This window comes from Vitis riparia, chromosome 15 (genome assembly GCF_004353265.1).
Source record: "Vitis riparia cultivar Riparia Gloire de Montpellier isolate 1030 chromosome 15, EGFV_Vit.rip_1.0, whole genome shotgun sequence".
Classification (NCBI taxonomy): Eukaryota; Viridiplantae; Streptophyta; class Magnoliopsida; order Vitales; family Vitaceae; genus Vitis; species Vitis riparia.
In genome coordinates, this window is record NC_048445.1 from 8,858,238 (window position 1) to 8,919,185 (window position 60,948).

Sequence of the window (60,948 nt, forward strand, 5' to 3'; positions counted from 1 at the left end):
AGAGTAGATCTCCTCGTGCCCTCGGAAGTCAATGTCGGCCTGCTTACAGTGTGTAACTTCTGCCACAACGTAAGTAAGACAATCGACCAACATATCCCAGCATTTGAATAACTCATTTTTATATGTCTGCACATTTCAATATCTGTATACCGTCCTAGTTAATGAAATTTTTTAAATGAGGTGGTCATGATTAAGTGATTGACATTTCCAGCCAACCTCAGTATCAGGGGTATGCATAACCCATTAGACGGCGGCAGTTTTAAGGTTGAAGGGATTTTGACCAAGAAAACCTTCAAGAAATTACAGGGGCTGTGGTGTGAGTGTGGAACATGTGTAAATGGGCATCTGGACCTCTGATGAATGTTTGTATTATCGAATTTGTACCCAACGTCTGAGGAATTAGCATTATTTTCCATAAGAGTTTGAAACATTAATATTCCACCATTTCTTTGTAATTATCTTTTTTCAAGACCAGTGCTTTAGTTTGTGCAACAACTCTATTCTGCTTTGCAATAACTTCAATTTTAAAAAGATAGGATCCTCTAAATGCTTTAGAAAACAAAGCGGGTAATTCATTCCATGGCACAAAAAACCATCCCGAGGATTGTGCATTCTAATTGACCAATATTTGACCAGAAGGATAAATTCAACTGACCTTGACGGAGAATGACTTCTTTACTTCCTCTACCCTCTCTTCGACTTCCTTTCGGTGTTTCTTGTCCAACTCACTCATGGTATCTGCCCACTTTATCTTCTCTTGAATTGAGAGGAGAAGATTATCTGATGTACCCAACCTAAGTTTTCATTCAAAGTGGATATACAAAATCATAAGGAAACCTAGCAGACTCTTATCTTCAAAATAATCTCCATAAATCAGGAAAGAAGGAAAAAATAATACTAGAGAGCCCATTAAGCTAAAACCATGGTAGAATATGGTGATAGAAGGCTAAATATCAACATGGTAACTGGGTGGAAGAAAAGGTAATCTATAATAAACCATATGATAGATTTTCCCCATACAACAATTTTTGTCACCAATAGAATACAATCACATTTTACTGATAGTTCTTAATAAAAATCAAATCTCACTTTTTTCACAAAAGATAATTCTCTGTCATTATTGAAAAGTTATTTTAAGGATAAAAATGGATGATAAGGAAATCAATAAAAATATTGTACCTGCCAGGAAACATACATGCATACATATTACTGAAAGCGCATGAAAAAATTGAAGCTTCAGTGTAGTTATTGTCCCAATGAATATCAAGGATGTATTACTTTTGATTTGTTAATATGTTGGTTTCCATTTTTGTTTTTTAGAGTTTTTATTTATTTATTATTGTGGCATTGGCATGCAGGGTGATTATGATCTTGAAAAATTTATTCTTCAAACATGAAACATGAACTTGGATGTGTTAATAATCCATTCACCGCACTTGTCTATGATCATAGTTTTTGGATATATTGGCATGTGTGTGCAGTCACCTCTTTTAACTCATTATCCTTTGTGAAAGTGGTTATACATTGCTCAACTTCATTCTTGCAAAGTATTTCATTATGTAATACATAGTTCTTCTATCTATTAGAAAATGATGATGATAATAATATTAGCGTATACAATATTTTATATAATACAAAGAAACACGAAAATAATACACAATTTAGTTTACAAGTTGACAATCATTTCATTTTCAAAGAGGACCTTAGTGAATATATAAATTAAAAATACTAATATTAAGTTTATTTCATTGAAACTCGAAACATTCACCGTTTACATGTCTGTGACATTAATGAATGTCTACATTTAAGCTCTCTTAAGCCCCTAATGTGGCAAGGGTATTAGCCTAAATGCATCTCACATTCCATCTAAATAAACTAGTTTCCAATAAATAACTATATAAATATATGCTTTTTTAACCTACTATTCTTCATGAAATTGGTTTATATTTAGCTCAACCTCATTATTGCAATATCATATATGTATCACATAATTTTTCTATTTATTAACATATATTAAAAAATAAAAATAAAAATTATGATATAAAATAAGGCACACAATACAACAACATAGGGAGAAAATACACAATACAATATATAAGTTACTTGTACTTAAAAACTTGTATCAATGAATAGTTTGTTTCTAATTAAAAAAAAGAAAGAAAGAAAGAAAGAAAGAAAGAAAGAAAATTTTCCAGTCTCCTTTCATGGATTCATCTGCTCAAAATCAGATGCATGCCCATGCGTGGATGAAAATGATGATCATAAGAACAAAAGGACATGGGGCTATCTGCGGGAACCTTCACCCGCTTGGTTAACTTGAATTAGCTAACATATCACTATATTCAACACCCACCTACATTAAATAATCCCTTCCAAAGGTACAAATTCCTTAAGAGAGCCTGGAATAAGGACTACAAGGGCCACAAAAGGCCAAAATATTCCCATCTTTAAAGTTGAGGAAAGATATCTTAAAGTTAAAGAGGAGTTCACAACAAAAGGAATATAAGAACAATATCTTTAAGTTCATAGATGGTTATCCTCGTTCTCAAATTGTCGTCACTTTCTTTCGTTCCATAAACATCAGAGGACTTAAGACAAAGGCATTTTTTAAATGATTTTGCTATTACAGCTCACATGACATAACGTTAATGCACCAATTCCTAAGAGGTTCCAACTAAAGTTTCACATCAAAACATAATGTGAAGCCACTTTCCAAATGTCTGTTGATATTAGGAGCCCACATGTTAATATATCAATTCCTAAAAAGATCTAAAATTAATGCTCCTGAAGCCTGGTTCAGGGGGCAAGGAGTTGGGGGTTGGGGGGGAGTTCCTAAGTCTGATTTCATTTACCCAAAATAACAAAATAAAAAAAAAAAGGTCCACAAGTAATCTTGACAAAATCCCTGGTGTCTTGTGGATGACAATTGTAAGTCTGGCAACTAAAAAAAAAAAAAAGGAAAGCCACTTCAGACAGGATTAGGGATTCCAATTTATCGAGGCAACAAACCAACCTACAGTCTTCTGCTGACAATCCAAAAGAATTTGCAAAGAAATTTCTCAAGCTAAAGGAACACATATCCCCTATCAACTATCTAGACTCGCCAGAAAACTTTGCAACAGCATAAGAAGCATCTAAACTGATTCAAGCTCCCAATCTTGCAAACTGTTTGGGAATATCAAACTTCAAACCACCCCAACCACCCAGGAAAATTCAAAACCTTGGCATCCTGGTCAGCCGTGACCAAAAAGAGATGGATAAACAGCCATATATAGGCAAATCACTACTCCATTACCCTTTTTTTTTTCTTTTTCTTTTTTTCCTTTTTTCTTTTTTTTATGGGGGTGAGGGGGATTGGGTTTGGTGTTATTATGACAAATGGAACACATCCTATCTCACAAAATAATATTTTAAATGAACAAGAGATTGCCCATGCCTGAGGCCAACTGTATTTTTCCTATATAACAAAGCTCATTCAAATTAAGTCTTTCAGGTTTTATGACAAAATCATAAAGTTCTGTCCTAGCCATACTTTTACTCCTATTATCTAATGGCAGTAGCCTTTGTCAAAGGAAATAGCAGAAACTTTTACTGGCTCAAAACTATACCACATAAATTTTTTCAAATATTCTATTCAAAAAAATCATGTTTCACCACTCATTAGGGCTGGCAAGAAACAAGTCATTAGCAAACAGATCAAAACCAGTGTTTTAGTTTATTCATGTCATTACTAACTGAACAATTCAAATTATAATTCAAGTTGCAAGATTGTTTGCTTGGCAAGCCAAGCTTGAGCAACATCAGGATCAAAAATCAATTAGGGTTGTACACAGTTAAGTTGGCCTCATACACACATAAACCATTAGTATATGTATACAATGAAACATTTTAAGAAAGTTCACATGTAATAAAAGTAATTGAGGTACAACAAAGGGTTGGGGAAGATTTTGGAGTATGCTGCAACTACTAACATTGAACAGATACAGTGTTGGCTTTTTACATGCAAATTTCAGATAATGCTAATGGACGAGCTTAGGTGGACCTGGGAACAAGCTCAAGCAAACAAAAGCTATGCGAACAAAACCTAAAGAGAAATGAATTAGTCAAGTCAAGGTCTGAGCTCAATGCAATTGCAAGAAAGGCAAGCCTTAACAACCAATACCTGGCAGGCTCATTTGCAGCCTGACTAATCATTACTAGCAAACTGAAAAGTCTAACCAGCCAAATAGAGGCTAAGATAATCCATTAGAAGGGTAGGTAGTCACTTGACAATGTAAAGAAGAATTACATTCCCCCGCCCAAGAACAAAAAAAAAAAACAAAACAAAAGACGATAAGAAATGTGAATAATTAATCCATCCACTACAAAAAAAAAAAAAAAAAGCCACGAAATTAGGAAAAGAAATAACAATCACACATATTTAGCTAGTTGCCTAGAGCTCCTACATTCAAGCAGAATTCCTATTATTAACAAAATAAAAAGAAATGAGTATGCAATTTCACAGTCGGGCGTCCAACAAAAACATATTTATGTCTGGTTTCCAGGTTATCCAGTTTGGTCAGGGTTTCAATGTTGATCCTTCAATTTATAGAAAGCAGGACTACCCCTTGGAAAAGCCAAACCACAGAGCAAGTGACAATTTAGAAAATTCACCACAGGGCAGTTACAAGGAAAAAAAAATGCTATTGGAATACTAAAATTTAAACATATATATTACCAATTTGATAATGTTTGAATCATACACCCGAGTTGCCCGGGTCTCAGATCCCTCCCTGCTGCAAATTGCACCTGCATGGTTCCACCTCATAATAAGATTTTGATTAAGTACTAATGCTTATGTCTAAATGATAACCAAAAAGATAATACAAAAGAAAGAGGAATAAAGATGATGAATTCAAACCTCAAAGCACCGTCGCAGCTGATCCAGCTTCCCTCTTACTATGCCCTAACAAAAGAAAAATCCCAATGAAAAAAGCAATACATTTCTCTTATCACAAAAAAATAAAACAAAAAACAAAAACAAAATAAAAGAGTAATAAATTTTTTTTTTCCACAATCATTTTGAAAAACAAAGTCCAGCTACCTACCCAATGCAATTACAAGGGCAGTTGGGACAACATATGGAATAAGATGACTTCAATAAGTTATTTATAGCATTTGCAAAATTATTTAACCAACAGTCACCACCAAAAAGTGATATGTAAAACTCAAAACAACATTTCTTGACTTACAAGACATGCTCTTACAGAAACACCAAAACAGTCAAATTTTAAATGCCATGAAAACCAGAAAAGAACACCACCAAAAGCTATGTTAAAGAAATGAAATGTTCCTTTTCCATGTGATGCCAAAACACCCCTAAATAACTGAGATGTCAAAAAGCACAAAGAAAAAGAAAATTTTTCCTCCTGGATGAAGAAAAACAACCCCTGGGACAGTTAAAATAATTATTTTCCTAGCATTACAAGAATTTCTCAAAACAGTCTATAGTTTGGTTGGATGCAGAATCCAGCTTGATGAATACCTACCGCATACATGCACTCATTGATAAGAAAATCTTCAAGTTCACGTACATTTGTAACATCTAATTCCTGCATTAGTTGATCATAGGGGAGTACCTGGGCAAGTACCAAAAAATTAGTCATAGAAAATCATGCAAGTTTGCAACTGTCATAATCAGGAATTTGGTGGAAGCAAAATGAAAAAAAAAAATGGATTGAATTTCACCAAGATGCTTCCCCAAGGGATACCACAACAGCAAGAAAAGAAAAGCAAAGCAAAAAAAAAAAAAAAAAAAGACGAAGTGTTTGTCAGAACAAATCTAGGAAGCCATCAGTAAAACTTAACATGATTCAACAGTGTGACCATGACAAAATATCAAATAAAAACCAATATGCAAATTGTTCAACATACATATATAAAAGTGGAAGCAATGACTTGATCAATCTCAGTGAGTCAGAGACATCAAAGCTGCACTTGATTCAATTCAAGGTTTTAAATTTTAAAGAAATGAGGACCTGTTTGGATTGGTTTCAATTCCAATTCTAAATTCCATAAAGGATATATTTGAATTAGTTTTAAGAAGCAAAAAATAGCCTTTTCAGCCCAATAAGATATTTTACATGCATTCAGGTTGTTTTGATATAAATGCTTTCAGTTTCAGAACTTTGTTTGGAAGTGACTAGGAGGTTGCTTCTTGCAGTTGCAGTATTTTTTTTTTTCTTTTTTGGCATGGGGGTGAGGTGGGGGGCTTATACAGAAAGTTGTGTAGTTTAATAAATTTTTCATAATACCAAGTTCCTCCCTTCACCTCTTAGTAAAAAACCTATAATACCAAGCACATCTCCGATAACCAAGCAAACCACCCAGTCTTTCCATTGTTCTCTCAACCCCAAGGAATGGATAAAGCCTCTATCAGACAAAAACAAATCCAGCCTTAATGAAATATTTTTCACATTTTCTTTACAATTTTTATAATCTTTGCTTCAAAAAATTTTTAGATGAAAATGCATCTCTTCGTAATGTAGAACTTTCTAGAATTCTTACTGTCTAGAGATTTTGTACTTGGAAGATCATGTCTCAAAGGGTCTCTCAAATATCTTCATAGATCTCATTCCATCACCATTTTTCTTTTTCTGTTTGCTCTCTCATTCTCTCTAGCTGTTAACTTTTATTTTAACTCATCATAATTTTTTTGATTGTTTGAACTAATGTCATCAAATCACATCCCTGAATTATTTAATTTCTTATATATAAATTTATATTTGACCTACATTTTTGCGTCTGTTGTGTGGAAAATGATTAATTTCTTTTAAATGTTAATTTCTTTTCACGTGGGAGGTGACGTGAGGAAAAGCCTTAACTTTGGATTAGGTCCAAAGGAGGGGGTTTTCTTTGGCAAACTGATGTTTTCTTTGCCACCCCAAAGAAAAAACTGTTGATCGCACTCTTCTCCACTGTGCAAAGACGTGGATTCTATGGAGCTGCTTTTTTCTCTCTTTGGGGTGACTTGGGTTCTCTCCTATTTGGTTAAGGAGACACTCCTTGGGTGGCATCGCTCCTTTGTGGGTAAAGCCTGCAAAAAGTCTTGGAAGGTGGTCCCTATATGAATCTTTTCGGAAGGTATGAAAAGAAAGGAACTTGCTAGCGTTTGATAATACAGAGTTTTTAGTCCAAATGATGAAAAATTCTTTTGTATGTAACTTGTGATCTTGGTTTGGGTGAGTGGCAGCCAGCCTATACTTCTTGTATACTTTGGGACGCTGTTTTGACATCTCCTTTTTATATTAATACTGTCTAATCTAATCTTACCTATCAAAAAAAAAAAAAATTAATCTTTTAAATGCACCTATTATGATTTTCTTTTTTAAAAGGATGTTGGAGATTCAGCAACAAAAAAGCTCTTCTAACATTTAAAAGTCTTGTGAAATACAATTCCCAAAGGCTAACCCATCATCTAAATAGATGCTTAGGCTTTAACTTCTCTTCTTCTGTTGGTCAGTTGGCTGAAGTGAGTAAAAGGCAAAGCCAACAAACCCAAAATTTATACCAACAAGTTTGAAGAAATATTTAGATTTCAAAACTAGGACAGAAATTTAAAACTGTGGCCAAGCCACTCCAAGCATGACAAACTTCTCTAAATCTCTCTCATTTTTTATTGGTCATATAAAAAAAGTAATTAAAAGAACCATCCCAAGGGTTAACCCACATTTTTTCCTAATAGACAAATAAGGAAGACGACACCAAAGATGTAACAAGGGAGCATAAGTGTACAACAAAATCACACCAACAGTATAGACAAAAACTCTTAAAGCAACCAGGGAATGAGAAAAAGGGAAAAAGGGAGGCAAGGTTACAACCAAATGATCATACTAATTATGCAGCTTCTCACATTTTGAAATACCTCCACCATTAAGTCCCAAAGTTAATAAATTTTCATTCTCTGTTTTACCACACATGAAACCAGACCACAACTGCAGTAATTGCTATCACTTAAAACAGGCAGGTAAATCGACATGCTCAAAAAGAGAAAATCCCAATATGAACAATGGTTTAAAACACTAGGCAATAGATTACCTTGTTTGTCTCAGCCAGTGTAAGTACAGTAAGCTGCTTTAACTTTAGGGCTTGATCAGGCACCAATTGTGGAAGACGGTCAACATTACCTATAAATCATAAATGTTTCCATGGTAAATATTCCATCATAATATGCTTTACACAAAAAAAATCCTTTTATAATAAGCCTTAAAAAGGCAAAATTCTATAAAACATGGATAGTGAGGAAACCAATAAGTTCTGATTTAAGTTATCCAAAAAAACATAAGCAACAATCTTTATGATATTGAAGACCGAGTTAGAACCGTGCAGGTACATCTAAGTTTACAGGGCAGCAAATAAATAGGTGCAGCAATAAGAAAGGGTAAATATCAAAAACCTCCCTGATGCTTTGAATAATATGAATACCACTGAGTTTCACCCAGTCTCTAAAGTAGCACTAACCTCCTTGAGGATTTGTTGCTAGCAACACTTGCCATACCCTCACGTTTAAAACACTTTCCAGAATCTGTCTACAAAGGATTTGATAAATTTGCTGGATTAAAGTGGAATTTTATAACAAAAACAGAATACCAACAGGTGGCTACCTGTTCTTGAAAACTCTAACATACTGCAACCACATCATAAATACTACTTGGAATTCTTCATAATTATGCATGTTTCTATTCTTTAATAAGTTTTTAGTTGAACAAAAAAAAAGAAGGTGAAGTAGGCCAAACTAGAAATACTAGGACTAGACTATTTTCTTTACTTTTACATGCAACCAATCTATTTGCTTTATTTTTGTAATCTAAAAACCCTACTTTCATAACTCTAAATCTATTCTGCATGTAGACCCATCACCCAAGCATCCAAAACTTTAAATTAATTGCCATCCAGCAACAACTTTTTGTCTGAAAGTTTTTAAAGATGCACCTCAAGGCACAATCACTCCCTAATTATAGTGCCTTGCTTGTCAAGGCATGCGCCTTGTTAGAGAGGCACTCCCTGTGTACTTTACCTTTCCTTTTTAAATACTTTTATTCTTTAAATTCGTAAATATATATTGAAATCTACATTTATTTTTCTTTTTTGGTTGAATGCTTCCTTAAATATTTGGAATTGTAAATTTTTTGTTGATTGGATTGAATTTTGAATCATATTTTATAAAATTGACATGCATCTTAAGTTGCATTTCACTTCACTCAAACATACCGTTTGTGTTGCACTTTGCGCCTCAGCCATAAGACAATTTTACACCATAGGTGCGCCTTGCGCCTTTTAAAACTATGCTTCTAATTTAGCCTGAAGCCTAAAAAATTGACTTCCATCTTCAAAAACATAAAACCATAATTTTTCCGAAGCATTGACCCACCAACAGAGAGATTAGATTGTAGCAGCACTATTATTGATTGAGCTGTTGTCACATCATCCATCCACAAAAGCTCTTAGTTTTTATGTCAAGCTGGAAATATGATAGCTCAACCAATGTTTTGGCCATTATTATGCAAAAAAGGGATCATAGAAAGGTAGAGTATTTGTAAATTGAAGAATAAATATGATCATAAAGTTAGTTCTTCTTCAGTCCCAAGATAAAGTTCCAATTCAAACTAAATCATGTGACAGAACCATCTTTCAAACTACTTTTGAGAAGACCATTGAGCCCTACAGCCACTAGCCACACAAGAATAGAACTTTCCAACCTCAAGAGTTAGGACCCTATCGTAAAAAATTTCAAACTGATTCTGCAATTTAGACATGAATGCACTACTACAAAATGTACAGAATCACGAGAGTCCTATCGTTATAAAATAAACCAGAATATCCCAAGAGATGATGAACACCATAACCATCAAATTGATAAATATCAACTAAAGAAAGAGAATAAAATTCAAAATTTAAAAAAGAAAAAAAAAAGGAAAAGAAAAGAGTTTCTATGCTTACTTTTGTAATCACTCCATGTGCCATGTGCAAACAAACGAAGCATATCGAGATATACGGAATTCTCAGTTCCTCCAAGCTGCAGTGAATTAATTAGTCAAAACATGAAGTAACCAAGCATGTTCTAACCAACAATACAGGCAACATAGGGGTACTTAGGGCACAAAATTAAAGAATGTACTAGAATTGATAGTATCAATGAAAGGAAGATCCCAAAAAAAAAAAAAGTACAATTACTGAGAATTGAATGAGATGAAAAGCAAACATAAAACTCTATCTGCCACCTATGCAGTTGCTACATGGAACATAAGAATGACTGGGAAAGAAAGAGAACAAAGCATAAGTTACTTGCTGTGCAAGCCCATGCATGTTTCAATTTGTGGCAAGCAGCTCAGCAAAGTATCAGCTCTAACAAAACCACTAGATAGACAAATATCTCTTAATAAAGCATCTCTCATGTAAAAGTCACTCATGGCTTGACCCTTCTTTGTTGAAGTCAAATTTTACTTCTTAAGCTCTTTCTTCTCATCTTGAGGAAACCTCATCCTCTTCTTGTATTTCCCTCTTTCACTCCAGCAAAAGTTTTGCTTATTACAAATTATGTGTGTAATTATGAGGATTAAAAACAAAAAATTACGAAATGTGCATAAGGAAAAAAAATGGATGAAGGGATAAATGTATGGAAGCACAAGAATATACCCATAACAATGCATTCACACCAAGTTAAAAGCAGCACTGACTGGACTACTCAAGAGAAAGTAAGTGAAACGATCAACCATGCACAGCAAAGGCCATGGACGAACTAGTGCAATGAGATGCTCCAGGTCAAAGAGCAGAAATAAGTGGAAGAGGAACTGGTAAAATAACTAGTGCAATGACATGCTCCAGGTCAAAGAGCAGAAATAAGTGGAAGAGGAACTGGTAAAATAACTCTAAAAAGCTAATCTAGACAGCTACATGAGGGATCCTGCAATCAATCGTCCAACAGTGACCCTTTTTATGTAGAAAAAGTGTGTAATCTTAACAATAAAGATTAAATCAATTAGATCAAGTTCCTTCATTCATGATTCTTACATGCTGAGCCCCACACAAATTATTATCCGTCTTTTCAATTTTTGCTTAACAATAAAGTATTATCCATCTTTTCAGTTGCTGCTTTGAACACTTTACACAAAACAATAGAAAATACTTAAAATTTGTTCTAAAATCAACAAATTTTCAAAAAAACAACTGTTTTCTGTCAAAAGTCTACTAAATATGTTTTCTATTTTATTTTCAAGAAAAGAAAACTGTTTCCAAGAACAATTATCAGACCAGCCCTAACATTTAGAACCTCAGATTTTTCATTTGGGACTGAGTAAAACAAAAACCATCCCTCCAACAAGTAACAATATTTCACCAACCCAACATAATTTTTTTCAACTATAGGTTTTGTAAACCAGAACAACAAAAAATACCCAAGTCTCCCAGTTCCCATCAGTGTGTTTGCTGAATCTACATGGCATTCAATTGATTTAAAGCAAAGTCACAACCCTTAAGTTAGTTTTTGATTAAGCAATCCTCTGAAACAGTTCATGATCTTTTTTGCTTGGCTTAGCAGGAACCATACACTAAAGGTCCAGAGCACAATCTCTTAAATAAACAACCCATAAATATCCACTATATTTTTTTTTATTAAATTGATGTTGTATTGGGTCGTCAATGCATATAAACAATTACCTTTTTTTTTATTGTTAGGGAAACCATGAAAAAACACCCGAGTAAACCTCTAACAACTACTTGATTCAATTAAGGAGAGATTTTCCTTTTTAAGAAGAAAAAAACCCAAACAACATAAACAAACATTAAAATCTTGACTTTACATTTTTTTTTTCTCACCATATAAAATATACTCAAATACCCATAATTTATAAAAACTAAAGATCCGTTTGGTGGCCGGAAGAGTGAAGAAAAACAAAAGGAATATCTTTTATTTCTTTCCCTTTCTTAATTTTACTCTAGGATTCAATGAATAACTAAACCCTCATCTTAAGGCCGAGAAAATGCGTGACCTTTCCCAATTTTCCTTGGGAACTAAACATAGGGCAAACGCGGATAAGCTTCAAATCAGAATCCAAAACAAAAAACGATACAGACCTCAACAACATTGGGAACAGCGAGAATCTCCGAAAAGGCGAAGAGCGAGGGGTGCGAAGTGGCGTCGAGGATCACGGTGGCGAGGGCGGAGCCATTGTGGGTAGAAGCTTGCTTAACGAATGCATCAATTAGCTCTGCTTGCCTTTGTTCTATGTCCATGATTGAAGAAAGTTTTCAACTGTGTAGATGAAATTGAAGATGAAGAAACAAATAAATCGATAAATTAATAAATAGTAGGGTAATATGGAAGCATTGAAAGGAAAAAAAACTAGGGTTTTGATCAGAATGGAAGATAGAGAAAGGGGTTTTTAGGGTTCAGAGATTGGGGGAGAGTAGAGAGTGGAGGAGGACAGAGGCTACTCTCAATAGCCCTTTTGAATGCCTTGTTTGTGGGCTGCTCATGCTTGTTTCCTTTGTATTTGTAGAAGTATTACAGGCCCTTTTACTTTTGACCTCTAAAGTAACGATGGACGTAATCCCAAAACTAATATTTTTATTATATTTTAATAAATAAAAATGTTAATATGTTTGTAACTTTTGAGGAGAAAATAAAACATTTTTTTTAATTTAAAATAAAATTGTTAATATTACCATCATGGACGTGAAATGTTTTATTTTTTTATTTTAAAAATGTCCTTTCATATAATTCTTCCTTAATATATTTGTAGCTTTTGAGGAGAAAATAAAATATATTTTTTTTAATAACATAATGATGCAAGAAATAATTTACTATTCAAATAAATTTAAATGTATTGTAACAAAAACAAACAAATCTGAATTTCTTAACTAACTCCTAAATCTTTGACACTCTCTTTCAAGTTGGTGTATGTCTATCATGTCCAACTTACTACTAAAAACTCGAAGTTAGGTCTAAACAATGCTTTTGTGAAAATATCAATTATTTGTTGCATTGATAGAACAAATGGCACGCAAACAATTTATGCCTCTAGTTTTTCTTTTATGAAATGTTTGTCAACTTCAATATGTTTGGTTCTATCATGTTGCACTGAGTTGTATGCAATGTTGATTGCAGCCTTATTGTCGCAGTATAGCTTCATAGGCAAGTCTTTCAGTCTCTTGAGCCATCCATAACATCTCACATACTCCATAATAAGCACATGCTCTGTACTCGGCCTCTACGTCACTTCTTGCTATCATGCTTTGTTTATTGCTTTTCCAAGTAATCAAGTTACCCCTCACAAAAGTACAATAACCTGATGTAGATTTTCTATCGGTAATTGATTTTGCCCAATTTGCATCCGTATATGCTTCAATATTTTTGTTGCACATTCTTCATAAAGAATAGTAATTTCCTTGGTGAGATCTTAAAGTACCTCAGAATTCGATATACAACCTTAAAATGTTCTTCATAAGGCGAATGTATAAACTAACTTAGAACGCTAACGATGAATACAATATTAGGCCATGTGTGTGACAAATAAATCAATTTTCCTACTAACTTCTAGTATTGTGCTTTATCTATTGGATCTCCTTTCTTGATATCTCTAAGCTTTTGATTATGATCCATTAGAGTATCAACGAGTCTACAATTGCTCATCCCTATCTCCTTGAGAATATCAAGAACATATTTTTGTTGTGAGACAACTATACCTTTCTTCGACTGAGCAACTTTCATTCCAAGAAAATACCTTAAAGGACCTAAATCCTTAATCTCAAATTCTGAGGTAGAACATCTCTTTAGTCGATTCATTTCAGACACGTCATCTCCAGTCAAAATGATGTTGTCCACATAAACTATTAGTACAACTATCCTTCCATCACTCGAATGTTTTATGAACATGGTATGGTCAGTTTGTGCTTGAATGTACCCATTATTTTTAACGAATCAAGTGAACTTTTGGAACCAAGCTTTTGGCGATTGTTTCAATCTGTATAGTGATTTTTTTAGTTTACAAACCTTCGCTCCAAACTTATTATCAAAACCAAGAAGTGTGTCTATGTAACCTCTTCTTCCAAGTCTCCATTAAGAAACATATTTTTTACATCCAACTATTGTAGAGCCCAATCAAGATTTGCTACAATTGATAGAAGTAATTTGATAGTGTTTAGCTTTGCCACTAGTGCAAACGTTTCTAGGTAGTTAACGCCATAGATTTGAGTCAAATCCTTGGCCACCAAGCGTGCTTTATACCTTTCCAAGGATCCATTTGACCTATACTTGATTGTAAACACCCACTTGTAGTTGACTACTGTTTTTTCTCTAGGTAGATTTATTACCTCCCGTGTCTTGGTCTTTTCAAGGGCCCTCATCTCCTCATTGATAGCCTCCCTCCATTCAAGAACCTTTAGAGCATCATGTACATTCTTTAGAATTTCCACACTGGAAATTGTGAAATGAATGAAAATAATGAAGGTGAAAGATTTTTTTATAAGAAACATAGTTAAACAAGGAATGTTTGGTACAAAATCTTACACCTTCTCGAGTTGCAGTAGGAGTGTCAAGATCATCAAATGACTCAGATTGTGAACTAGAACTAGACTTAATAGGCTCAGGTATTTGGATAGACTCGAGTATTTGGATAGATTTAGTGTTACTTAGAAAAGTAGCTTAGTTTGGGTCATGTCTTGGTTTAGACTATTGGCAATGCAAAGGAGTTTTGGTCTCTTTCCCTTGGTTTTGATTTCTCCTCAAGTAGACAATGAATTTTGTATTTTTAGTACTTGTTTCTTTACCATTACCCAAACCAGTGAAATTATGAGATGACAATAAGGATGGACTTGCATTTTCGGTGTTTAAAATATTCGGTTCCTCTTTAAATAAAACAACTTTTGATTCGACCCGTTGAGTTGGGTTAAACAAAATATTTGTTGATTTTTCAAGTTGAAAAGCATCCAAATATCCTGAATCTTCATTACTCTCTGTCTTCCCCTGAAAATGAGTTTTAAAAAATGGTTTGGACTTAAAAAATGTTACATCCATGGTGACAAACAATATTTTTTTTTTTAGAAAAAAAATGGGATTAAAGCATTTATATCCTTTCTAAGTTGGTGAATAGCTTACAAACGCACACTTTCTTGCTTAGGATCGAGTTTTCCATAGCCGTGTTCATGGATATGGATAAAAAATAGTGTAACTAAAGATTTTTAAAGGCAAGGTGGATGAAATCCAAGATGGTGGATGAAATCCAAGATGTTGGATTACAGTTTGGAAACACATGTAATGGTGTTTGGAATTGTAGAATCCTATAAGGCATCCTATATATGAGATAAGTAGATGTAAGAATTGTTTCATCCCAAAGATACTTACACTTTATTTGTGAAAAGTATGCCCTAGCCACTTTTAAAAGATGTTTGTTTTTTCTTTCAGCTATCTTATTTTATTGAGGAGTGTCATTGCAAGAACTTTGATGCACCATTCATTTTTCCAAGAAAATTTATCTCAAAACTTTATTGAATTATTCTTTTCTATTATCACTTCTAAAAAGTTGAATTTTTTTCTTGAAATTATGTTTGTACCATGAATTGTGTCTATACCATGGTGTAAAAATTTTTGAAAACCTTTTCCACTTCAAAATTTTCTTTTAGTAAGTACACCCAACTCACTTGTGTGTAATCATCAATAAATGTAACAAACCATTTTTTTTTGTCAAAAATCATGAAAATCCTTGAAGGTCCCCAAACATCACTATGAATTAATGAAAATGTCATAGAAGCTTTATAAGGCTATGGGGGAGAAGAAAAAAATGATGATGTTTTGCCAATGCACAAATTTCATATTGAAATGAAGATGATATTTTATTCTTAAACAAATTAGGAAATAAAGTGTTTTAAATACTGAAAATTCAGATGACCTAATTTAAAGTGCCACAACATTATTTCATTATCATTAAAAACATAAACAAATTCAAAATAGGTACTACTTGATTCAATTCCATTTTCAAAGAAATAAAGCCCTCCACTTTTTTTAGCACTACCAATTAATCATTCTCCATGAAGTCAATTCCTAAAACTCACACTGAGATGAAAACGAGTTGACTTGCTTATGGACAATAAATTACAAGACAGATTAGGACACATGCAGAACATTATTTAGAGTAAAAGAGGGTGATATAACAATTGACCTAGTTCTGATTATTGTCGAAAATAACTCATCTGAAATTTTTATTTTTTTGTTTCACACCTTTGAACAACCCATCATGTGATCAAGTGCTCTTGAATATATGATCCAATCATAAATTGAGTATGGATTGACACTAGAAAAAAACAATAGTGAGATAATTACTTTTTTGGGCCAAAGAAGATGGAGTTAGGGTTAATAAGAATTGTGGAGATTGAAAGAATTTGTACAGGTGTTCTAACTGCTTCTTAGTTAATGAAGGCATCTTTGAGTTGATTTGTTGTCATTGAGCTTCATCATTTGCTACTTGAAAGGCTCAACCATCACCTTCAGTTTTTTTCTTCCAATTTTGTGGTTTCCCATGAATTTTCTTTCCTTCATGTGTCATGGTTTTTTGCGGTGATTATACCAAGACTTTTTTTTTTTCCATTAGAGTTAGACACCCTTGAGACAAAGGTTGAACTTTCAATTTCAAGGATATTTTTCAGTTCAAAATTATATAACATGACCTTCCACCTAGTCGGCTCCCTTCTAACTTTAGAAAACACCTCTCGGATGGATGGTAGAGGATTTTTGCCTAGGATTTGACCTCGTACTTCATCCAATTCTTGGTTAAGTTCAGCCAAAAATACATAAACTCAAGTCATTTTCTTCTTTTTCTCTTATGTCGTGTGCTATTGTTGGGACATTCCCATTCATCATCATAGCATTGATCTTGCTCCTGCCATAATGTCACCATCTCATTGTAGTACACAATGACCTCGTGATCTTGCATGGATTACCAAAGCTTTGCTTTCAATTGAAAATTTTGAGATGAGTTATCTAGTCCGAATAAGTCTCAGGCACGACCTCTTATACGTCTTTAGCAATTGGTAAGAAAAGTTGAGGTTTTCCGATGTAGGTTCCATCGAGTTGAAAAGCCAAGTAGCAACCAAAGAATCTTCGGATCTCCATGTTTTTTTCTATTCAATTTTAGAACGATTAATTGAATAGAATGATTCAAATATAGTTGATCTATGCCATTGATAGTCACTGTAGATTCAGATTGGTTGCACTCCGCAAAAGTTCCAAAAAATGTTGTCGTCTTGCCAATCATGATAGTTTTCACCATCTACCTTTTTTATTGAGAACCTAAGTTTTGATACCATGTAACTTTTGAGGAGAAAATAATTGTTTTTTTTTTCATTTTTGAACAACAAAGTGATACATAATTATATAGAGCAGATTTGCTCCATAATATCCTCAACCTACTTGACCATGAAAATAAGAAACTGATAAGCCAAGAAAAGATGAGTTAGTTACTAATATCACGAGATGAAGCCCACTTGTTATTTGTTAGCTTTATTGTTATTGGTTTGTTATTTTACCAACTGTATTTTAGTTGTACCAACTGTTATTATAGCTTGTCTCCATTTGTTGTAACAGAGTTCTTTGAACAATATATATATATTCAAGTTCTCTATCTTGCTTCTCTAACAAAAAGAGCAGAGTTTCAGTTTCATCTTTTCTATCTTGGTATCAGAGCTCACGTTCAAGGTGTGAATTTTTCTTCTCTTTATCACTTTCTCTCTGTTTCTCTCGATCCAAACATGGCCTCTACTTCGACACAATCTTCTTCTTCCTCTGGTTCAATTGGATATGGACAAAGCTCAACAATAGCGTCTATTCATTCCTATCAGATGCTTAATCACACTCTGCCTGTGAAACTTGATCGAACGAATTACATCCTGTGGAGATCTCAAATTGATAATGTCGTTTTTGCTAATGGCTTTGAGGATTTCATTGATGGAACTTCTATCTGTCCGAAAAAAGATCTGAGTCCAGGAGTGATCAATCTAGCTTTTGTTGCTTGGAGGAGACAAGATCGAACAATCCTCAGCTGGATCTACTCGTCGCTCACACCAGGTATCATGGCACAGATCATAGGTCATAATACTTCTCACTCTGCTTGGAATGCCTTGGAAAGTATTTTTTTCATTTTCTTCAAGAGCTAGGATAATGCAACTCAAACTCGAATTACAATCCACAAAGAAATGATCAATGTCGATGATAGACTACCTTAATGAAGATCAAAGGAGTTGTTGATAATCTAGCTGCTATTGGAGAACCTGTCTCAGAACAAGATCGGGTTATGAATCTTCTTGGAGGTCTTGGATCCGACTACAATGTTGTTGTTACTGCTATCAACATTAGTGATGATAAGATCTCTCTTGAAGTTATACATAGTATGCTATTAGCCTTTGAGCATCGTCTTGAGCAACAAAGCTCGATTGAACAAATGTTTGCCAATTATGCCTCTTCCTCTAATAACAGAGGTGGTGGAAGGAAGTTTAATGGAGGTCGTGGACAAGGCTACGCTCCAAATAACAATAATTACACCTACAGAGGTCGTGGACGTGAAGGTAGAAATGGACAAAGTGGAAGGCAAAATTCCAGTCCAAGTGAGAAACCTCAATGTCAGTTATGTGGTAAGTTTGGCCACACTGCTCAGATCTGTTATCACATGTTTGATATCTCTTTTCAAGGTGGTCAGATTACTACTTCTCCTTCTTTGAATAATGGAAATCAAAACAATATACCTGTTATGGTTGCTTCTTCTTCTAATAGTCCTGCAGATGAGAGTTGGTATTTGGATTCTGGAGCAAGTCACCATTTGACTCAGAATTTGGGGAATCTAATTAGTACTTCACCATACACGGGAACAGATAGAGTCACTATTGGTAATGGTAAGCATCTCTCCATCTCCAATATTGGCTCTAAACAGTTTCATTCTCATACACATTCTTTTCAACTTAAGAAGGTGTTTCATGTCCCCTTTGTCTCAACTAATTTGATTAGTGTGGCTAAGTTCTGCTCAGATAATAATGCCTTGATTGAGTTTCATTCTAATGCTTTCTTTGTGAAAGATCGACATACGAAGATGGTTTTTGCTCAAGGCAAGCTTGAAAATGGGTTTTACAAGTTTCCTATGTTCAGCAACAAGAAACCTTATAGTAGTATTAATAATGCTTCTGCTTTTCATTCCCATTTTTCTAGTACTGTTGAAAATAAAGCAGAGTTATGGCACAATAGACTAGGCCATGCTGCTTCTGACATTGTTTCAAAATTCATGAATACTTGTAATGTTGCTTATGGGAAATATAAATCTATTGTTTGTTTTGATTGTCAGTTAGCTAAAAGTCATAGACTACCCACTCAGCTCTCAAATTTTCGTGCATCTAAACCTTTAGAACTCGTTTATACTGATATTTGGGGACATGCCTCAATTAAATCTACATCTGGAGCGAAATATTTCATTTTTTTTGTAAATGATTATTCCAGGTACACTTGGTTTTATTCATTACAAACAAAAGGATCAGGCCATTCCCATCTTTAAGCGATTCAAGCTTCAAATGGAGAATCAATTTGACACGAAAATTAAGTGCTTACAGTCTGATAATGGTGGAGAATTTCGATCTTTTATGTATTTTCTTCAAGCAGTTGGTATTGCCCATCGATTCTCCTATCCATACAACTCAGCTCAAAATGGTAGAGTTGAGTGGAAGCACAAACACGTAGTTGAGACTGGGTTGGCTTTGTTATCTCATGCTTCCTTGCCAATGAAGTACTGGCACTACGCTTTTCAGACAACAACTTTTCTTATCAATCGAAAGCCAAGAAAAGTTCTCGAGTATGACTCTCCTTACTTCACTCTTTTTAGAAGGCATCCTGATTATAAATCTCTTCGTTTGTTTGTCTACCTCTGTTATCCTTTCATTCGGCCATACAACACTCATAGATTACAATACAGATCCGTCCAATGTTTTTTTTCTTAGCTATAGTTTGAATCACAAGGGGTTTTTATGTATTGATTATGCAACTGGAAGAGTCTATATTACTCCCCACGCGGTTTTTGATGAATCAACTTTCCCATTTGCTCAGTCCAAGTCTTCCATTTCGTTTAATGATACTTCAGTAGAAGGTTCTACCCCTGCCATTATAGTTCCTACTTCTTTTCCTACTCCATGTCTTCTCCCAGATTCAAATATCAGTCATGCTTCCATAGATTCTCATTCTCTATCCACAAGTGAAAGTCCTATTCCTACAGACTCTTCTTCACCTCTGGACACATCTAATTCTTCTCCTACTACAGATTTTCCACCTGAATCTGTTCCAGAACCTCAAGTCACTGTTCCTGCTCCACGAATGACAATTCTTGATCTTTCTGCCATAAAGGTTTCAGAACCATCTACTCTCAAACAAGTCTTCAAAGATCCAAACTGGACTAAAGCTATGGAAATGGAGATTGCTGCTCTTCATCAAAACCATACTTGGGATCTTGTTGAACAACCACCTGATGTCAATGTGATTGGCTGTAAATGGGCGTATAAACTGAAACATAAGCCAGATAGGAGTATAGAGAGGTATAAAGCCAGGCATATGGCAAAAGGATATAATCGGACTCATGGTTTGGACTATTTTGAGACCTTTAGTCTAGTAGTTAAGGTTGCCACTATTAGCATCATACTTACTGTTGCTCTCGGTTTTAAGTAGGATATGCGACAGCTTGATGTTCACAATGCCTTCCTCAATGGTGAGTTAGAAGAACAAGTCTATATGTCTCAACCTCCTGGATACTTCGACACTCAATTCCCAAATAGAGTGTGTAGATTGAAGAAGGCTTTATATGGCTTGAAACAAGCCCCACGAGCTTGGTTTCAAATACTCAACTCTACTCTTCTTCAGTGGGGATTCAACATGTTTTGGACTGATAGTTCTATGTTTCTACACTTTGGTCAGGCCACTACTTTGATAGTTCTTGTCTATGTTGATGATATAATCATAATAGGCAGCTCCTCCACATAGATTTCTTCTCTCATAGCTAAACTTGATTTAGTTTTTGCCTTACGAGACTTGGTTCAACTCTCATTCTTTCTCGGTATAGAGGTTTCTTACAATGAAGACTATGAATTTGAGCCAAACCAAATACATTTCAGATTTGCTTCATAGAACTGAAATGTTTGATACCAAACTGGCAAAAACACCTAGTGTTGTTGGGAAGAACTTGTCTAAATTTGATGGAGATCCTATGGCAGATGTTACTCATTATCGAAGTGTAGTAGGGGCACTTTAGTATGTTACCTTGACAAGACCTGATATAGCCTTTGTTGTCAATAAGGCATGCCAATTTATGCAACAACCAACCACAACTCACTGGCTCTCAGTCAAACGAATACTTCGGTATCTAAGAGGAACAATGCAAGATGGGCTCCTGTTAAGTCCTTCAAGTAACTTGACAATAGAGGGATTTACATATGCAGATTGGGGTGCTCACCTTGATGATAGGCGCAACTCAAGTGGATATCCTGTTTATCTAAGAGGTAACTTAGTCTCTTGGTCCTTTACCAAACAAAAAGTAGTGTCTCGCAATAGTGCAGAGTTTGAGTATCATGGCCTTGTTTTCACTACTACTGAGATTGTTTGGATGCAAGTCTTACTGCAAGAGCTATGTGTGCCAATACCTACAATACCTCTGCTTTGGTATGATAATATCAGTGCTTACCATATGGCAAAGAACCTTGTGCTTCATGCTAAAACTAAACACATAGAAATAGACCTTCATTTTATACGAGATCAAGTCATGAGAGGAAAGATACAACTGCACTTTGTTCCCACTGAAGAGCAGCCAATTGATTTATTGACTAAGCATCTCACAAGTTCAAGGTTCTTGTCCCTCAAATCTTAGCTTTGTATAGCTCCAAGACCCTTTCACTTGAGGGGGGATAATAAGCCAATAAAAGAGGAGTTAGTTACTGATCTCACGAGATGAAGCCCACTTGTTATTTGTTAGCTTTATTGTTATTGGTTTGTTATTTTACCAACTGTATTTTAGTTGTACCAGCTGTTATTACAGTTTGTCTCCATCTGTTGTAACAGAGTTTTTTGAATAATATATATATATATATTCAATTTCTCTCTCTTGCTTCTCTAACAAAGAGAGCAAAGTTTCAGTTTCATATTTTCTATTTGAAACAACCTATCAAATTGACCTATTGACTAATTCAAATTTATTATAATTGAAACAAACAAATGTGTCTTCCTCAACTAACACTAAAATCTTTGACAACATTCAAAATTAAATTGAGTGTACAAATATTATATTGCATTTTACATTAGATTTATCTTTTTTAAAAGACAAATTAACTTTTTACACTAAACTTGTTTTTTTTTTTTTTTTTTCCAAAAGATGAGTTCTTTTTTTTTGCATGTTTTTTGAAAAGATGTGAGTTGATTTTTTACATGTTTTTTGAAAAGATGAGTTGTTGGTGGAATTCTAAGTAGGTGTGACAATTTGTATTGATAGGTCATGTTCATATTGTGTCAAAACCTAGGTATTTTGCTACATAAGTCAACTAAAACCTGACATGAATAATAATTGTGTCAAAAAACTAAATAATACATAATTATTAAAAAATGTTATAATAGTGGTTTTAGGAGGTGTTTCTAATATTTTTAACATTTGAAAATTTTTATAATTCAAGTGTTAAAAATACTAAAAACGTTTCCTAAAATCATTACCAAACATACTCTTAAAGTGCGTTTGAGAGTGATTCTAAAAAGTATTTCTAACATTTTTAACACTTTTGAATAGTAAAAATTTTCAAGTATTAGAAATATTAAAAGCGTTTCCTATAATCACTACCAAACGAGCTCTTAGAGTTCGATTGGTAGTGATTTTAGAAAGTATTTCTAATATTTTTAATGCTTTACAATTTTAATATTTCAAGTATTAGAAAGACTAAAAACATTTATCAGAATCACTAAAAAAACACTTTGGAAAATAACCACTTTTCGGGGCATTTTTATTTCTACCGTCATTAGGAAATTTTTTTTTTTTAATTTTAGGGCTTGGAATAAAAAAGACTGATTAAAAGCAGTGTTTGAAATATTGGTAAACACGAATCTATCGGTACTTGGATTTTATTGGTAAACACGAATCTATTTGGATTTTACGGATATATTATAGAAATATTGATAAAGTAAAAATTATTTAAAATTTATGAAAATATTTGAAAAAACTCTAAGAAATTATAAAATAAACAAAAATTCACATTTTAAAGTTATTTTGTAAATGTAATTGATATAAATATTATTATGAAGAAAAATATCTATATGTAAGGATATATGGGTCTTAATATATAATTTATTATTTATCTTATTAAATTAATTTTAATTTATGAAATATTAGAACTTTATTATTATCATTATTACTTATATTTTTAATATTTTAAAATAAAAATATTCAAATTTAAAAGAATAAATATGAAAAATTTAAAAGTGAAGTGACAGTAATTTTTTAGAATATGATTAATGAGATAAATTATGATATATTTTATATTTAAACTATAATTTATTTAATTCAAATACATTTAATAATGTGAGATAAATGATGACACACATGATTTTTTTAATATTTATATTTTTTATATTTAGTTATTATATAAATAATATAAATTTTTTTTTATATTTTTATTAATCAATTAAATATAATTTAAAATAAAATAATTAGAATTATGTTTTTTTAATCATCAACCTTAACAAATTTAAATTGAATATATATTATCAAAGAGCATCATATAGTTCAATGGCAGCTGGCTACCTAAGATAGGGTTCGAATCCCTTAGAAATTTGATGGATAATTAATAATTAATAATTATTTACATCGAGAGAGGAAAATTGTTCTCAAAGCCATTTTCTGAAGTTGCCCTCCAGACAAGAGAATCCCTAAAAAGGCCCTATTTTCCTCTGCCACTCTCAATCCTCGCAGGTACTAATCTAATCATGTTATTATTATTATTATTTATTTGCAACCCCCGTTTGATTCCCAAGAAAATCCATCTCCCATTTGATTTCCGGGAAAATTCATCCTCGTTTGATTTCCGAGAAAATCCATGCAAAACCCCCAAAGAAAACCAAAAAAATGCTTTTTTTTTAGCTCCCTGTGTTTCTGGATCTGTTCTAGGGGTCTCTTTGCTTTTATGCCATTGGATTTAAATTTCACGAACCCTAAATCCACGATTTATGAGCCAGGCTGAAAAACACGACCTTTGCCTGCAAATCATGATCAGATTACCAATTAGCATCTTATGTTTTTTTTTTTATTATTTAAATTGGACAGATTTTGTATCCTGTGCGTGGGCTGGACTGGTAGGAAATATTGGGAAATTTCCCTAAAAGTCAGTAAAAATACCGATAAATATCGAAATATCGGCGATAATTCTGAAAATTACCGAAATTTCCGTCGACCGATAATCGGTGACGAATATTGTGTGGGAGCCGGCGGATAAGCGAAATTTCGGAGAAATATCGCCGAATTTTTTCGATATTTCAAACACTGGTTTCAATCGATTTTTCATTATAGAAAAAATGGCGAACACTATGGCCGATTCACACAGTAACAGAGCAGCCGTTCAAGCCACGAACGACGACGCCTCGGCCAGTAAACTGTACGTATCGTTAAATTTTTTGTATTCCTTATAATTGGAATTACAAATTTAGTCCAATTTGGTGCTAAAGATCCTCAATTCATTATTCTTTAACTCGGTTTGTTTGACAAGAAAATTTGATTTTCTTCGCGGGAGCGAAAGCAAGGACATTATAAAATTTAGATTTTGTTGGCAACCAAATGGGACATTAGTTTTCAGGACGCTGTTTTACTTTGCGGTTTGTAACAGACAACGGAAATAAAGTAGTTATAAAAGTTTGTTTTTTAGGCTCTGTTTCGATCAAGGAAATAAAAAGAACGGAAAGTAGAAAGCTGAAAATGGCCTGAGAAAGGAATACATTTTGAATTGGTTTTCAGCAATTTTCTTTTGTAATGCAAACAAGGTCTTAGGGTTCACAATGCTGAAGAATTTCTTCGCCTTAAAATAGTATAACTACATATATTAATAGATGATATAAGAGATTGTGTGGTGTATATGTGTGTGTTTATTTTTGTTGAGTATTGACAAGGGTTCTAAGAATGGAAAATTTGTGTTGGCGTGGCCACAAAAAAATAGGAATTTGTTTTATTGTTTGATTTTGTGGGATTGGCGGTCTTGGAGTTGGAGGTTTTTTTTTTTTTTGATAGATAAACATAGAAAAAATTTTCATTGAAAGAGGGTAGCAAGAAGGCAACCCGAAGCATACAGGGAGTATACACGAGAAGCCCCAAAAACAAAAAGCACAAAGAAGCTTACACTCACCAACCCTCAATTAGAGCCCAACCAATCTACAAAGCTAAATAAGGAACGAGGCTCCCCATCTAACGAAGACTTCGTCCAAGAGAAAAGATTACAAACGAAGGAGACTTTCAATCTTTGGATTGACAAAGCCTCATTATCAAACACTATCCTATTTCTTTCTTTCCACATCGTCCAAAATAAACAAAGGGGGGCTGCCCGCCAGATTTTCCCATGCTTCTTGTCTACAAAGGAAGCGGACCAGCCAAGGAGAGTGTCTTTAACCGTGAGCTGAAGGACCCAATTAACTCTAAACAACGTAAACACAAGATTCCACAGCACCCTCGCCTTGGGGCAATGGATAAGGATGTGGTTAATTGTCTCCTCATCATCACAACATAAGAAGCATCTGTTTGCTAGAGACCAGCCCCGCCTTTTGAGATGATCTTAGGTTAGAACCTTCCCCCAAGAAGCTTCCCAAGCAAAAAAACCCACCTTAGTAGGCACGCAAGGGCTCCAAATGATTCGCCACGGAAACAGGACTGCACCACCAGAATCAAGAGTATTGTACAGGGATTTTACAGAGAATATCCCATTCTTAGAAGCATTCCACACCACACTATCCTCCATCCCAACGTTGAGTCTCTTACCTTGAAGGACCGAAAGGAGGCTTGCCACCGCCTCCAGCTCCCAGTCATTAAATGATCTAGTAAAACGAGGATACCATCCCCCCACATCCCCCATAGAATCCCAACAATCCTCTACCCACGCATCTTGGGAACCCGCAAATGCAAACAGAGAAGGAAATGCCTCACAAAGGGGAATGTTACCACACCAAATGTCCTTCCAAAATTTCACCCTTCTACCATCCCCTACGGTGAAGGAAACGTTTTTAAACAACAGCCCGCCTTCCTTTCTGATTTCCTTCCACAACCCCACCCCATAGCCTTCCCTAACCTCACAAGAGATCCACCTTCCTTCTTCTTCCCCATACTTTGTGCTGATAATAAGTTTCCAAAAAGACTCCTTTTCAGCCGCAAAGCGCCAGCTCCATTTACACAACAGGGCCCTATTGAGGGTAGAAAAATTTCTGATCCCCAAGCCACCCTTCATTTTATGAGAGCGAACCACATCCCATTTTACAAGGTGAGGCCTCTTTTCCAACGCACCCCCACCCCAAAGGAAGTCCCTTTGGATTTTCTCAAGCCTCAATCTTACAACCCTTGGGATACGCATCAAGGACATAAGATAAATCGGCATGCTAGCCAAAGTGCTTCGGATGAGCGTGATTCTCCCCCCCTTAGAAATGAACTGCCTCTTCCACAAAGCAAGTCTCTTCCTCATCCTTTCTTCCACACCATCCCACACAACCACCGATTTGTGAGGAGCACCAAGAGGCAGCCCCAAGTAGGTGGAAGGAAGAGAACCCACTTTGCAGCCCAATTCAGAAGCCAAGGCCTCAGCATTCTCAACTCTTCCCACCGGCAGAATTTCGCTCTTCTCCAAGTTGATGTTCAGACCAGAAATGGCTTCAAACCACATTAAAAGCCAACTTAAGACAGCCATTTGGTCTTGGGAATCCTTGTAAAAGACCAGCGTATCATCCGCGAATAACAGATGAGATACTTGAATCCCATTTCCACCCCTGCCCCTTAATCTGCATCCGGAAAGAAAGCCCCCCCTAACCGCTTTGTTAATGAGGCAGCTTAAGGCCTCCATTCCTAAGACAAATAAATAGGGGGAAATAGGGTCCCCTTGCCTTAACCCTCGGGTGCTCTGGAAGAATCCCGCTGGCGAGCCATTGATCAGAACCGAGAAGGATGCAGTAGAGATGCACCACCTGATCCAGCCAGCCCACTTCTCCCCAAAACCCATCTTTTGCATCACTGACATCAGAAAGTCCCAGTTAATATGGTCATAAGCCTTCTCCAGGTCAAGTTTGCATAACACACCAGCTTCATCCCCTTTCAGCAGCGAGTCTATGGCCTCGTTTGCAATTAACGCTGCGTCAAGGATTTGCCTTCCTTCAACAAAGGCATTTTGGGAAGGAGACACCACCTTACTCACTACTTTCTTCAGCCTATTGGCTAGAACCTTGGCGAGAATCTTGTACAGCCCACCCACCAGGCTAATGGGCCTGTAGTCACGTAAATCCTCAGCCCCACCTTTCTTGGGAACTAAGACCAGAAACGTGGAGTTAAGACTTTTAACGAATTTCCCCCTCTCAAAAAAATCCTTAAAGAATCCCATTATTTTGTCTTTGACAAAATCCCAACAAAACTGCCAAAAGGCAATGGGAAATCCATCCGGACCAGGAGCCTTGTCCCCGTTCAGCTCCGAAAGGGCCAGGTACACTTCTTCCAAGGAGAACATCTCCTCCAGCCTGGCAGCCTCCTCTCTACCAATTCTATCAAACTCCAAGCTGCTCATACTTGGGTGCCAGCCACCAGGGTCCGATAACAGGTCCTGATAGGCCCTCACCACTCCCCTTTGAATATCTTGATCGTCTAAAAGACAGATACCTCCGACTTTAATCTTTTTCAAACAATTCCTTCTACTATTAGAGTTCGCCATCTTATGAAAGAATCCTGTGTTCTTATCTCCCTCCTTCAACCAAATTTGTCTTGATTTCTGCCTCCACGAGATTTCTTCCATAATCGCCCATTTTTTAAATTCCTCCTTGGCCTCCTTTCTAGCCTCTAACTCCTGCTCGTTTAATGTTCTCTGCCTCTCCTGCTCATCCTAGAAAGAAACTTTGCCCAAAGCCATCCTCAAATTCACCCCCACTTTACCAAAGACTTCCTTATTCCAATTCTTCAGCTTAACTTTTAAAGCCTTAAGTTTTTCTGAGAGGACAAAGCTATAAGAGCCACTGCAATTAAAACCTTGCCACCAGCCCTTCAGAAGCTCCTTAAATCCTTCCTCCTTCAGCCACATATTCTCAAAACGGAAAGGAATAGGACCTCTCCTAACTCCACCCCCATCTAACAGGATTGGGGAGTGGTCAGACACAGGCCTAGGGAGAATGCACTGAGAAACTCCACCAAAATGATTTTCCCACTCCTCCGAAATCAGGAAACGATCCAGTCTTGACCTGGACTGGCCGTTTAACCCCCCACTCCACGTAAAAGGACCCCCCTGAAGAGGCAAATCTCTTAAAGCCAACTCATCTAGAACCTCCGAAAACCTTCTCATAGAGCCAGACAGTCTTCCTGCTCTACTCCGCTCACTGGGAAATCTAATAACATTGAAGTCCCCACCGATGCACCAGGGATCAGGCCACAAACCTCGAATTGCACCTAACTCTTCCCAAAAAGGTTCTCTATACCTTTTCGTAGTAGGACCATAAACCCCTGTGAAAAACCACATAAACCCATCCTCGCAGTTCTTGAAACGACACGAGATTAAGAAAATTCCCACTTCCAGGCCTACTAACTCCAACACTCTCTTATCCCAGAACACCACCACCCCTCCAGCTGCCCCTCTTGCATTTACAGCTCCCCATCCTAAGAATCTTCCCACGCCAAGACTGTGAATGACCCCTTTGGACATTTCTTGGATTTTGGTCTCCTGCAAGCACACCAAATCCACCTTTTGCGATCTGATTAGGGCCTTGATAACCTTCCTTTTATTCTTGTCATTAGCCCCTCTGACATTCCAGGATAGAATCTTTAGCCTCATCTAACTGTCGAGATTCTATCCCCACCAACTCTGGCCACAGAATTCTCCTTTCTAGCCCCAGAGTAATTGATAGACCACTCAAGTTTTTTCAATTCCCTGTCAAACTTAGTGGTCCCTGCCGAGCCCTTCTTCAAAATTTGCTCTAACTTAGGAGTTGGAGGTTCAATTCTAAATCCTCAGCTTGGAAGCTCCTTACACTAGAACTGAATTTAAATACCATAAACTCCAAACCCACAGAGCAATTCCAAAGCATAAGCAAGAGTTTGAAATTCCACAGAATTGGAATTCCAATTCTAATCCAAATTTGGGAAACCGAAGTAGCTGCAGTATTTTAAAATAGATGAATGTTCTAAAAATCTATTACAATGCACCTGTTAGCTCTCCTATTTGTTCTTATATTGTGCTAGGTTTAGGGTTTCAGAGTTTTAATGAAAATGTATAATACATGAATGGCTTATTGAACCCCTCTATATTTTTTTAATGGGCAAAAGAACAATTTAATAAAAACACCATTTGAAAGCAATCAGGAAGCATGCAAAGGTCGCTAGTGGGTGATAAGCAGGAAAAGAAAACGCACTAGTGTTTTCTTGCTTTCCTATTTTTTATCTCATTTGTGTTAATTGGTTATCTAAGCATACACGTCCATATTTCTTACATTGTATATGACTTAGGTGCATTAAGAGTTGCAAGGATACGAATCATGGGTTCTTTGTAAATAGATAAGTTGTCTATAATTAGTTCATGGATTTGGGTAATCCAGTAGAGAATATAGTGCACTACCTCCTAATTGGAGGAATGATTTTCTTAGCCGTCAGGATGGTTTTCCCATGGTGAGTGCACTACTGTATGTGATGTACATTGGACAAGACCTATGGTGAATCATGATGCAATACTATCAACTGTCAAGATTCACTAAGCTACTTTATTGCATGGACTTTCAACCTTGAGAGGATATTAAGCCCATGTCAAAGTTAATAGGAGACTTTGACCTATGGGTAAGACCTTAAGGTGGTTAGATATCCCCATGGATTGAGTCATTGTTGATGGAGGTTGGTGACAATGAGTATTTTCAATAGAGGAACCATGATATCTCATAGGATTGAGAAAATGTGCCCCTTTGGGTGATCTAAAGGATACATGATCTAGAAGATTATGGCTATAACATTTCATTTGGTGGAAATTTGACATATACTCCTTGGAGTTATAGTATGTCAATTTATTATATAATAAGTGAGATCTGCAACTTAAGGATTAGAGAGATAATCTTAATAGGTGATAACACTATCTTGTTAGATTACGGACACCAATTCATGGGGAGTCTACATGCAATAGATAGTACGGCTCGAACCAAAACATTCACTTCGTTGTAATAACATAGGATACTAGAGTGTAATTGATCGTCTTTAGTAAAATGTTGAATCAATTTAAGAATTGGATTTTATGGGAATTGGTATTTTCCTATGGGTCCCAATGGTCTCCGTTTGAACTCTTAAATCAAGGAGACACTTTTGTTTTGAGGATATTGGGTTTTAGGTTCATAAGTGTGCACAAGGGCGTTTTGGTAAAAACGAAAAAGTTGTATTAGATCTTATGAATTGACTTTCTAGTATGGGATAATTAATTAATTGGAACCCAATAGGGCTAATTAATTAATTAGGACTCAGGTGGGTCGGATTAGGTGGCCCAAGTTCATTTGGGCTCAAGTCACTTAAGGAAACCCTTAGGTTTCTTCTTTTAGAGGGCCTTTCGAGAGTGAACCCTAGTTTTCCTTTAAGAGAGAAAAGTCTACTCTTTTCTCGTGCCTATAGCCTTATGAGGAGAGATTGGGTGGAAGTCTAGTGGGTAGATGTCATTCTTGACGTTTTTGGACTTGTTCTTTACCGTATGGATTAGATTTGGGAACATCTAGATCTAATTATTGTTTTTTTCTCTAGATTAATATTCTATTTGGTTTTTTGTTACGACGCTAGAATAGTTTCTAGAGAAGCCTAAGGTATATTACATGCTTTCTATTCGATCCAAGATAAGGGAACAGAGAAATTTGGAGTTTCCATCATACCACCCACACATCCTTTCACTAAACTTGGTTGAGATCACTCTTCTTTGCCACCTGGCCTTCTCTATAATAGACCTTCAATGCCATCTTCCAAGAAAGGTTTTATTTAGTAGAGACAACTTTTTGAGACTAGTCCATCCTTTCTTTTATCCTAGTAAACAATCGAACAATCGAACAATGAACTAAGTGAAGTTTCTTTTCCAAAGCGCCTCCCTCTAAAGGGAAGCCTCTTTAGATCTTTCTGATTTGAAAGTTACCCTTTTTGGGATAACATAGAGAGACATGAAGTAGATAGGCAAGTTTGATAGAGTACTCTTTTTTAATCTTCTACACTTGGAGAGATAATAACATTTCCAGAAAGCCAATTTCTTATAAAATCTCTCCTTCACCACATCTCAAATTGAAGAAGCCTTAGGTAGAAGACAATTTCCAACCCCATAACCCCATTGCCTTGCAAGGAGGCTAATTCGACCAAATTGGGAACTTCAACTATTGGGATTAACTCCTTTTTCTCTAAATTGATGCTTAACCCCAATAGCACCTCAAACTAGAGAAGAGACCATCTTAAGATGGTTACCTACTCTATGGAAGTCTCATAGAAGAGAAGTACATCATTAGCATGTTATTGATTTTCTCATCAATAAACCAGAATATTCTATTGCTTAAATAAGTCAATTATACAATGCTGGGAGTTTTGGTAGTGCCTTTGTGATTTTGGAAAAAAGACCTTGATCCCACATCTCTTTGTTTCTTCATTTGTTTGGATTTCACTACCATGTTAAATAATTGGGTTACAAGCTTTTCACTGGACTAGTTCTTCCTGTAGATCATGTGAGAGGGGAGAGCTAACAAAATGACATTTCATTTGAAAATGTTGGCATTTTCATGTCTCATGATGCTTGTAATAATTGCCAATGTTTTTTGCAATTCAATTTTAATCTGCATCTGACTTCTGGCACTGTTCTTATAGAGAATTGCTTGTCAAAAAGATAAGGAAGGAGTGATTTTAGAAAACTGATAGAAGTGCTTTTTTTTCCCTTTCCTTTTCTTTTTCCTATTGTGGATAGTACTAATAGTTAGGGTATGGCTTAAAGGTCCTGCATCAGAAAGGGATACATGAAAGATGATTACATCCATTTGTTTGTAAGAAGACCTGTGAGGAGATCTCCAATAATTAACCGTGGTATGGTTTCATTGTTACATGAAATTAGAGTTGATGTACCTAACATATTTTCAGGTTCTTAGTTTTTCTTTGTTTCTCTTCTTGCTTTGCTTCTGCATATGATATCTTAAGGTTATTTTGCTCGTTGGGCTGCTCTCCGGAAGATTCTCTATCAATTTCTGAGTTGTGAAAGAGATGCTAAAGAACAAGGTCATGCAAAGAAGCAGATATTATCACTTGGAGCTGGGTTTGATACAACATATTTTCAGTTGCAGGTGCATAAGTTTCCTTGTGAGTTGTGATATTATTTTGCATATGATGGACATAAGAGTTGAGTCTACATCATTCTTTTTCTTTGAACCTTCAATTTTCTTCATTCTACTTTATTTTATAATATTATTTTGCATATGATGGACATAAGAATGAGTCTCATTATTCTTTTTACTTGAACCTTGGTTTTCTTCATTGTACTTTGTTGCCATAAATCTCAAAATTTATGATCCTCACTCTAGTATTGATTCTATGAATTAAGTAATTTCAGAATTTGGTGCTTTATTTTGTTTCCTGGTAGTTGTTACTATAGTTTTGCATCATTCCTATATAAATTCAGTAATTTTATCCTCCATGTATCTGTTAATAAAATGTATGGGCATGTGGGTTGAATGGCAACAATGATTTGTTTCTCTTTCTGATACACAATGGTTGTTATTCTTTGACAGGATGAAGGGAAAGCTCCATACATATATGTGGAACTCGATTTTAAAGAGGTGCAAGTTCAAAACATTCTTACTAATCTCATGGGTGTAGTTAGTAATGCACTAGCTTCTTTTGCTAGTGTATTAGGATGGTGCATTTCTCCAATTTAGGTGAAGATAGCATGTAGAAGAATGGATAGTTAGATTATCTACACCTGAGAGACTTATTCTGGCACCAACTTCACTGGAGCTTTTATCTGGCTAGGAATATTTAAGTTTTTAGCTTTTTCACTTTGTTTGAGATGCAAGCAATTTAAGTTCCATGGTATCTGTTTGTTAGGTTACTAGTAAAAAGGCAGCTATCATTGAAACTTGCAGTCAATTGAGGGACAAAGTTGGAGCAACAGCATCAATTTCACGAGGTAAGCGTCCCTTCTTAGCTAGTGCTACAAATTCCTGAATGCTTTCTTGAAAAATCAGTGTAATCTGTTTCAGATATCATAAATGTTACCTTCTATTTTTCTAGTATAAATTATTTGAATTAGTAACATGGTTTTGGTTCTAGCTATGTACAAAACCTCAAAAAGATGGAATTGGTTGGAATCCTTGGAAAACATGCAGAAATATCAGAAGAAAGATAGAAAAACTTTTGTGCCATTAATGTCGGTCAAATTCTTGAGTCAATCTTGATGGGAACACTGGAAAGGTGTAGAAAGTCTGGGAAGAGGGAAATGGTCTTCAAAATTGATTTGGAGAAAACCTATGATCATTCTGGAGGAAATGTGGTGAAAGTGTTCAGATTCATTGAGTTTTCTTCTCAACAGGTAGCCTCTAATGCTTACTTTCAAGTGCCAGGAAGTCTTAGACAATGGAATCCCTTATCTCCTTTCCTATTTTAATTTGCTGTGGATGTGATGAGTAGCTGGGTTGAGAAAACAAGAATAATATCCTTAGGTTTTTTTAACACATGGAGATAGCAAATCATAGTTTATCACCTTCAACTTGAGGATGATTTCTTTTTTACTCTTTGGGGAAATTGTATTAAAATGTCCAAATACATGCTCAGGCATTCATGAGGGTGGCTATTTCAGTTATCCTGCAAATTCTTTGGGTTGTGAAATTAGTATTTTGCCCTATAATTTTGGACTTCCCTGTGGTGGAATCTTAAAGCTTTCAAGTTTCGGTAGCAAGCAGTGGGAAAAAATATGCATGTCTTGATGCTTGGAAGAAAGGACACTTCTCTTTCCTAAAAAAAGACCAAAGAATATCTCTGTTCTGGTCAGGATAATTATAATCCAAGGTTTCCTTTCTAATGTCTATGTGTATTTTCCCTCCTTGCTTAGGGTTCTGTCAAAGTGGCCAATAGGATTGAAAAGGCTCAAAGAGCAGTCCTTTGGCTCGGAATGGCAGCATTAAGTGAAATCACTTTGTAGATTTGGAAGATTCAGCTTAAGATCAAAGGGGTTTAAAGGCATAACACTAAAGGAGAAAAACTGTATTCTGCCCACTCTAGGTTGCAACTTTAGAGTTTTAGGGTTCTGGACCCAGTAGGGAAAAGGGTCTAGATGTCTTGACATTTGCAAGAAAGCTTACTTCTCCCTTGGTGGTGAGGATAACTAATCAAAGCATGCCTCTCTAATATATAGGTTCTGTTTTCTATATATGCTGTCCTTTCTAATATCTAGGTGTTTGTACTCTCCTTGGTTAAGTTTTAGTATAAAATGACCAGTACAATTTAGGAGATTGAAAGAGATGTCCTCTAGACAAGGATAGTAAGCAAGATCTCTTAGTCAATTAGGCCGGCTTTAGGCTAAAGGGTGTTTAGGTTTGGGAAACCCAATCCAGAGGAACTATCAGCATTGTGCTAAACATTTTCTCCATATCTGCCTTGAGTTTGTTGTTGCCATGACAAGCTTTTATTTGCTTGAGATTGCTTTGTTAGAGTTGTGAGAAATGAGATTTTTGTGAAGAAATTTGAGAATTTTTGAGGATGATTGTTGCTGAGGTGAAATCATTTGGGAAATTTGGCTTTGTTTAGGCATCAATAGCTAAGGAATTCAAAGTTGTTTGGGTTCTGTGCATGTGAGAAATATAGTGGTTTGTGAATTAAGAGGAAACTGGAGCTTTCAATCCCTTGATTGGGCCCCTTGTTGGCTGGTTAAATTGAATATGAGGAGAAAGAGGGAAGAGAGGGGTGTAGGTGTTGGTGTAGGGGCATGTGTGTTGATGGCATTTTCTATAGTTGATGTGTTTTGATAATGCTATAAAGGCTGTGAAATCTAATTTCTGCAGCTCTTGGGGAACTACTCATCTTGTAAGAGAAATAACAACTCCTGTTTCTAGGAAGAGGTCAAACTCCATTGGGTTTCTAGGTCTGTCAATGAGGCAGATCTTTTGGCTCAGTGGGGTGATATAGCTCTATATATGGTCTGAAATATTTTTATTCTCCACGAGTTTAGATAGGGGATGTTTTGGCTTGTATCTTTCTTGTTTGGTTCTTCATCCTTTAAATCTCTTACCTTGTTCTGTGCTAATGATGTTTTCTTCAGTTTCAGTCAAAAAGAGTAAAAGAAATGGTTCTTTGCCATTTTTTAACTGCTATGTGGGGCAACCTTTTTCTAGTCACAAAAATCAACACATTTAAAATGTTATAGGAAGTAAAAATTCAAGTTATTTGAACCTGTTAAGGATGAAAACTGTATGAATGACCTAACTTTGACATGCTAATGTCGTGCAGTTATCATATTTAATTTTGCTTCAAAGAACAAGGAAAATGGAAGAGTATTAACTTTTGGCATTTCACGTGAAATTACATTTTGTACCAGATGTTCTGACAAATTGCAGAATAGCTGCCTCCTTATAGTTTGTCCTGTTAATGAGGAAATATTTATTTTTTTCTCTGTACATGCTTGGAATAGCTTGCAGAGGTAACCAATAAATTAAAGTTATGCTACAAATTTGTATTAAACATCTAGACTTTTTAAAAAAAGTCAAGGTGCTCCCCTAGTCTTTCTCACTTTCCACTAAAGCTAATGGGAAGGAAAACAACTAATAAACATGCTCATGTGGATCAATAAGGAAAAAGCATGAGATATGAATCACTCGCATGGCATGCCACGCATCTGGTTAATGAACTTGTAAAAAGAAGTTGACCAACAGTCTCCAATACTCTCTCTATACTAATTAAGGACCTGTTTTGTGCAGAAAAAGGGGAGGTACTCAGTGATCACTATAAACTCCTCCCTGCTGATTTGCGTGATATACAAAAATTAGATGATGTCATAGCAATGGCTAACATGGATCCCAGGTATGTGCAAGAAGTGATTTCTTCCTTCTCTGCTATCAAATCAAATTTTATTACAAAGTTCTTGTTTTAATCGGCAAAGAAAAAATAGATTGAAAACCCCCAAGATGGGAGCATTACCCAATTGCACAGAGAAAGAAAGGGAAAGAAAAAGGGAAAAATGCTGCATCAAGGGACTTATTAGCCCTGACTTGCTAATAAAAGTAAAGATGGATGGTATCTCCTCCCCAACATAATTGCTAACGATGTAAACAAAGATACAAGGAACACTTCTTTAGAATGTTCTAGAAAATTTGTTTGACACAGGCTTAGCAATGCCCATGTTCTGCTCCAGTAATTATGATGGTTTGTGGCTGCTTCATATTCTTTTTGTACGCCCAACTTGTCAATAATATTGTGCAGTATATGCATAGTGTTTGAGGCAACATCCTATGCACACATAATATATGTATATTTACAGTTTGAAGTTTGATACTTCTAATATAGTGATGTAACTTGCACAAGCATTCTTAAAAATAAAAGCAAAGGTACAAATAGAATGGAAAGAAGGCGAAGAAGAGGATACTTTGAGGTTGTGTAATGATTTAACTTTTTCTTTTGATTGGAAACAACAATTTATCAAAAATGAATAAAGGAACAAGAACAATGAACTATGCTTCAAGGACTTGACCAATTCATATCCAAAAAGGCAAAACAGTGACAAGAACCACCAGAAAGGCGCAATGAAATACCTAGAAATTTCAATTCCAGAAAGTATGAAGTCCCCTAGAAAAGCCTCTAGCTGAGAGGAGCCTTAGCCAATTCATTAGTTGTCTGGTTAGGTAATTCATCCATATCTTTCCACATTTGTGATGCTGGGTATTTGGCAGATTTGTCTTCTGGAGAAAATTTCATGCTTAATTTTTTTCCATGTTTGTATTTTTTTAAAAATATTTTAATGTTTTTTTTAAATAATATTTTATAGCTTTTTAGAGCATGGTGATCTAAATTTGTGTTGAGGAAATGATTAAGCTGTTCCGTGCTGATTTTGTTATCAGTCTGCCAACATTTATAATTGCAGAATGCGTTTTAATATACTTGGATCCAGATTCAAGTCGTGGTATTGTTGGTTGGGCTTCAAAAAAGTTTTCTACAGCAGTATTTTTCTTATATGAGCAGGTCAGCAGGTTATATACCTTTTTGAACTTCATTACAATTTGTTTTTGCTTTTTATTCATGTTTACAGTTTTTTCAATGGTCTTTTGGTTGCTTTGGTTGGTGATGTTATATTTCCCTATGGTGGTTATTTTACATTTTACTTCGTTTTTTTAACAGATCCATCCAGATGATGCCTTTGGGCAGCAAATGATCAGAAATTTGGAGGTATTGTGAATTATATATTTGATGAAGAGGCTTAGCACTCTGAATCACTTGATAGTTTCTTCTTTTAGTTCTCTCCCTGATTAGCAATATTTATTTATTTTTTTGATAGGTAAGTATAAAAGATGCTCTTTTCTTAAGATGCTCTTTTTCTTTGGAAGCCAACCAATTTTAGCCCCTTTTTTGGGTGAGGGTGGGGGTTTGGATTTGACATTTGTTGGTTTGGAGGTTAATTTCAAACCAACAAAACAGCCTAATCATGGATAATCCTGCCCTAGTAGTTAGGGAACATGCCCAATCTCAGCTCCCAGAAATGGGTGCCTGAATAGCAAAGAACTAACTTTTAGCTATACCCTCCACCATCATATCAGATTCGAATCACAATCTTAAAGTTTCTGGAATCCCTTTCCTGTCAAATGCCGCCCCTGGCAAGGAAATTATAGAAGTCTGACAAAGATGTCCACAGGCTCTAAAGGAGCATCTTTCAATCCATGAAGAGCTTTATTGTAGATTAAGACTACACCTTCTCGTCTCTGAACCAACTCCAGGCAAAGAGATCAGAAATATTTGGTAAAAGGGCATTGTAGATACAGTAGTTTGACAGATTCCTCCACAGCCATGCACATTGGGCAATAGTTTTTCCAAATTCATTCCTTACACCATGTTGATCAATGGAAGGGTTCTATCCTAAATTACTATTCGGACAAGGAAGCTTGGATGATATAGCAAGGTTAGATCTTCAACAACTAATCACAGTGGTTTGATGGTCACTAACTCTTTGTGAGCTTTGCTTGTGGTTATATCTCGAGCTATTATTGCTTTTTCCAATGAGAATGCCATAGGACTGCAGAAATTTTTGAAGATTGTAGGCCCTTTCTTCCTCCCGATTCACTCATAGGCCAGAAAAATGATTTTATTTTATTTTGTTTTTTGATAGGGAAATGAAGTGAATATTATTAATCCTATATACATTGGTTGTGCTCTCTTTTTTGCTAGGTCTTCTTTCATATTTTTTTCTTTGCCTCTCTAAAAAGGAAAAAAAAAAAAAGAAATAGAAAAAAAAAAGAGAAAAAGAGGAAGAAGAAGAAGAGAATGTTACTAAAAAGCACTAAACAAGAAAGGGGAGATAGGGCATAGTTTTAAAAGACTCAAGGCGCACCAAGGCGCAAAGTAGTCCTGGAGCCTGAGGCGCAAGGCGCACCTAAGGCACGGGCTTTAGTGAAGTGAGGCACACCCTAATTTACATATATATTTTTATATAATATAATCAAATTTAACAATCATTAGTTGTCCTAAACACATAAATCATCAAATATCATCCAAAACTTCAATTTAATCAACATGATGAGGTCCCGGAAGGTATGTGACTAATTTTCCTCTATTTTTCTCCTATTTTTCCTCATCTTCTTCTTCTTCTTCATTTCTCCACTGCACGGTTGAGGCTAGGGCATGATTGGGAGTGGTGTCGAGTTCAAAAATACCAGAAAAAGGGGGTTGGAAGGGAAACAGGGCCAAAACGGTGTCGTTTTGGCCTTTTTTTTTTTTTAAAGGAACAGGCTCCAAAACAACGCCGTTTTGGCCCTTTTTTTTTTTAAAAAAAGGAACAGACTCCAAAATGACGTCGTTTTGGCTTATTCCTTTTAAAATAAAAAGGGCCCAAACGATGTCGTTTTGGACCCAAAAAAAAAATAAAAAAAATTAGGGCTTCTCAGCCCCAGCCCTAGCCCTCTGCAGCCCGACGACGACTGAAGAAGAGAAGGAGAAGGAGAAGAAGGAGAAGGAGAAGAAGGAGGGCGTATCTGGCCGGAGGCGAGTCAGGCGACCACGTCGTGCGCCTACGCGGCGCCTTCCTGAAGGGGCGTCACACTACCCCGAGCCTTAGCGCACCTTTCACAACTATGAGATGGGGTTGGTTTTGGGGTTAGTGGTGGTGTAGGTACTAGCCTCATATACCTAGAAAGAATGCAAAGGGTGTCAAATGGCACAATATAAAAGACACAAGCTACACTAACAAGATCCCATATAATCAACAAGATCTAGCAAGGACAAGCAGTCTGCTCCCAAGAAGAATCTAGAACAAAGAAAATGGTTCATAATAAATTGCTTGAATTGACCACTCTAAGCTTCAAATGGCCCTTTGTTGCTTTCTTCCCAAATGATTCAAAACAAACACAACAATGTCATCCAAATTTACAATATAATTTTAGAAAATAAATTCAAAATTTAATTTTGTACTTGTTCATAATTATATTTAATGTTTTAATTATAAAATATGTTAATCTTTCAAGTGGAATATATAAAACTTTGCTTTATTTAGTTATTTAATACTTTAATTATATGATACTCATAATTTTTTTTTTTTTTTTTGATGAGAAACAACAGTAAAGTATATTGAAGAAAGTAAAATAAGTACAAAGAAGGATGGAAAATCCTCCAAAAAGTACACAAAAAGAAAGCAACAACCTCCAAGTTTAAGAATCCATACATCTATGAGGTTCCACAACCTATGTCCCATGTGGGAATATACAAAAATTATCTATCCTTGCTAGCCCACTCTCTTGGAGTTATACACCAACATCCAATCAAGCTCGGTCAAATTAAGGGGAACACCCTTAAAAGTTGTGGAGCAAGATGTCCAAAAGGAGGTTAAGAAAAAGATCATGTCCCAAAGACCCTCTGAGGTTCTTGCCTTATCCTTAAAGATCCTAGCATTTCTCTCTTATCACACTATCCACATCAGAGCAAGACAAACAAGCTTCCACAATACCTTGCCTCCTGCTGTTTCCCAATCCTCTATATGAAATACTCGTCATGGTGTGTATACTTTTGGGAGGAACCCAATCCATATGAACCAAGCTGAATAGTCTGTGCCATAGCTCCAAACTCAATGGGCAATGTAAAAAGATGCGATCTATCATTTTGCCACTCTCCATACACAACAAACAAACATCAAGATTGAGGGCTTTGTAGGATCTTCTTAATTGTAGCATGTCATAGGTGTTTACCTTCTTGAATGCCACTAACCAAGCAAAAGATTAGACCTTAAATGGGGCTTGCATATTCCATACAAAATCAATAGGGAATGAAGGAGTTGGATCAAGATGATTGGTCAAGACTAAAAATAACTACTTTACTGCGTATAAACCTAAAGAAGACAGGGACTAGACTCTTGAATCATTGACCAAAAGGTGATAAATGCAAGTGTGAGAGAGAGGACATGAGATAGATGAATAAGTTTTCCCACTAAACGCTGATGTATCCCTTATCGACCGGATTTTTATTTGACTTCTCTCCTAACTTCAAGTTTGGATCCATGGGAGTGTCTACTGGTTTACATCTCAACATACTTGTTTCCTTTAACAGATCTAACATGTATTTTCGTTGTGAGGCAGAAATCCCACTCCTATTCCTGGCAACCTCCATCCCAAGGAAATACCTTAAACTTCCCAAGTTTTTTTATTTCGAATTCTAGAGCAAGCCTCTCCTTTAATTGTTCCATTTCAGCCTTATCATCTCTAGTCAAGATCATATAATCCACATAAACAATAAGGATCATAATCTTACTATCCTTATGTCTATCGAATAAAATATGATTAGTATGAGCCTGTTTGTACCCTTGTTGCTTGATTGCTTTAGCAAATTTATCAAACTAGGCTTGCGGTGACTGTTTTAGGCCATAGAGGGGTTTCTTCAGTTTATGCACTTTTCCATTACTTCTTTCCTCATTAAAACCTAGTGGTAAATCCATTTTCTTTTATAAGTAAGAAAAGTATTATATTATGAAGAGGCGCAAAAATAGCAACCTAAGATGTATAGGAAAGAAAAAGAAACACTCACCCCCTAACAGTTGAAACAAAAGACTGTCCAAAAGGATGTACAAAAAATAACCCCTCCCTCAATGGGACCCCACCCCATCAATAAAATTAATTAACGTCGAAGGACCATCTTTTATAAACATTTTAGTCTCTGACTAAAGTAAGTAAACAAAAGAAGCTTTTAGCCTTTGGATGGACAAAACCTTATCTTCAAGGGTGATTTTATTCCTTGCTTTTCAAACTGACCAAAAAATGCATAAAGGACCCGTTTTCCAAACAGTCTTGCGCTTTTTACCCACAAAAGACCCATTCCATTCCTTGAGAGTTTCCCTAACTGGAGAAGGAAACACCTAAGACATTCCAAAAAGAGTGAAAAACATCTCTAAAAAAACCCTTGGTTTTTTCATAATGGAGAAGTAAATGGTCTATGGATTTCTCATCCACTTGACAAAAATAACATCTATTTGCTAGAGCCCATCCCCTTTTCTGAATTTGGTCCAAAGTTATAGCTTTGCCCCACGTTGCTTCCCAAGCAAAGAAGCTTACTTTTGGTTGCACACAAGTAAACCTTTAGTGGTAAATCCATATGGACCTCTTCCTCTGAATCACCATTTAGAAACACACTTTTTACATCTAATTGTTGAAGTGGCTAGTCTAGATTTGCAGTAAGAGATAGTAGAACTCGGATGGTATTTAGTTGAGCAACGGGAGTGAACATTTCTTGGTAATCAATACCGTAAGTTTGAGTATACCCCTTTGCTACCAACATTGCCTTGTACTTTTCAATTGACCCATTGGCTTTGTATTTAACCATAAAGATCCACTTATAGCCTACCAAAGTTTTCCCTTCAAGTTTTGCCATAATATCCCATGCTTCATTTTTCTCAAGGGCTTGCATTTCTTCAATTATTGCCATCTCCATTTTGAATCCCTCCATGCATCCTATACCTTTTTTGGAATGTCCACACCTGATAGATTAGCAACAAAGGCTCAAACAAATGGAGATAAATGGTCATATGCCACAAAATTAGAATTGGGATAATGTGTGCAAGATCAAACTCCCTTCCTCATAGCTATAGGAACATCAAGATCAACAAATTTAGGACTAAAATCAGAGTTTGAAGGAGATGTACCTAAATTTAGTTCGGGCCCTTGACCTTGCTAAAGACTATGGGATTTTCTATTTTTTCTAAATTCTTCTTCTTTCGTGAATAAATAAGTAGCTCTGGTTGCATTAGCAAATCTCCTCTTGTCATGTTTTGTTCATTGGTAGAAGGCATCATTGGCTTAGACACGAGGGGAATGAGATTGATTTTGTTCGGACAGATCTGAGGAGCCTGGCTGACTTGGTAGCTCAAAATAATGATGAGATGGGAACTGAGTTGGGCTCGGTAGAAGAATGGGTGTTTCCCCACAAGTTTCCTAGAATTTTTCTTCACTTTTTTTTCTCCCCCTGAAGGGAATTTTTGGTGTAAAATGGTTGATTTTCAAAGAATGTGACATCTATAGAAGTGAAGTGCCTATGCTTTTCTGAAGAATAACATTGATATCCTTTTTGAGTTGCAGAATATCCCAGGAACACACATTTCATAGCTTTTGGATCAAGTTTTGTTCGATCATGTTCATGAACATGGACAAAGGTGGTGCAACCAAAGATTTTTGGATCTAACGAAGAAAAGACTCAGTTTTATGGATAAAGACTACTGAGAGTATCCAAAGATGTTTGAAATTGAAGAACTTGTGATGGCATGTGGTTTATCAGATAACACGATGTGAGAATTTGTAGTTCATTGGATATGAATTTATTGGACTACCAATTTTCCTAAAAGCTTAAGCTTGTAGGATTTGAGTTCAATATGCATATCATACTTCTCCCTCACGTGCGGCCCCGTATCTACACGTGGAAAGAGAAACAGAATTTTGGATTCATATCCAATAGATAGATACAAATAGAATTTGGATTCATATCCAATAAACAAATAGGGGAATGCAAATTGCGGAGAGGGGGCTTGAACCCGAGATATCCCACCAAACTAGGCTTTGATACCATGTTGAACTACCAATTTTCCTAAACACTTAAACGTTTAGGAAAATTAGTTGTATAATATGGTATCAGAGCTAAGGGTCATGGGTTTGAGTCATGGGAGCATCATGTTAGGATGCAACAATGCCGCTTTTAAGCCCGGGGATGGGTCACCCATATGATGGCTATTAGAACAACTCTGAAGGGTGTGATGTCAAATGCCATAAAAGGTTTAGCTTACCTTCATTGACAACCAATTGGTTTTCAAATGAGATGGTCAAAGTTTGACCCAAGAATAAGCTTGTAGGATTTGGGCTCAAAATGCTATCATGCACTCTAACACCAAATAATCTATTGGGCGCCACTTTGTGGTTGAAAAATAAGGTCATGTTAGGTTTTCTGTATTCTGATGCAAATGTTCCAGAAAATGAGTTAGAAATACAATAAGTGAATGAGAAGAAGCACCACATTAAACCTTTCTTTCCCCAAATCCTGTTTCTGGGTTATTTCCTCTTTTCATATATGTTACTCTGGTTTTTACTGTATCTTAATTGAACCAAATTTATTAATATCCAGATTCATTTCAAACAAAAACAAACAGCTCCTGTATTAGTATAGGATTAAATAACCTGAACTGCTGGAGCCAGAGCCTTGGCCATGACTAGGACATGCTACATAGCAACACACATTGAAATTAGCCCATGGCTAGAGTATTGTAACACACTTGGTTATTTAATCCTGTTATCATTTTATTAATAATAATAATTTCATGAAGCAAATGCAGAAGAAAATTTGTTCCAATTATAATGGCTGAATGAGAATATTGTTTTTTAATAGTGAAAACTTTCAGCATAATGCTGGAAACCACATTTTTGGCATTATTATTTTATTTTTTGTGACCCTGAACTTGTATGAGGCCATGCTTAACTGTTTTAAAGTCAAAGTTGGAAATGTTGAATTGCTGAAGAACTTTACTTTAATTGTTCACTATTATAATGTTTATTCCAATGTTTTAGTTCTTTGGGTAAATTTATAACAATTGAGGTTTAGTTCTTGGGATAAGCTAATGACATTTAAGATAATTTCATTAGATTTTGCTCTCACCTTTTTTAATATGTACTGAAAACCTTATTGCTCTCTTGTTTCAGAGTAGAGGTTGTGCGCTCTTGGGCATTTATGAGACACCAACTTTACTTGCAAAGGAAAAACTTTTTCTTGACCAGGGCTGGCAGGTATATTATAAATTTCTCACAACGGTGAAAACATTCTCTTGATTTGATTAAGACATTATTTTTTTCTTGATAGGGAATACTGATTTTGTTGTGAACAAATACACCACACAATCTTTGAAGGAGAACAACTCCTTTTAGATAATGATAGGGGTGCCCTCCAGCCAGATTGGGAGCCTGGGAGGGCTGAAAATAGATGTGTACCCATAACTGTACCCCATATGGCACATGTTTGGTGAGTGCCTCAAATATCTTCGACTGAATCAATTTGAAAAAGACCTAAACTGAAGAATTATTGGTAGGTAATGTTGATCTAACACCCAACCACAGGACTGTGCTATCCATAAAAATTGGGTATAGTTACTCATTAGTGGCCAGCAAGAATGATCTTAACAGAGTAATGATAACCTTAAGGTATTTAACATAGATGGCCAGAAAAGTTAAAGCATTTATTGCTGTATAATTTAGCCAGATGCTTGTATGATTCTAGTCAATTAGCTTTTTGTGCATGGATCTTCTCAAGGTAATTCCATGAATGGTTGATTTTTGGTTTCCCAACTGAAGATTTCAAATTTGTGTGGTCTGAGATACTTTGACTAATGATTTTGGGGCTGGGGTTTCCTGTAACTGATAGAGTGGTTTCTGGGGCTTGTTGATTTTTCCTTTGCCGAGATTTCTTTTCTTTACATCATTTTCTGCCCTTTTTTTACTTAATCGTTCTTATTTGTATTCTCAACTTTTGTAATGTTTTCTATGTTGGGTTTCAGCGTGCTGTTGCCTGGGACATGCTTAGAATTTATAGTAATTTTGTTGATGCTCAAGAAAGGCGCAGGTATATGCTCTCAAGTCTTGGAAAGAAGTTAATGTTTTGTTTATTTATTATTTTGATAGCATGACAGAAGTGGCCATTTGCTTTTCTTGATCAGCATTAGACATTAGGTTTACCTTAACAAAATTATTTGCCATATGGAATAGGGTTCAGCTAAGAACTAATGCTTTCCTTTCAACATCCTAAAAAAAAAAGTTCTTGTATTTTCTCTGGACATGTAACATTTATTTGCAAAAGGATCTTTTGTTGGAGGTTGGCGCAACATGTTGAATCAGACTTTTGGGCTTGAAAGAAGAGTAGATGGGCTGAGAGGCAGGTGGGAGAAGAGTATGACAAATAGACCCAAGGAAGCATCTCAGGCAGAGGTAACTCTGGAATCTTAGAGAATTAAGAGTGGGCCTAAGATCTGAAAGATGCTAACTCTTTGTAGTGTGGGAAACTGGGCCTCCATAAGTAAAGAGTGCTTCCCTGCTGGCTACCAAGCCCAAGGCCAATGATAAGGTCCACCTAGGGCTAGGAGTACCTGTTGGCCACCAATTGGTGGGAGCTCTTTTAAGTCTAGAGTCCATGATGGCCCCTACAAGTTGTGAGACTTGCTGAGCTAAAGTAGGCTTATGAGGTGAGTTGACTGGAGTGTGAACCACGGGTTCGTGACACATTGCTGGTGAAATCCATCCCAGCAATAATGGAGGATTCCCCTTATTAATCTGGTCAACACACGTTTGACATGCATCCAGTTTGTACCTGTCTTAGTGGGTCTTCAACTCTTGTGATTAAGCCAGACCCTCAGGCCATCTCATTTACTCAGTGTTAGGAGGGTTGTGCCCACCATTGAAGTGCACCAAACATCTTTTAAGCTCTTGAAATCCTTGCCTTTATTAAGTGTCACGTATCTACTGCGACGGTTAGAAGAGAGCTGAGCCTCTAGCATTAGTAAAAGACAATAATGGAAAACCAGTCCCGTGGAGGGGGTGGTGAGACTTTCCCTAGGGATGCCAAGCTAGAGGTTCCGCCTACTTGAACTCCTTGAAGAGGTTCCACAAAGGCATTGAGGGGATGACTCCCTTCAGCCTTGTAGGACTTGAGGTAGAGAGGGGAAACACCCCTTTCCTTTATAGTGGATCCAAGGTATAAGAAGTGTAGGCCCCCACTGCAGCTCCTGAAACAAAGGGGGCTGGAAGTAAGGAGGACTGGTGGAGCACTTCCCTTTCATGATTCAAGGAGATTGGACTCAAGTTAGGCCCTCCATCATGATGGTTAGATGAAGGGACCTAATGAACAGTTGCCATGAGTTTGGATACTCATTGAACTGGAAAGTTCTGGTTTAATTCTTCTTGGATTGGTCTTACCAGAAAATTCAATTTGATTTTAAATAGTGAAAATTGAAGAGATAAGAAAAATGGAGTGCTGAAGGATGAGTTGCATATGGATTTTTGGTTTTGGGTTTGAATTTTGAGTTTACAACTATAATTTCTTTTACTTGTTAAGATGAGGGATATTAACAACAAAACCCACCCATGCAAGATGTTCTTTTTTTTTATTAGCCGTACTTGTATTACTAGCATTCTTGATGCTTTATTATTTTAGGCTGAAGTTTCTTTAAGTTTGTTTTGAGGTTTTTAAATTAATTTATGTACTTTATTATTTCTTATAAGTATGCTTCAACATGTATTTACACAATTGATAATTCTAGTTGTATGCTTTGACATGTATTTACACAATCGATAATTCTAGTTGTGCCTTTTAGACTGGTTTAACAGTCAATATGTCATGTTTTAAGCATTCTGTATTTGGCTGAATCCAACTGGTGAGGATCTTGTTTCTGGTTGAAACAAGTTTAATCAGCTGGTTTGGATCATTTCTTGTAAAAGCTACTCCTCATAATTGGGGCAATCATGCAGTGTAATGAATGGACTGTAGATTGATTTACTTGAGCAGCATTGTCATAAATTTCTGTTAGATATTTAGATTTGTTAACCTTTCTAAATAATTAGGTTTGTGACAATGTTTGCATGCTTCCCTGCTAGCAACTTTACTATCATTCTTATCGGTGTAATCTAGTTATTTGTATATCCACATTCTATGGTTTGGATGAATCAAACACCAGTTTGAAGGTTGTGTTATTAATGTCAAACATTAACAGAGGGAAGTAATGAAATGTTGCTACTTTAGATATGTCAGCAAGAGTTGCCTGACTTGTAGCTTCCATTGAATTGTGTTGCTATTTTCCTAGTTGACAAGATATAATTTCTATAATTTAATAGTCATTTTGGATTTAAGACTACAGACCAGGATTGGATAATGATCCCTGTGCTATCCATGGGTTCACCAATGCAGACGGATGTGATCATTTATGCATTTGTGCAAGTCAGTATGCATGTATATTGGTTTAGCCCTGCTGCCATTATTTTCCTTGGCAGAAAAAAGAGAATTCCTTGTTAGTACTTCCAGAATTTTTTTTGCTTGGTTTTAGCAATGCCTAGATCCCATGGTGGTAATAAAATGAGATCACTTCTCTTTTTAATGTTCTAAAGGTTTTGTTCTAAGAAATGAAGCATGATTCTTTTCCTGGATTCTATCTTTTCCTTTTGCTTCTTTTATGCACTTTATATCGGGAAACTTATCATTTTTCTCTGAAATATTCTTGGAAAGATTCTCACCTGTGTGCTGTTCTGTGGATTAGGATTGAACGGCTGGAATTGTTTGATGAGTTTGAAGAGTGGCACATGATGCAGGTAAGTCACTCCATTTATTTGCCTAAAGAAAACAAAAAGGGTTGAGATAAAACTGATAATAGCATCACACTTATTTTTATTTTTTTGTCCTGAACTGCTTATTTTCAGGAGCATTATTGTGTGGCTTATGCAATCAACGATGCCATGGTATGTCCATAGATGATCCCAAATCTTGGTCTAGCCCCTCTCCTCTAAATCTGGCTCCTCCTTTGCAATGCCATTTTCCTAGAAAACAAGTTTTTCGGCATTTATGATTGTACTTCTAGAATGAAATTGTTTCCATTCTAAATGAAAGAATTGACATTCCAAAGCACATTCACAAAAAGCAACAAGAAAAAGGGAAAAGAAAACGCATTGCAGATGAGTGACCCTATTGAATTTGACTCCATCTCCACTATCAGACTCACCCAACAGTGTGTTTAATTCTTTTCTGATGCTGACACATTTAGATTTTCTTCATTTATTCACCATTCACAATGTTTTAACCATTTCTTATCTAACAAACTGATTTAGGGCTTGTTGGGGGACTTTGGCTTCCCTAAGGACGACCACGTGCCCTGCAGCCCCTCAGCAGCACCACCGTGAAGGGATGAGGGTACATCTCATCAGAATTCTTTGTCAAGCTGTGAGGTACACAATGAGCACAGAAATCATATGCAACCGACACGTGCCAGTTTCTCACCAGATGGTTGTCAGGTAAAAAGGGTCTCTCAACTAGTAGTTATAAGTTTCCAAAAGGATGATGGCTCGTGTGGATGAGTCTCCATGTATTTTGTTTGGACTTGGAAAGACAGATCCTTTCTTTTTTGCTAGCTGTTTGGCAAAGAAACGTGGTGGGTCCTTTTTCCAGCACAACATGTGTCATCCTATGGTTTTGTGGGGTCTTTTTATGTGGAAAAAACATTTGCATGGTTGGTCTTCTTTTAATGCATTCTTCCCCCCTTTTTTCTTATCCTTCTACTTCTTCCTATTATTTTAAGTTCCTAAGTGCCATTTGATAGGTAGATACCTCAATATGAATGTGCCCTTGTTTTGTCATAAAAGAAGATAATACTTTATTTTATTTTTTTGTGGTGGCTAATTGGTGAAGAGAAATGTTAGGTTCTGGATTTCAAGTGGAACCACTAAGAATCTAAGGTTTGTTTAGTGAGTTTTCGCTTCTAGTTTAATGCCTTCTTTGTAGAAAGGAATCTTTTCTGCTGGACCCTATTAATCCTTGTCTTTTGCTGAAAAGGTGGTTTAAGTCTTAAGTTTCCTTTGCTTTAGAGTGTTCTACAGGGCAATCAAATTCGAAGATCAACTAGTTTTGAGGGTTTGGGGGTATTTCCAAACCATTTAAGAGTAGGATTAGAAGACAAATGCCTCGTAATAGAAAAAAGAGTTCCTTTGAAATATTAGGATTTTTACATTATTGCTAGTATTATTGTTAGGTTGAATGTAGAAAATCTTAGAAAGAGACAAGAACATGATGTTGAAAATAGAATGTGAATGAAGCACCCTGAGATTTGCATAGATAGAGAGACCCCCCAAATAGCTTCTCTGACAGTAGAGGTACAAGGACTTGTGTATAGTATCTTACTATATAAACTATATACCACACACCATCAAGTGGTCAACACTTAGCCAATTACACAGACATTAGTCTACATGATTGAGGGCTTTGGGACATCTTTACCAATAAAAAGTTACCCAATTCATTATTTTATAATATACCCATTAGTCAAGATTGATGATCCTTCAACACCCAAAACCCTAATCCAACGGAATTCATGGAAACAGGAAAAAATGAGGAGAGATTGGACCCCTCCACTGGAACAAGGATTCCAGCTAAGATTTGGACACTCTTGGAGGTGGGGCAGGGCCACAACACCAAGGCGCCCCCACCCTCACTCTGCTGTGTTCACTTTTTTAGGGGTAAATAGTTTCATCATTATCTATGGATTGCCGCCCACCCATCTCTTAATTTTCCTCCCACTTTCTAGGCCTTGTTTGGATGGCTAGAAACCCTATACTTGTGGGGAAGAAAAATAATGTATAGTTGCAGCTTTTTAAGTGATTTTTTTACCCATTGTTTACTGTTTGGAACAGGGGGGTTTGGGGCTCTGCTACCCATCTGAGAAGTGAATAAATATAGATTATTGTACTTGAACTTGGTGGTTATATAACGTATTTTGTCATGTAGTGTGCACAAGGGTACTGGCCGTACTGAGAGTAGCCCTGTGGGTTAAAGGCCGAAGCTCTGGACCCATCTGTTTCACCCTCATTGGTTGAGGATATTTATAGAATTCCCAAAGTGTCCCCACAAGTTTACAAAACTTAGGTCATAAGTTTGATTTTTTTAATCAATAATTTAATATTAGTAGGCAAATGACATCAAGATTAGCATCTTCATAATGGCTAGCTATCACTACTTTTCTAATAGGCTTTTTCTTCTTTCTTATCCACATTATTGCTATAGTTCTTTTATCCTCTTTTTATATATTTTGGAGAGGGAAAACCTCCAATTAATTTCAAATTATTGTGTGATTTAGTGGTTGGGTTTTTTTAGACTATAAGCTCCATGACTTTGAAAAATGGGAGTTAAGCAAAGTCTTACATAGACCATCTATTTATGTGGATAAAATTAATCCAAATATACTAAATTTAAAAGTTCTTTTATATCTACTTAATATATGTGGTAAAAATGATATTAAAAATGATGACATAATTTAAATTTTTTTAAAAATGTCTCATATGAGTCAAAGAAAATTGTGATTAAAAGTATATTAAATGCATGTTTTTACTCGTATGAAAAAAAAAAAAAAAACCATAAAATATGAATTCAAGTTTATAAAATATAAATTTTAAACGGTTATCTAAAAATAATTAGTATTTAATATATTTTTTTATTAAAGGTATCGTTTTTAACCGTTCACATGAGAATATAAAACTTGAATTATTTTTGAAGGATTTCTAGTTTGTAATTATTTTTATACTTAGTGTGTGAAAATTCATTTTTTTCAAAAATTATTCAATATTTTTTCTCATTTTGTTTTCAAGAGAAAAATGGTTTTAAGATCCATAATTATAATTTTTAATTTGTACCATACCATGTCTTCATTATATTTCTTTTTCTTCTTACTTTAGATAAAAGCCTTGATATATCACATGAAGTGGAAGTCCAAGACACTAAAAAGTGCAGCACATTATCTGTTACATATGTTGATAGAAAGTACCAAAATCAAAGGAAAAAAAACTAAAAAAAGGAGAATAAATCAAAGAGAGAAAAAAAAAAAAAAAAAAGTGGGGTGGGGGGAATATCTTGAAAGGAACAAATGAAGAATAAGATTCTAAACCAAATGGCCACAAAAAGAGTGGGGTCTGAATCTAAAGATCAGTTAGTAATGTGGGTTGAGACTTGAGATTGTTGGGTAGCAAAAGCAAGAAAGACCCTTTCTCACCAGTACTCTTTTTGGGAAAAAGTTCAAAGCAAAACTGTGAAAATGTGAAAATAAAAAAATATAAATCAAAAAAAAAAAAAAAAAGAAAGAAAGAAAGAAAGAAAGAAAGAAAGAAAGAAAGAAAAAAGATGTGCATGTGCATGAGGAGGTGGGTTGGGTCCAGTGGGGATTGTTGTGGGGTATTCCCTTCACCCTCTTTTTTCTCCTCTCCATAAAAGGAGCCACTTATTATGGTCCAAAGGGAATATCTATGCTTGCATTGCCTTCTACAGTATGAGAAATGGACTTCTCCTAGTCCATGACCCCCATCCAAAAGCCAGAAATAAATAAATAAATAAATAAATAAATAAAAGGTTAGGTGTGGTTAAATTTTAATATCTTGAAAACTGTTCCAACACTTCAAGCATTGAAAAACATGATTAGGTTAATTGGAAGCTTGATTTTTGCTTACATTGGACAAAGTTTAAGTTTGTCATAGAAAATTGATTATAATGAGGATTTTGTATTATGTTTAAGACCTACTAAAGGTTTGTTTTGTTTGTTAATTGCAGTCAAAAATAGTTTTCCATTTTTTAAAACAAAAAATATGAAACATGTTTAACAAAAAAAAAAAGAAAATAGTTTTTTCTTATAATTTTTTTTCTTTTTTTAATGTTAATTAGAAACTTATTATTTTATTTATGATAGATTAAATTTAGTGGATTATATTATATTTTAATGTATATTTTTTTTACTGAAAGTAGGGTGGTGTTTATTTTTTTGCTGAATAGAAAAAATCAAATATTAATGACTTCAATTTAGTTATATTGATTGATATTAACAAGTTACTTTTAACTTAATAGAAAAGATTAAGTATTTTAACTCTTTTCATTAAAAAAAAACCCGAACCTTATTTTTAAAGACTGTGTCTAAAATATAAAAAAAATTAAAAATTCTAATTAGAATGGGAAATTTTAATTATATTAAATTTTCAATGAACCATTTACACCTAAAAGACAAAAGAATAAAAGCAACCTAAATCTATTTCTTCTACCACATCCAATTTATAAGGGTTGGTTGAGTATGGGTAGTTGGCAAAGAGAGAAAGAGATGCCCATCAACCAAATTTAATGACACTCTAAACCAACAACACTTACAAGTAATCAAGTTAGTATTTAAAAAAGAAAAAAAAAGAAAAAAAAAGAAAGAATTGTTGGTGGGTGGAAAGTGGAATAAATATTTAAGTTCTCCAAATCATAGTAGTTTAGTTAGTTTATTGGCAAATCCTGATTAGACCTTTGTATAATCTCCATCTCCTTTTTGACCAGAGTGGAGATATGCCCCCTCCTTTGTGTTTCACAAAAGAAGAGAAAAAGGAATTCCCTTGTCATTTTTTGGGTTAATTAAAGTTTAATGGTCTTTTTAGGGAATCAATTCTTTAATTCCTTTTTCTTCTTTATATAATTGGAAAGTTATGATGCATTAAGATGATATAATATTTTTTTTTATTTTCTAATTTTGGATCCCAAAAGGAGACTTTACAAAGAAGATACTGTGAATGGAAATATTTTAAGATATTCTAATTTTTAAGGATTTTGGAGGATTTCAGACCCTAAGATCATGTTCGATTCTCGTAAAATTTGAAGGAAAAGTGGAGAAAAAAAATTAAATTCAGTAAATTCTTTTTATATATCACTTCAAATTCATTTTATCTATCTAATTCTTCTATAAAAGGATTGGATAGTTTAAAATTTTATAATTTTTATAATTAATTTTAATTATATTTGATTTTTTTTTGTATTTTACATAATTCAACCAAATATAAACAAATTAGTTTCCTTAGTATTTTTTGGGAACCAAACATAACCTAAAGGTATTTAGGTATTCACTTTTTTTTTTTTCTTATTTTGGAACAAAATAGTTATTAGATTTTACCATATCCCCATAAGTGATATATTTTTTGTTTTCTATTTTTAAAATAATTTATTTGAGATACAACAACTTCTATAAAGCTATATTGAAAAATAATAATTTTAAAAATTAAAAAAAATACTATTTCAAATAATAATATTTTAAAAAGTAAAATTTATATATATTTTTATTTATATTAAAGTTTTTAGTAAAGCAAATTGAAAAAGAAAAGCAAAAACAGAAAATACATTTGTAGGAAAACTGTGGGCCCACCCAATTTTTCTTAAGATCCACTCTATCACATTACTCACAGCAAAGCAGAAAACAAAAAACAAAACAACAAAAACAGAAACAAAAAACAAATGGTTGTTTTGCTGAAACGTGTAATGAATCATGAATTTGAAATTAGAAATGCAAAAGATGATTATTAATTGATCGATTTTGTTGCCAAAAACATAATATATATAGGGGTCTGAAGGAAAAAGGAAAAGTGTTGTGGGGGATGGGACATCAACAGCCCTGAGAGCGAGTATAAGAGCTCTCTCTCTCTAGAACTCAAAAAAACGCGCCACCACCACCGCCGGAGCTGTCTCTTTGGATATTTTTCTCTTTGCTGGCACTGCTTGTACGTTTCCGAACAGAGTGTGCTGTGATGGGGTGTACGGCGTCGAAGCTCGACAACGAGGACGCTGTGAGACGGTGCAAGGAGCGGCGCCGCCTCATGAAGGAGGCCGTCTATGCCCGCCATCATCTTGCCGCCGCTCACGCTGACTACTGCCGTTCGCTTCGCATCACTGGTTCTGCTCTCTCCGAGTTCGCCGCCGGAGAACCCCTCTCCGTTTCAGACCAAACCCCTGCTGTTTTGCTTCGGAACCCCTCGTCGGTTTCCAACTTTTCTTATCAGCCTCCGCCGCGAGTGCCCTCACCGGCGCCGTCTCTCCGACCGCCGCCCCCGCCACCGGCGTTCTTCCCCTCGCCTTCTCCGACTATCGCTAGCTCCAAGCTGCCGCATATACTCTCTGCGTCGAGTTTGAACTCGTCTCGCCCGAGGAGGCCTCCAAAGCTCCCTCACATTCTTTCCGAATCGAGCCTCGCTTCGTCTCCTGTGAGTCAGCGGTCCGACGGAAAATTTCATATTCCGACGGCTTATCAGGCGCACTCGACCTATTCGAGTACTCCTTCTCAGACATCATCAGTCTGGAACTGGGAGAATTTCTACCCTCCGTCGCCCCCAGACTCTGAGTTCTTTCGGCGACATACCGACGACGACAAGCACTCCGAACCTCCAGACTCTGAGTTCTTTCGGCCACATACCGACGACGACAAGCACTCCGAGCCTCCAGAATCTGAGTTCTTCCGGCGACATACCAACAACGTCAAGCACTCCGAGCCTCCAGATTCTGAGTTCTTTCGGCGACCTACCAACGGCGACAAGCACTCCGAGCCTCCAGAATCTGAGTTCTTCCGGCGACATACCAACGACGTCAAGCACTCCGAGCCTCCAGATTCTGAATTCTTTCGGCGACCTACCAACGGCGACAAGCACTCCGAGCGCCTGCACCAGCACCAGCACCATCACCTTGATGACGACGGAGAGGAAACTGAGAGAGAAGAGGTTCAATGCAGCGAATGGGGCGACCACTACAGCACAACAAGCTCATCAGACGAGGGAGATGTAGAGTCCAGATCCGAGATCGGGAACCGATCGAATTTCGGATCCTCGGTGCACAATGAACCTACTACTGTTAAATCGAAGTTCCCCCCTGCAAGCAAGTCGAATAAATTCGATGACGCCGGATCGTCCGTGAGCTACAGCGCCGGAGCCGGCGAAATCTCCGATCTGAAAATTGTTGTACGGCATCGAGATTTATCCGAGATTGTTGCATCACTTAAGGAGTACTTCGACCAGGCTGCATCAGCCGGTGAACGCGTTTCCGAGATGCTCGAAATTGGTAGAGCTCAGCTCGATCGGAGCTTCCGACAATTGAAGAGTATGTTTAATCTGAATCTACATTTCAAAATTTAGCCTGTTTGGTTGGTGAGAAAAGACAAGAAAAGAATACAAATTACTCTGCTCACTAAAGCTCAGTGGAATTTAACAAACACAAAACCGGAGTACCGGACAGTCAAAATTTTTAATTTTCTTGTTTATTTCCTCCAACTTTCTCACCAACCAAACGGAAAGTGAATTTATCGCGAAATTTCCATCATCCAATTCAATTTAATTTATCGTTACAGAAACTGTGTATCATTCAAGTGGCGTATTGAGTAACTTGAGCTCGACTTGGACCTCCAAACCGCCGTTGGCGGTTAAATACCAGCTCGACGCCGGTTCGCTCCATGAACCGGGCGGTCCAAAGAGCCTTTCCTCGACCTTGGACCGGCTATTCGCATGGGAGAAGAAACTCTACGAAGAAGTCAAGGTACAGGACCATTTTCGTCATTTCCTTAATTATTCAAATTGACCAAAATGTTATATAAAATGACGAGGATATCCACCAAACATTATAGCGTGACCACACCGCAATATTTACCAAATGACAAAAATGCCCTTTCCATTTTATTTCATAATTATCGATATGTTTACCTTTTTTTTTTTCTTTTCTTTTCTTTTCTTTTGTGGGGTGGGGGGTAATGGATGAAGTGCCTTCAATAATAACTGTTAGGCTGACAGAGACAACATACTTGTGGGTCTCTGTCCAACCAACTCTTCTAGTTGAAATTTACTCACCCAGAAAGAATCTTCTGTTTCTATGTCAAATGCTTACAGTTTGGGTGGATATGGTAACAATTATAGAATCTTTTTGGATTTTTTTTTGTACTAAGAGAAAAGGATAAGGAAATAGGTGTGATGAGATGGTCATTTTCTGAGAAATGGAAGAACTGCAAGGACTTTAGGAGGGCTTCTAGTCATGGCTAAATACTCCTGAACATAAATGGGCAATTTTATCGATTCTTCGGTCACTGTTATCAGTTTTGAAGGCGAAAGTATTAGAAACACCCATGAACAGGAAAAAGGCTGTTTTTAGGGGAAAAGAGGGTAAAAAGGGCTTGTGGGTTATGCAGTTTGCTTGTTCAGCAATACCTGGGAATCTTGCTTTTCCAACCTGTACCTTGGGATTGTCAAGTCAATCATCTCAGGTGAAGAGAAATTTTTCTCTGAGGAAAACGAAATGAAGAAATTGCAAGTGAGGAAAAAGGGGAACTGCAGAGGTTTGAAATTCTGCTAGTGGTACTTTTCATTATGTGGATGGCTTGTATGATTAATTTGTGCTGTTGTGTTTGAATTGTGTTGAAGCCAAAATATCGATTGATGCTAATGCAGGGAGTTGATTTTGGATGAATTGTAGGCTAGAGAAGGTGTGAAGATTGCACATGAAAAGAAGCTGTCTACACTACAGAGCCAGGAGTACAAGGGGGATGATGAGATCAAGTTAGACAAGACAAAGGCTGCCATAAAGAGATTGCAATCACTAATTATTGTCACATCTCAGGCTGTTTCCACCACTTCCACTGCCATCAATGAACTTAAAGACACTGATCTTGTTCCGCAGCTTGTCGAGCTTTGTCACGGGTAAGTTCACATTCTATTTTGATTTGTTTGATTGTAATATAGCTGCATGCACGATAGATTAGAAACTGAAAATATTAACTTGGATTGACAAAAATGATTGGGGAGTGGATATATCTTTAACAAGAATAACCCAAACATTTAAATAAGAGCTCATAAAAGCTTTAGACCTAATGGAGATGAAACTGCAAGCATATCTTTAGCATAGTTTATAAGTTGCAAATCATTGTGTTGTTCAATGATTTGTCAATATTATTGAATTATGGTCAAATTAGGGTGGCTTGATGTATTAAGAATTATTAAAGATTTTTTCCCAGCTTCCCCAATTTTAAATAAGTTCAGCATTTTTATGTGAAATCTTCATTGAATTAATGAAAACTATAATGGTAAAATTTTTTGTAGTATAATTCCAAAATTGTCTACTTTTTTCCAATTCAAGTTTAATTTAAAGTTCAATTTGAATATTATAGCTAAATCTGAATATCAACTTCCATCTTCTTGTTGACATATTTCAAAACTATGCCACCATCCAACTTTTATGGTGTCAAGGAATTACAGGAATTAGGGCATGGATTGGATGGTTTTATTTTTCTAGATTATCACTAATAATTTTTGTGTTACACAAATAGTGGTATTAGAGTGAGTGAAGTTCATCTTTGGTGATAAAATCACATTGCACTTTGCTCTCATATGAAAGACATGCCAGTGTTGACCACTGGTGTATTGTATTGGTAGGTGAAGAATTATGAGGCACTGCTCTGTTTTGCCACTTGCTTCAGCCCCTCAGTAACGGCAGGTGTCCATTGTCCTGGCCTGTCCAACTTCTAGCTACCTTCTTTCTTGGGGACCATTGTCCTTTTCACAACCCATCGAAAATCAGTTGATTTTTGGGGAGTTATGTACATCAGCTTTTACTGTGGTATGGTCCACCCTTTGGCTGTCTTTAAGTTTCTGGACGGGATTCTGGATGCAGTAAACTAAGATGTTATTTGCATGCACTTGTTCTCTGTTTTTGACAACAGAAAAGGATAGTAACTCTTATATAAAATGTGAGAACTCCATGACACTTAAAAAGATTATGATTTTTAAAAACTATTTAATTTTCTTTTTTCTGATCAGAAAAAACTATATAAAAAAAATTGAGATATTAAAAACCTTTTACTACCTCAAATTTAAAAGTTTTAAAAGTAATTGTTTAAGTACATAAGGTAAGTCCGTGCCTTTTATAGAAATATAGGAGTTACTTTCATTTTTTTTTTTCAAAACAGAAAATAGGAAGTGTATCTAAACAAGCACTAAGCTAAAACCTTTATTTCAAAGTATTAATTACTGGGGGCACTAATATAGCGGTAGATGATTAAACATAGGGAGGGGTAAACAGCATGAAGATTGTGGGATGACTAGCAAAAGGAGTTGTGTTGGGTCCCTGAAGGTTTGTACCTTGTATGAAATGAACATAAATTACCAAAGAGACCTGGATAATGTTTCTGTTGATTGTGACATGAATTGTTGTGTCTGTTGTTCCATGCCTACCAGCTAACCAGGAGGGTCCAAGAACTATAAAATGATCACCTGACGAGCAGGTCATATTAGTTTTCCTTTGCATGCTGCTAGACTTTTCCCTATAAATTATGGATTCACCAACCAATTCTCTGGCCCAGGAAAAGATGGCTTTTAGTGTTAAGAACAGGAGAGACAAAAAGGCAAGTAGTTTAGCTATTGACAATGATCCAAAAAAGGTCCTGAGCATTTCATCATTTTCATTTGGAAAATGAGAACATTCTCAAAAAAAAAATATTTCATTTCTGCAGCCAGACTGACCCCTAGCTTTCCAAAGTTATGCAGTTATGCTAAAGCTGATAAGAGGAAGAAATGAAACTTTTGCTTATTTTTGGGAATGAGGAAGTACAGTATGTAGCCACCCCTAGATCTTGGTCTGACTTCTGTGTTGGGCTCCTATCTTTAGAAATGACCGTAGATAACTCTTCCGATTACTAGTTTGTTGCTCTTGTTTGAAAGATGCAAAAGAATGGAAAATGTGAATGTTAGGGAGCAGATTGCTAAATGTGACCTTGCAGCCCACTCCACAGCAGTGGGGGCAAAACTTGGACAATGTGATGATAATAATATGTTGGATCATATGAAGCGCTTTACAAAGGCCTAATTACCCTAGTTCAATCCACCACTTTATATGCCTATGTGAAATTAATAGTGATTTTTTTTTTTTTTTGTTCTTGTCAAAAAAAAAAGTTTGTTCCTCTCCAGTCCTAGCCTTCTTATATAATAGTTTAATTACAAAACCACCTTTGTTTTTGGTGTAATAATGGCCAGCTGAACTGTTGTCATATTATATTGGTTGGAAGCTTGATGCTTGAAATTAAAATCATTTATGTGAATAATCTATTGAGTGCAGGCTCATGTACATGTGGCAATCGATGAATCAGTTCCATGAAGTTCAGAACCATATTGTGCAGCAAGTGCGGGGTCTTGTCAATCGAGTAGGGAAAGGTGAATCAACCTCTGAATTGCACCGGCAGGCCACCCGGGACCTTGAGTCAGCTGTCTCTGCCTGGCACTCCAGCTTCTGCCGCCTTATAAAGTATCAAAGGGACTTCATCCTGTCCCTCCAGGGCTGGCTGAGACTCACACTTATCCCTCTCAACAATGACAACATCAATGGCCACAGGGAGCAGTCTGTAGTTTTTGCCTTTATTGACGAGTGGAAATTAGCCCTTGACCGTCTCCCAGATACAGTAGCTTCTGAGGCCATCAAAAGCTTTGTCCATGTTGTCCATGCAATATCCGGAAAACAAGCAGAAGAGCTCAAAATTAAAAAGCGAACTGAAACTGCATCAAAAGAGCTTGAGAAAAAGGGTTCGTCTCTTCGGAACATAGAAAAGAAGTTCTACCACTCTTACTCCATGGTTGGTATAGGGCTTCCTGATTCTGGGCCCGACAATGGGCAGGGGTTGGATGCCCGAGACCCACTTTCTGAGAAGAAAGCTGAGCTTGCAGCTTGCCAAAGGCGAGTTGAAGATGAGATGGTGAGGCATTCCAAGGCGGTAGAAGTGACCAGAGCATTGACACTGAATAACATTCAAACAGGCTTGCCAGGGGTTTTCCAGGCAATGACCAGTTTTTCTGGCCTGTTCATGGAGGCACTTACATTGGTATGTGAAAGATCCTATGCAATTGCTGCTTGAATATTCTTTTGTGGAAGTTTTTGAGGTAAGTTGATATCGATAAGGGCTGGGATTTTTTTTAGAGATGAGCTCTTATTTTATTTTGTTGTTTTTTCGTTCCATGTGTAAATATGTGGAATTTTGCGGTTTTATCATCCATTTTGGTAGGGGAAGGGGGGAAAGAGAATGTTTCTGTATAGGAAATTGCTTGGATTGTTGTATCAGAGGTTGCTCTTTTAGCAGCTGAATAAATATATGGCCTTTTTCTTTTCCTCTTTTTCTATTTTCGGCTACTGTTGCAAGAGGTAGTGGATCATCATCTTTGGCACAATAGGAATGCAGCTTACTGCTTTTAACATTCCATTCTGGACTGTCTAAAACCGATTGGGTTAAGATAAAATCAGGCTGTTCATCTAGATGCTTGTCTTGGTGTAACCTTCTTGTTCAATCCAAACCCGAATCTAGATGCTTATAGAGAGGTTAAAGTTCTATTCGTTAGGATGGAACTTGTTCTACAGTGGTCCACAGAAATAATGAGAGAAAACATAGGAAATAAGCCTGTTGTTTTCTTGATCTTTCTTTCAG

At 36.0% G+C, this 60,948-nt stretch overlaps 3 protein-coding genes across 8 annotated transcripts in view; 2 read left to right on the top strand and 1 right to left on the bottom strand.

Moving 5' to 3' along the window:
* The window catches only part of LOC117932369 (COP9 signalosome complex subunit 7), a 13,342-nt gene extending 833 nt beyond the window's left edge, over positions 1-12,509 (bottom strand). For 2 of the 5 annotated variants that reach the window (XM_034853600.1, XM_034853601.1), the window contains exons 1-8: positions 12,112-12,509; positions 9,979-10,054; positions 8,077-8,165; positions 5,529-5,618; positions 4,901-4,945; positions 4,718-4,788; positions 656-794; positions 1-39 (exon numbers count right to left, since the gene is read on the bottom strand). The exon at positions 1-39 is cut by the window's left edge and continues 50 nt beyond it. In XM_034853600.1, coding sequence (XP_034709491.1) covers positions 1-39; positions 656-794; positions 4,718-4,788; positions 4,901-4,945; positions 5,529-5,618; positions 8,077-8,165; positions 9,979-10,054; positions 12,112-12,270 — 708 coding nt within the window. In that variant the 5' untranslated portion in view covers positions 12,271-12,509. Of the gene's footprint in view, positions 60-655; positions 795-4,717; positions 4,789-4,900; positions 4,946-5,528; positions 5,619-8,076; positions 8,166-9,978; positions 10,055-12,111 lie in introns of all 5 variants that reach the window. The other 3 variants (XM_034853602.1, XM_034853603.1, XM_034853604.1) reach the window with 2 other exon arrangements.
* Positions 12,510-23,954: 11,445 nt separating this feature from the next.
* Positions 23,955-49,234, top strand: LOC117932206 (leucine carboxyl methyltransferase 1 homolog). Of its 2 annotated transcripts, XM_034853319.1 has the most exons (14): positions 23,955-23,996; positions 24,348-24,675; positions 32,224-32,312; positions 32,424-32,566; positions 33,011-33,058; positions 33,327-33,408; positions 36,191-36,293; positions 37,328-37,448; positions 37,605-37,652; positions 44,636-44,719; positions 45,484-45,548; positions 48,229-48,280; positions 48,389-48,427; positions 48,794-49,234. In XM_034853319.1, the coding sequence occupies exons 2-14, from the start codon at positions 24,596-24,598 to the stop codon at positions 48,863-48,865; spliced, it is 1,026 nt and encodes a 341-aa protein (XP_034709210.1). In that variant the 5' UTR covers positions 23,955-23,996; positions 24,348-24,595; the 3' UTR covers positions 48,866-49,234. The 2 variants fall into 2 exon arrangements, with proteins under 2 accessions (XP_034709210.1, XP_034709211.1); XM_034853320.1 differs by lacking the exon at positions 23,955-23,996 and having other exon boundaries at positions 24,590-24,675; positions 32,197-32,312.
* A 4,856-nt stretch (positions 49,235-54,090) lies between these two features.
* LOC117931733 (nitrate regulatory gene2 protein-like) lies at positions 54,091-60,644 on the top strand. The gene is made up of 4 exons (XM_034852774.1): positions 54,091-55,601; positions 55,849-56,033; positions 56,961-57,184; positions 59,595-60,644. Exons 1-4 carry the CDS (start codon positions 54,263-54,265, stop codon positions 60,382-60,384), a joined length of 2,538 nt encoding a protein of 845 aa, XP_034708665.1. The 5' UTR covers positions 54,091-54,262; the 3' UTR covers positions 60,385-60,644.
* Positions 60,645-60,948: the final 304 nt, after the last annotated feature.

Coding starts and splice junctions, on each gene's coding strand:
- LOC117932206 (XM_034853319.1), top strand. CDS start 24,596: ATGGCGAACACTATGGCCGATTCACACAGTAACAGAGCAGCCGTTCAA. Junction 37,449..37,604: donor TATTTTTCTTATATGAGCAG/GTCAGCAGGTTA, acceptor TTTTTTTAACAG/ATCCATCCAGATGATGCCTT. Junction 45,549..48,228: donor GATGCTCAAGAAAGGCGCAG/GTATATGCTCTC, acceptor TCTGTGGATTAG/GATTGAACGGCTGGAATTGT.
- LOC117931733 (XM_034852774.1), top strand. CDS start 54,263: ATGGGGTGTACGGCGTCGAAGCTCGACAACGAGGACGCTGTGAGACGG. Junction 56,034..56,960: donor AACTCTACGAAGAAGTCAAG/GTACAGGACCAT, acceptor GATGAATTGTAG/GCTAGAGAAGGTGTGAAGAT. Junction 57,185..59,594: donor CTTGTCGAGCTTTGTCACGG/GTAAGTTCACAT, acceptor TATTGAGTGCAG/GCTCATGTACATGTGGCAAT.